The 72089-nt window shown below is 44.9% G+C and overlaps 1 protein-coding gene across 1 annotated transcript; it reads right to left on the minus strand.

Annotated features, from left to right (window-relative positions):
- Positions 1 to 16350: 16350 nt before the first annotated feature.
- Positions 16351 to 18886, minus strand: LOC106834508 (transmembrane epididymal protein 1A-like). The gene has a single exon (XM_014846156.3). It carries the CDS (start codon positions 17389 to 17391, stop codon positions 16501 to 16503), a length of 891 nt encoding a protein of 296 aa, XP_014701642.2. The 5' UTR covers positions 17392 to 18886; the 3' UTR covers positions 16351 to 16500.
- Positions 18887 to 72089: the final 53203 nt, after the last annotated feature.

Genomic DNA, 72089 nt, shown 5'->3' on the forward strand with positions numbered 1-72089 from the left:
GGAAATACTCTTGAGGAAGAGAGGAACCCATAATAATTGTTTTGGTACATTTTAATTGAGGTATAATTTAAATGCAATTGACTGCACTAATCTTTTTTTTTTTCTTTTGAGGATGATTAGCCCTGAGCTAACATCTGCCAGCAATCTTCCTCTTTTTTGCTGAACAAGACTGGCCCTGAGCTAACGTCCATGCCTATCTTCCTCTATTTTATATGTGGGACGCATACCACAGCATGGCTTGTCAAGCAGTGCGGTTTCTGCACCTGGGATCCGAACCAGTGAACCCTGGGCTGCTGAAGCTGAACGTGCGAACTTAACCACTGTGCCACCGGGCCGGCCCCAAGTGCACTAATCTTAAGGGTACTGCTTGACAAATTTTTGCATTTGTATAAACCTGTTTGACCACCCCCCCAGATCCAGAGAGAAGATTTCCAGCACCCCCAAATGCCCCTCCCAGTCAACACAGAAATTCACACTGTTCTGATTCCTGTCATCATGGATTGGTTCCCCTGTTTTTGTGGAGTTACACAGTATCTGCTCTTAGGTGTCTTGTGCCTTTTATCTTTGTCTCTGTGAGATTGGTCCATGTTGTGATGAGTAGTAAAACCAGAAGAATGTTTAAGCAGGAAAAGAAACAAAGAAATGTCAGCCACAATGCTTATGACTGTTTCCTATGAAGACATGTCTGCTACAAGCATGTCTACATACATACTCTCCATGATGTAGATTTGTGAATGTGTTTCCAACCACCAGGCGACCATCACTTTACCGGCTGTGAGATGCTTCGTTGTGTGGGCCCAGCAAGATCAGGTAACTAGTTGAGCCTCTGAACTGAGAGTTCCATCCAGTGAGTGGGGCAGGGCCGGTTTGAGCCATTTGTGTCACTGCTGAGTCTTTGGAGTCTGGAACTGGCAGAGGGAGCATGCAGGGAGGACCTCAGGGAGCAGATCCAGCCGCTCAATGGATAGGGCTTAGCTAGAGAAAAGTGGGTCGGGGTCCATGGTGGGGCTAGACTTGGGGCCCACGGTGGGGCTACGAGCAGAGCCCAGCACCCCCGGTAAGGCCCTGGGGCTAAGTGGTTGTGACTCAGGGCAGACAGATGACAGGGCCTTGGAAAACTCACTTTAATGCCTGCCAGACTGGGGGGTGGGGAGCTGGGCTAATGAGCTGGTGCTTTTTGTTCCCGTGCAGGGGTCCAGCACCTAGGGCTGCAGTGGGGCTGAGCAGGGGATGCAGGGAACTTTGGTTGCAAGAAAGGAATTTACTGGAAAGATACTGGCCGATTTCACAGAGTCTAAGGATAAGAAGGGGAAGGAGACCTTGCGAGGAGCTGGGGATTGGGAAGGCAAGGACCAAGTTTCTTTTTAAAGATTATTTTATTGAGGTCATAACGGTTTATAACATTGTGAAATTTCAGGTGTATATTATTATCTATCAGTTTCTGTATAGACTGCATGGTGCTCACCACCGATAGTCTAATTTTTATTGTCACCATTCATATGTGCCACAATACTCCTTTCGCCCGCCCCGAACTCCCTCCCGCTCTGGCAACCACTAATCTGTTCTCTTTGTCCATGTGTTTGTTTATCTTCCACATATGAGTGAAATCCTGCAGTGTCGGTCTGTCTGTGTCTTACTTTGCTTAACATAACACCCTCAAGGTCCATCCACGTGGTTGCAAATGGGATGATTTTGTCTTTTTTTATGGCTGAGTAGTATTCTGTAGTATATATTTACCACATCTTCTTTATTCATTCATCAGTTGATTGGCACTTGGGTTGCTTCCATGTCTTGGCGATTGTGAATGTTACTGCAGTGAACACAGGGGTGCATAAGTCTCTTTGAATTGATGATTTCAAATTCTTTGGATAAATACCCCGTAGTGAGATAGCTGAATCAGATGGTATTTCTATTTTTAATTTTTTGAGAAATCTCCATACTGTTTTCCATAGTGGCTGCACCAGTTTGCAGTCCCACCAGCATTGTAAGAGGATTCCCTCTTCTCCACATCCTCTTCAACATTTGTTATTTTTGTCTTGGTAATTATAGCCATTCTAACAGGTGTAAGGTGATTGTAGTTTTGATTTGTATTTCCCTAATGATTAGTGATGTTAAACATCTTTTCATGCGCCTGTTGGCCATCTGTATATTTTCTTTGGAAATGTGTTCATATCCTCTGCCCATTTTTGATCGAGTTGTTTGTTTTCTTTTTGTTGAGTTGTATGTGTTCTTTATATATTTTGGAGATTAACCCCTTGTGGGACATATGATCTGCAAACATTTTCTCCCAGTTGGTGGGTTGTCTTTTCGTTTTGTTCATGGTTTCCTTTGCCTTGCAGAAGCTCTTTAGTCTGATATAGTCCCATTTGTAAATTTTTTTCTTTTGTTTCCCATGCCTGAGTAGCCATGGTTGTCGAAAAGATGCTGCTAAGACGGATGTCAAAGAGTGTACTGCCTACGTTTTGTTCTAGGAGTTTTATGGTTTCAGATCTTACCTTCAAGTCTTTAATCCATTTTGAGTTAACTTTTGTGTATAGTGTAAGATAATGGTCTACTTTTATTCTTTTGCGTGTGGCTGTCCAGTTTCCCCAACACCATTTATTGAAGAGACTTTCCTTCCTCCATTGTATGTTCTTGGCTCCTTTGTCGAAGATTAGCTGTCCACAGATGTATGGTTTTACTTCTGGGCTTTCAATTCTGTTCCATTGATCTGTGTGTCTGTTTTTGTGCCAGTAGCATGCTGTTTTGATTACTATAGCTTTATAGTATATTTTGAAGTCAGGGATTTTGATGCCTCTAGCTTTGTTCATCATTCTCAAAATTGCTTTCACTATTCAGGGTCTTTTGTTGTTCCATATAAATGTTAGGATTCTTTGTTCTATTTCCATGAAGAATGTTGTTGGGATTCTGATTGGAATTGCATTGAATCTGTAGATTGCTTTAGGTAATTGGATATTTTAATTATGTTTATTCTTCCAATCTATGTGCATGGAATATCTCCCCATTTCTTTATGTCATCTTTGATTTCTTTCAATAATGTCTTATAGTTTTCAGCGTATAGGTCTTCCACCCCCTTGGTTAAATTTATTCTTAGATATTTTATTTTTGTTGCAGTTATAAAGGGGATTGTATCCTTCAATTCTATTTCTGCTAGTTTGTTGTTAGAGTATAGAGATGCAACTGATTTTCGTAAGTTGATTTTGTACCCTGCGACTTTGCTGTAGTTGTTGATTATTTCTAATAGTTTTCTGATGGATTCTTTAGGTTTTCTCTATGTAGAATCATATCATCTGCAAACAGCAAGAGTTTCACTTCTTCCTTTCTAATTTGGATACCTTTTATTTCTTTTCCCTGACTAATTGCTCTGGCCAAAACCTCCAGTACAATGTTGAATAAGAGAGGCAAAAATGGGCACTCTTGTCTTGCCCCTGTTCTCAGAAGGATGGCTTTCAGTTTTTCACCATTGAGCATGATGTTGGCTGTGAGTTTGCTATATATGACCTTGATATGTTGAGGTACTTTCCTTCTATACCCATTTTATTGAGAGTTTTTATCATAAATGGTTGTTGGATCTTGTCAAATGCCTTTCTCATCTATTGAGATGATCGTGTGGTGTTTATTCTTCATTTCTTTAACGTGGTGTATCACCTTGATTGATTTGGGATGTTGAGACTTCCCTGAGTCCCTCGTATGAATCCCACTTGATCATGGTGTATGATTGGTTTTCTTTCTACATTAGCTTCATTGAGGTATAATTTACATTCAACAAAATTCACTCATTTTAAGTGCAGTTTGATGAGTACTGACAAATCTAAACACCTGATTAATCATCACCACAATGAAAATATAAGACATTTGCATCATCCCAAAAAGCTCCCTGTGCCCCTTCTAGACCCTGGCCCAGGTCCCACTGCCCTGCTCCCTGTCGCTATAGATAGCTTTTTCTTTCCTAGAATTTCCTAAAGGTGAAATCACACTGTATACAGCCTTGTGTCTGGATTCTTTAGTTTAGCTGAGCATGCCTTTATGATTTGTCCACGTTGATGAATGTATTCCTAGTTCATTACTTTTCATCACTAAGCAGCAGTCCATTGTATGGATATACCATAATTTGTCCATTCACCTATTGGTGGACGTTTGGATTTTTCCCATTGTTTAGTTAATATAAATAAATCTGGTATGAATATTTGTATTCAAGACTTGGTGTGGATATATATTTTCATTCCTCTGGGAGGAGAATTGCTGGATCCTGTGGGAAGTGTCTGTTTATAACAGAGTGCTAAGCCATTTTTTAAAGTGGTTGTATCATTTTGGAGTATGATCCTTTTAATGTATGACTGTATTCGGTTTGCCAATATTTTGTTGAGGATTTTTGCCTGTGTTCATCAGCAATATTGACCTGTAATTTTGCTTGGCTGTGTTGTCCTTGTCTGGTTTTGGGATCAGGATGATGTTAGCCAAGGACCAAGTTTCTTCCTCTTGTTTCTGTGCCTATGTGTGCTCCCTCTCTCTGGGTTGCAAGGTCTCTCTTGTTTGCGTCTCTCTGTCGTGTCTCCACTCCAGAGGGAGTTCTCTCACCTTTCTCTAGTTTATCACATGCCCAATAAAATTTGATTGTTTTGGCCTCATTCTCTGATATCTCCAGCTGAAGGGCCCATGGAATCCATCTAGGTCTCCAGAGAGGGGAACCAGTTGGTAACGCCCACCCCCCATGCTTTCGATACTCTGGGGTTCAGACAACCAGGATACAAGGCCACTTGGTGCAGTCATGGCCCCATGACTGTGGAGAGAGGGGTCCCTAAGAAGAGAGTGTGGTCAGGAGAGGAGACAGGTAATTTTTAGTGCCCAGGAAAAGAAGAACAGGTAAGGTCTGGTGTTGATAAAACCATCCTCTGGAGTTCTCCCTCCAGAACGACCTCTGCCGTTGGCTGTGCTCTACTGAGTATACGAGGGCTTAATCCTGTTCTGGAATGGCATGACAGTGGCTGTAGGGAAAGAACCAGTAGCTGCGATCTCTGCTGATGGGAACTGGGTCGGAAGACACCTGGAAACCCAGTGAGGTTCTGTGACCGGAGAAAGAGTGTTCAGGAAAGAGACAGAAAAGTGGGGCAGGGGAGGGGCAGAGGCTTTGGAGCCAAAAATTCTCAGCCCTGTCATTCCTTAGGCTACGTGTAACATTGGGTGAGTCACTTAATCACTCTGACACCAGTTTCCTCATCTATAAATTGAGCTATAGTTTATCCCACAGGGTGGGTGCTAAAATTAGGGATAATGATTGCATGGATCACAGTGTTCTAGAAGCTAGCCATTGTCATTGTTTTGATACACAGGTGTGCATACACACACACACACACACAGAAGGAGAGAGAAGGTGAGTGCCTGCGTGGGTCTCCCCGATTGCATGGAAGATGCTGTTGTAGGCTTTAGACGATGGATGCTTGGTGCTGGGGGATCTGAGGGCCTTCCAATAATGTCGAGACCTCAAATTAAATGATGGGCTCAAAATACAAAACAAAACTGCACAGCTGAAATTGACCAAGGTTAAGTCATCTGCAACTCAACTAACTCATAAACATTACCTTTAATTCTTCTTACATATAAACTCTACGAGAGCTTTATAGGCCATAGTATGTTGGCATCAGAATGCCTACCTTTGTCTTTTGGCTCCACCACTCACTAGCTGTGTGGTTTTGGGCACATCACTGAACCTCTCTGTGCCTGTCCTTCATTTGTAAAATGAGAATAATAATGGTACCTACTTCAGAGGATTGTTGTAAAAGACTTACAATATGCCTGGCACATAACAGGTGTAGCTATTAATATTTACTGTAGGATGAGGGTGCATTTCAATATGCTTGATATGACTAAGATAGGGCCTCCAAAGTAAGGGCCTGAGCCTCATTAGGTCTTAAAAGAGCCCTGATCCTGTTTATGTGACTATATTTTTATGTAAATCAGGTGTAACTTAGATTGCAAACCACAGATGTGCGTGTCTTTGTAAAAATTAACGGTTCCCTGCAGGGCGATCCTACTCCCAGGGGTATGCTGGAAATTTGTAATTTTTTGTGTCATATTGAATAGGGGTTACTGCTGGCATTTAGTGGGGCCAGACTGGCATGATAAAGGAGTTCTCTTGTGTCCCTCAGGACTTTCAAATACAAGTCAAAAACCTGTTTACAACGATCCAATTCTAGAATCTACCTGAACCTGGAATTATGTAGGTGAAAAACCTGCTTGTAATTATTTGAGCTCAGAACTAACTCCATTTTACAAATGAACACAAAGTTTTTGGGTCTTTTTGGCAAGGCTTAGGAAGTACCAAATTTCCTAGGGAACAACAACTGCATACATTAAGAAAAGATTGTACTGTGTTTTATTTAAAACTCTGCTATGAGTTCACCACTTGAGAAGTCACCGATGGCGATCCTGCTTGATTGCTGGAGTCTGCACTGGTACTGTCATCTTCACGGAGAGTCCACACTCACACAGGAATACACTGATTTAGCCTGAATAACACAACGTCAAATAGAAAGGAAAAGGGTCAACAACCATCAGGTGCATATTGGAAATTTGGTTTTATATCTGCTCACATACGAACAGTTGCCAACATGCCAACTCTGCACTTCTTTTTTTAATGAGTGACTCCAACAAGATAAAGTGAAGATTTTGCAAAGAGACACGTTTATAAAGTTGACAGCATATCATACTTCTGAGATTTAAAGGAAGAATTGGAAAACGAGAATTTTCACTGAATGTTGAAAAACATCTTTGAGTTGAAGATAAAGTTGTTGCTGTTTTCTTTCAAAATAATATAAGTGCTTGCCAAATAGGGTAAGCAACACATTGTAGAAAAAACTCCAATTACCAGTGAACGATAGGTTATTAGAAGGATGATAGGAAAAAATACAACTGAAATGATTTTTTTATCCCACTGAATTTTGATGATACTGTTCTAAAAAAAAGTCGACAAGAAGGTGACAGCAGTTGAATATCAGCTGTGTAATAAAATCAGGCAAGCAAATTTTCATTACCAGTGGATGAGAGGCCCTGTGGGATGAGAAAGCTCTCTGATCACATGGGTAAGGTTAAGGAATGAAAAAAGCCAGGGTGGAAATTTATTTTCAAAATTACTGACAATGGTGTTGACAGTATGCGAAACCCTTAAAAACGAATTTCATAGGAAAAATAATTCCCTTTTCCCATGTGGTTGTATGTTCCATAGATTGAGCCTCAGCTATAATTTGTTGGCAACATAGTTTTATAGGCCATTTAAAAAAATTAGCACCAGATGTTTAGCACGATGCAAAGAAAACACTTTGTGAAAACTGTGTATTATTTTATGTATTTTGGATTCCTTACCGTTTTTCAGGATTTTCACTGTTACTCTGATATGGTCCCAAGAGGTCCAACTTTGAAGATCTAAATTCTCCAAAAACTTTTGTATTCTCTTCTAATCCAGCCTCTATTCTCCACCACTTGGTGAAACAAAATAACCCCAGGCCACAGTGAAATAAATGGGGTCCAGAGCCAGCCCTGATGGCCAAGTGGGTAAAGTTTGGTGCTCTCCGCTTCTGTTGCCCGGGTTTGGCTCCTGGACATGGCACCACGCCACACATCTGTCAGTAGCCATGCTGTGGCAGCAGCTCACACAGAGGAACTAGAACTTACAACTACACACAACTAAGTACTGGGGCTTTAGGGGCAGAAAGGAAGGAAAAAAAGCAAAGAGGAAGATTGGCAACAGATGTTAGCTTAGGGTGAATCTTCCCCTGCAAAAAATAAATGAATGAATAAATGATCCAAAACTCAATCTTGTAAAATGGAGGATTGCATTTTTGCATTGTTAATAAAAAACCATTTTCCAGGAGGTCTGTACTATCAAAAAAGGCTCAAAGGTAAATATATTAAAGCATGTTGTAGACAACTATCCATATATCCAACTGGGCAAGTCCCAATTCCGTTATGTCCAACCTGTCCTCTGCATCCCCCATCATCCCCCCATACCAGGCCCACACTGTCTACAGCCTGCAACAGCGCTGCCTGGGAGTCTGCTCCAAGCACCACCACACACGATCCATCAAGCACCTTCCACTCAGGCATGGAGACCCAAGCAAGCATACACCCTCTCTCTCCATCTGTGTTTTCAGTGTGTGTGTGCGTGTGTGTGTGTGCACGTGCAGACCAAAATGATGACAATGGCTAGCTTCGAGAGACCATGAACCATGCACGCCCCAAACCTCATCTCTAATCACAGCACCTGCCCTGTTGGGTAAGTGTTATTATCCTTTTAGTCTGCCTCAGTTTTAGACTCAGTTTTGGGAACCAGGGCTGGTCAGGGGTCCAGAGCAAATCCCATTATACTGAAATATGCATTATCTTAGGGTCTGTTGCATATGGTCTTCAAAGGTCTTTTTGAATAGTACATGCATGCCTTGGAGGAGGATTGAAATTTCCAGACAGGAGAGGCGGCCTCGGAGATACTTCATCACTACCTTGTTCCGTGACACGCACAAGGAATGTTTTGCAACTACTCCTATAAATAAGGCCAATGCTCTTACGAGAATATTGTTCTCTCCTATATTTTCTTCTTCGACAGCCTATAATTTGCTTAACCTGTTATTCCTGTTTCCATTAGGGCTATCCTGTCTTTCTCTCATTGTATATGAATCAGCCTGGTGAGTTATTACATATCTTAACAGTAATGTTAATTCCAACGTGAACTGGAACCTCTCTCGTTCTTCTGATTTATTGTAGGGAAACACTCCCAATCTTCTTATTTGAATCCAAACTGACTCCTATAAGGGGGTGCAACCATTTGATTCTATTATGTATTCTAGCAGAGTTATGCTGGAGCATTGACATAGGGCAATGTATATTATTTTATTATTGATCATTTTTATCTCTCCCTTTTTATTTTAGTTCGGACATGAGAACGAGAAATCAGTCCCTGACACCTGGGAGCCAGCCTGGCACTCACCACTCAGCATCACGTTCTCCTATTGCACATCAACAATTTCACACGACATCTGTATCAGACAAGGTCATTCTGTGACCTTGATGGATCTAGATAAAATCAAGAGCACGCTGCAATCTTGTCTGAACACACAAAATGTGAACATGGTCCAAACCGTAGAAATGACGAAACATCTCCCCATCTTGGCTGAGTCCAGTGACTGCGGCTGCTTTCTAGTGATAGCTTTAGCCTCATCCTGGTCTGCCCCGCTTCTGGATAACATTTCTTAAAATACCCTGTTCCACAATGATTCCCATTTCTTTCTTTCTTTTTTTTTTATTTTTTGAAGATTAGCCCTGAGCTAGCTACTGCCAATAGTCCTCTTTTTGCTGAGGAAGACTGGCCCTGAGCTAACATCCGTGCCCATCTTCCTCTACTTTATACGTGGGACGCCTACCACAGCATGCCTTGCCAAGTGATGCCATGTCCGCACCCGGGATCCCAACTGGCGAACCCCGGGCCTCGGAGAAGTGGAACCACTGTGCCACCGGGCTGGTTCCTGATTCCTGCTTCTTGACAGCATGCAATCCAAAGCAAAGCACCACTTCCATGAATCCCCCTGAAAGTCACCTAACACAAACCTAAATCCTGCGAGTCCTTTCTATCACGCTTCCTACGGTTTGTATTCTCCCTCTTTGCAATGAGCACTAAATTTAACTTGTTCAGCTACAAGTGTGTTCCCAAGGGTCTTTACTGGGAGGCATTGACAGATATTATATGATATCTATCTACATATCTGTATGGCTTTTGCAATTATGTATGTAGATATTATGTAGATTGTATTAAAGTAGGCCAGCCCCCACTATCCGCGGTTTTGCTTTCCATGGTTTCAGTCACTCTCAGTAAACCGTGGTCTGGTAATATTAAGTGGAAAATTCCAGAAATAAAAAAATTCCTAAGTTTTACATTGCTCTCCTTTCTGAGTGATGAAACCTTGGCCATCCTGCTCCCCCGCTCCCGGAAGTGAATCGTGTCTCTCTCCCTCTCTCCCTCCCTCTCTCTCTGTCTCTGTCTCTCGGAGCTTGGTTCTTGGGAACTGCGCGCCTGGAGAGAGGGGTTGCCTGGGAAAGTTAATGAACTGTTTTCACGAGGGCCGATGGGGTGGGTGCACAGGGCAGGGAGAGGGACGTTCTCTGGGTTGAGTGCCGGCTCCGCTCAGTTTCCTCAAAGAATTGCCAAGGAGGGAAGAAAGTGGCCTCCCCATCAAGGCAGTGAGGAAGGGGGAGCTGTAATCTCTGGACTCGTCTGGAATCCAGAAGGCAGTCCTGAGCAGTAGGGGGCGGGAGAGTGCGTGAGGGGAGAGAGAAGGAGGAGGAGGAGAAGGGGCGAGGGGGAGGGGGAAGAGAAAGGGAGAGATGGAGAGAAAGAAGAGAGAAGGAGGAGGAGGATGAGAAAGAAAGAGGGAGAGAGATTGAGAGAGGGGCACAGAGAGGGAGAGAGAGCCCTGTGAGGACTCAGTCCACCTGGGTGAGGCTTTAAGGGATAGAAGGACCTTGAAATATGGATCATTATCCTTCCTGTGGTCCCTTTTGTACTCACAAGCTAGTGAGGAGAGAGGAAATTTGATTTCAGTTTCTACTCGCTGTATGGTGGGCACTCAATAACCAGGGCTAATGAACTAAAAGAGTTAACTACATAAAGTACAGTCATCAAGCTAAAATAACGCTCACTGTGGTCCTGGAGTTAACTTCCGGTCTCACTTTACCAAGATATTGGTCAAACCCTTTGCTGGGCATGACTTAGGAGGAAGTCTTTGTCCTAAGCATCTTCATTTCTTTCTATTCTTTCATCATCCAGTTTTACTGTGTGATGGTACCAAGACCCGAATTTTGTTGATGCAGCTGAGGCAACACTATGGGACACTGCAGGACCGGTTCCACTAGTCTTGGGAGATTAAGTTCCCTCCCAATGTCCTGGGGGCCATCCTGCTCTGGGAGGAGAAGGAAAGCAAGGAGGAACTGGGAATAAGAAATAAGGTTTTGCTGGCTACTCGCAGTCTGGGAACAACAGCAGTATTTGTTTTCTGTGTTACAAGTTCCTCCTGCCTCCCACCTCCCTGGCTGCCCCTTCTTGGGCTGCCTTACAAGGGCCTCTCTTCGTTTTCCCGATGAGATGTGGTGCCTCTGAGAGTTGTGTTCCAAGCCTCCTTCCCTACCCCCTCTCCCTGGGTGAGCTCATCCATCCCTGGTGATCGGGAATGGCTTTAGTGACCAGTGATGGTCCCAGACCTCCCTCTCTACCCATCCCTTTCTCTTGAGCTCCAGACTCATACATCCACCTACTTCCAGAACAACACCTCAAACCTTGTGTCTCCAACCGGAATTCATCTCTTCTCCTCCAGCCCCTGTCCCAGTTTTCATTTTCTCAGTGAGGGCATTTATCTTCCTCCTCAGCTGTCCAAGCTTTGGTTTCTTCCCCTCTCTCTCACCCTACCGACTCCAGCCATGAGGTCCAATCAGGAACCATCTCCATCAGCTCTCCAGTCCATGCACTTTTCTTCTTGTCCAGCCCCATCATGTCTTAGCCTCTGAATTGGTCTCCCTGCTTCCAGGTTTTCCCTCCTCCAGGCCTCACTCCACATGGAGCCTGAGTGATGTTTCCAAAATGGAAATTGGATCATTACTATTGGTTTCAGGATGAACACCAAATTCCTTCCTGTGGCCTGGAAGGAATCTGACCCTTGTCTGCCTTTCTACCTTCATGCTTGCCACTCCAGGCTCAAGCACCAAGGTCTACCGTCCCACTTTGGTTCACTTCCTTCAATGTTTAGGCTATGACCTGGGGACTTCCCCTTGGTCCTTCCCCCGCTCCTGAATGTTCCCCCCATCCCTCCTCCCCTGGCCATACCCATCCTTCATGTCCCTGTGGGGACATCACTTTTCTAGAAGCTTTTCCTGCTCCCCAAGTCTGGCTTAGCTGTCCCTCCTTACAGCCCCTTTCAGATTGCATTTAGCTCGCTGTTTATTTACCTTTCTTCTCCCACTGGACCATAATCAGCTTGAAGGGAGGGACCCAGGCATCTGGGTCACTTCATTATTCTCAGGGCCTAGCAGGGGGTCTGGCATATAGTAGACGCTAAATAAATATCGAGTAACTGCTTGAACGAATAAATGAAAGAATTGAATATGTCGAAGTAAATGAAGACCAACCAAAGGAGAAAAAGCCTAACTACTCAGAGCTTGCTATAGCAAGGGAGTCAGCCACCATCATTTGCTTTTTGGCGGAGACTGAAAGGCAGGCAGAGGAGTAGGAAAGCTTCATAGTGGAAAAGAGGAAAGGCTTCAGTAGGTTTGACTGGAGACCGTCGGCAGGGAGAAGCTGTAGGTGGGCTCACTAGAAGTGGGGCATCCTATGTGGTTGGTTAGGGGCGCATATTTAGCTTTCTCTGGTTGGTCCTAAAATGGAAGTGGGGCAAAATTAGGACAGCGTTACTTCTTCATCAGGTCCTGCCCACTTTGGGTCTACTGTTACGGGGCTTATTGTTTTGCTTCCTGGACTGGTCACTAGAAATAGCTAGCTGACTTTCTACAAGTCCGACTTATAGACAACAGGCTGGCTTCCTGGGCCCGCAACCGTGGATGGTGCATTGGTTTCCTGGGCTAGCTGCTGCAGATTGTGGGCCAGAGTTTTACTATTTTTTTCCTAAAGATTGGCACCCGAACTAACAACTGTTGCCAGTCTTTTTTGTTTTTCTTAAAGATTGGCACCTGAGCTAACAACTGTTGCCAATCTGTCGTCTTTTCTTTCTGTTTTTTTTTCTTCTTTATCTCCCCAAATCACCCCTGGTACATAGTTGTATATCTTAGTTGCAGGTCCTTCGAGTTGTGGGATGTGGGACGCCGCCTCACCGTGGCCTGACGAGCAGTGCCATGTCTGCGCCCAGGATCCGAACCGGCGAAACCCTGGGCTGCCGCAGCGGAGTGCCCAAACTTAACCACTCAGCCACGGGGCCGGCCCCAGAGTTTTATTTTTATATGTGGTCTGGTTATTGCCCATTGTATATATGGTCTCTCAAACTAATATTTATTGAGCATCTACTGTATCCCATGCTCGCTGTTAAGTGTGGTATCTGTGGCACTTATTTCGCACAATACCTCTGTGGGGTAGGCGTTGCCATTTCTGCTTAACCCTGATCAGCTTCTCCTTCGAAGCTCCTGCTATCCACGTGTTCTGTCTTCTGCCCCTCCTTTAAGTCCCCCTGAAAATTCACTGAGGGCTGGGGCTCCAGCGTTCTCCTCCAGCCTGAGGTTGCCCTCTTCCCAGGCGTGTCAGTCTCCTCGCTCAGTTCCCTCTCACAGTGCTGGTCGCCGAGTTCTGGATTTCTTCATCTTCACTGACTTCCACCTCTGAGTCTTTTCAGTCATCTGTGCCTTAGTCATCAGGCACATCAGTCATCATTGCCAGGAAAGTCCCCATCTCTGAGAGACAAACCCTATTATCCACTCTGTGATTGAAATCCCTTCCTACCCTTTTAGCTCTCCAAGGCAGTAATTAATTCGGGGTAAGGGCATTACAGTAAATTTCAAAATACTTTAAATACTTTTTGGTATTTTCTAAGATGTCTAAAAGGTATAACATGAATAATCAAAAAAAAACCCTCTAAACATTATTTTTTAATCTTTAAAAATAAGTGTCACCTACCTGCACACCTGTTACTCTAGCTCTCTCCTTCAGGATGGAACAGGGAAGAGAAGGATTCCGTACAGCATTATATAGTCATAGTCGTGCTCCAATCAGAACCCATAATGATGAAGTTCCTTTAAAATGAAGTTACTGTTATTATTTGGGAAGGTCTCCAAAAATCACGAGACATGCAGTTGACATAAATCACGTTTGAGTGGCCATGTTCCAATATGCTGAGTATGATGGTTAATTTTATGTGTCAACTTGGCTGGGCCATGGTACCCAGTTGTTTGGTCAAACACCAGTGTAGATATTGCTGTGAAAGTGTATTTTAGATGTGATTAACATTTAAATCAGTAGACTTTGAGTAAGCAGATTACCCTCCATAATATGGGTGGGCCTCATCCAATCAGTTGAAGTCCTTAAAAGAAAAGACCGAGGTGCCCTGAAGGAGAAGGAATTCTGCCTCCAGAGTGCCTTCAGACTCAAGATGGCAACATCAACTATTCCCTGGGTCTCCATCCAGCCTGCTGGCCTGCCCCACAGATTTTGGATTTGCCAGCCCTCACAATCTCATGAGGCAATTCCTTAAAATTTCTACCTATCTGTTGGTTCTGTTTCTCTGGAGAACCCTGACTAATACACTGGCAAGGGCCAGACGTGTCAGACAAAAATTTCCCCACACAGCACAATTGAAGACAAATAGGACCTACCTCTGGAAATTACTTCCCACCTCTCCCCCTGGCCATGAGTCTTCTGTACCTCTAATTCCTCCTTATCAAATAGGCCTAGTATCTGATAACATGCATTTAAGTTTGTTGACTGAGGGATTATGCTTTCACAAGTGGTTTTCAGCCAGTGTGTGATGTCATTAGCGTTTTAAGCTCGTTTCCAAGTTGAAGAAGGAAGAGTCTTAACACTATCCCTGAATAAACAGTGTTCCCCTAACAGGCTGAGAGATGTGTTTATCATAAGGCATCCTGAAAGTCAATCTGTGTTAAGCCTTCAGGGCTGGGGCACAGCCAGGTTTGGCACAGTCTAGAGTTTATACCATTTGGAGGTCTCTCTTTAGAAAAAAGAACACAGAAATGCCTTACTTTTGCAATTTTTCAGTGATAAGTACTCATAGGAACACCTTGTTCTGGCCCCTCCCTGGGCTTTGGATGGGAGATGTGAAGCGAGGGAGCCTGGAGCTTAAGCTTTATTAGCTTTAGAGTAAATCTGCCTCTGCTTCTGGGCTTTTCCGGGTGGGGACAGAGAGAAGCGTGCTGGCCTCTCCTGAGGGTGGTTCCTGCTTCCTTGGGGAGGAAAGCTGGGGCTGGCATGCTTCCAGCTGCTGGAGGAACACACATTGCTTTTCCTGGAGATCCAGAGTATTCTTCCTCTCTAAGCCCTGCCAGTGTGGGGTGCCGGAGCCTTGCCTCACCCCCATCCCTCCCCTTGCTCCCCTCTGTGCCTTCACCCCTTGTCCCGGAGTTTGCCAGGGCCTGTTTCCCACGCTCTTGCACACTGTTTCCTTAGGGAGTGTCCAGGGATGTTTCAGATGACAGTGTGCCGCCTGTCATGTCCTCCATCCTGCAAATGCCAGTGCCTCTCTATACTTAAAGCTTTTCACTCACTGAGGACAGCGTGGGAGGTGGCGTAATTGCAGCTGCTCCATAAATGGGCACTTTTCTCTATGGTCCTTTCTCCCCATCTACGGCCAGCATCTCCTCCCTTCTTCCTGCCTCTTCAGACCTCCAAGTGCTGGATTTATGCATCTTACAGAAGCAGATTCATGCTGTTAGAAGCGGTGGCTTTCTGACGGTACCCGGGATAAGTATTTTTATACAGTTTGCTTTCACTATTTCACTGGACGTACTAGCACCTCCTCTCCGCATTCTGGGAGAAGTTCAAGGCCTGGCTGAAAGTATCTGCAAATTCCAGGGGGCTGACGTTCTCAGGTTTTCTCTCAGCTCTGAGTCCCTGCATCTTCAGAACCACTGAGCTCATTCAACCTGACGTTTCATGGCAGTTCTTTCCCCTCCCGCCAACTGAAATATGGCCTTTCCTCTGATCTCGTCCCAGAATCACTCGCGCGAGACTGATGGACGTGTATCGGAGACTTGACTGAAGGAGTTGGAACACTGAAGTTGTTTGACCTCACAGCCGAAAACAGACAGCTGATAATTATATTTGTCATCCTCGCTTCTTCCAAACACCTTTGGGAATTCCTCCCTTACCTCTTTTTTCCCCAGACTTGAGCCCTTGCTGAAGTGATCGCCACCCTTTTCCCCTCCTCCCTTACTCCCTCGGAAGGCAGAAGGAGCCTCACTCAGTTTGGATTGAAAAACAGCAACAACAAAAACAGAAGCTCTTCATCCCGCTGTACTTAGTGTGAATAAAAACAGAGAGAAGTCAAGACAACAGGAGCCCTCACTGTGATGCAAAAACAGACCCTCTCACGCTCACACACACTGAAACACTTCAGCTGCAGGTACACACATGCACACACAGAGCCGGCCCCGCCGCAGACAGATAGAACCCTCCCTGAGTCCCCAGTGACTCTCCGTCTCCCTCTGTTTCCTCCTCTTGGATCCCAAAAGCTTCAGAGAAAAGCACTACATCTCATTCTCACTCCCTGTAGGTCCATGGCCAGGAACCAGACAGACTGAATAGGGAGACCGGGAAGAGACAGACCTGGAGAGAGGCGAGCAATAAACAGAAGGAATCCTAGGAGCTGGAGGGTTTATTTAGGAGCAAGGAAGAGGACTCCTGTGATCGAAAGCCACATTGCAGATCCAGGACATTTCTCTGCTGTGTACATGGTGGGCGTCCTCAAAACTCTCATTACAAAGGGCATAGCACAAAGACAGATTCCAAACCTAAATGCTCCCGTCCTGCAGCTCGGTGCCTGATCTGAGCTTCTCCAGCTCTTCGCTGCTGGAGCCCATGGGGCATGGCTGGTATTTGGCACCTGGGGCCTCTCTCCAGGAGGACCAGTGATGGTGCCAGAGGCTGCAGAGGCCATAGACAGCGGCCACCGTGGCAGCTCCGAAGCCCAGATGCCAGCAGAAGAAGATGGTGAGGAAGGCGAGGTCTGTGGGGTTGTCTCCTTTCCAGGGCTGCCCGGAGGGAGGAACGTACATTACCACACAGAGCTGCAGCAGCCAGTTGCCGAGCACCTGCCACATCCAGGCCTTGAACACCCAGAATGGAGGCTGGTCAGGGGCCCAGACCTCGATGGTGAGCACCAGGCCGAGCAGGATGACAGGCACTATCAACAGGAGGTGCACGCGGATCTCTAGGGTGCCCTTGTTCTCAACGTGGGAGGCCATCAGCAGCGCCAGCACATAGAAGGCCAGGGCCTCGGCTGCTCGCTCCAGCTTGATATTCTGCCGCGCCCAACACCACTGGCTCAAGATGTCCACCACACCACTGACTAGGAAGAACCCGTACATGGTGGCATGTTGCCAGCTGTCCTTGAATAAGAATGGTCGCTGAGGGTCCTCCCAGTCTACCATCATCAGTCGGTTTTCTCCTGGTGGGTAGAAAAACTGGGCCATGAGGCCGATCACAGAGATGACTGCCTTCACGACCCCTTCCACAGGTACCGACGGCCACGACCTGTGTCCTCGCTTCTCCCTTGGGGGTAGAGGGGGTTTGAGGAACCTCTGTCCCCGTAGCAGGGCCAAGGACATCAGCACTGAGTAGTAGAGTGAGAAGATGAGGAAGAACATCCCTGGCAGCAGGTGTCCCTCAAGGGTACCCATCATCTTGGTGTGGGTGTCGAGGCCAACAGGGTGACAGCTGGCAGATAAGCAGCAACCTCACAGGGCTCTCCTCACAAGTGAGAGTGGCTGCTTCTGAGCCGTGGAGAGATGTTCTTGATCCAGCCCCACCCCTAACTCACACACGTGGAAACACGTACCACCTGCCCTGCTGGAAATGTGAGTCACTCCCTGGGTGGGATCTCCTTCAGGGATGCGCCTCTGCACCTCGCTCTATTCCTTACTTGGATCTGCTAGGCCCAGAATTTCAGCCTCTGCATCTCACCACAGGCATTCGTTTCCCCTTTCTCTCACCCACCCCTCCATCGCCACCCCTCTACAAAGAGAGGGGAGGGAAAGAGTGAGGGTGCTCCAGCAAAGAGGTGTGGTGACTACTCTTTTGTAGCGACTGTCTCTCGGTGGTAGGCACACTGCACAGGTTTTCTCATTTAAATCCACAAAATTTGTTAAACAAATTTTTCATCTGACATTGAGACTCAGAGGGGTGAGGGGACATGCACAAGGTGACACACCTACCAGCGAGCACAGCAGAGCCACGATGTGGATCCAGGTATACACATCTGTTCACAAAACCCAGAGTTGGTACACAGCAAAGTGACTGATCTCAGCTCCAACACTTTTTTTTAAAGCTAACTGGATCTCTTGGAGCTCCTTTTTTTAAATATGGGCCCTGAGCTAACATCTGTTGCCAATCTTTTTTTTTTTTTCCTTCTTCTCCCCAAAGCCCCCAGTACATAGCTGTATATTCTAGTTGTAGGTCCTTCTGGTTGTGGCATGTGGGACGCCGCCTCAGCATGGCTTGGTGAGCAGAGCCGTGTCCACGCCCAGGATTCGAACTGGTGAAACCCTGGGCCACTGAAGTGGAGCTCACGAACTCAACCACTTGACCACAGGCCAGCCCCAGCTCCAACACTTGCAAGTCACATGACTTTGGGCAAGTCACTTTGTCTTCTTCAGCCTCAGTTTCCTGATCTGTAGAATGGGAATAGTAATTACTTCATAGGTTTGTTGTGAGAATTAAATAGAATAATGTATGTAGAGTGTCTGATATGTGGTAAATAGTTGATACGTGGTGGTGATTATTAGTGATTTTACTATTGTTATTACCAACGTTCCTTGCTAAATACCTGTGATGCTGAAGTGGTTCAAGTATTTCTATGAATGATACCAAAAGAGGAATCATAAAGAAAAAAAAGTGAAAAACTTCCTTACATTTAAAATTTTTTAAAGCTTTTTATTAATAGAAATTAAACATTGCAATTAATAATTTATTTATATATTAAAATTACTGTTACAAAACAAATTTTGAAAGAAAAACAAACTGTAAAATTTTATGCAACAAAATGTTAGTCTCTTTACAATGTAAAAAAGTCTTACAAATCAAAACATTAAAAATGAAGATCTCAGTAGGAAAAATGGGCGAAGGACATAAAGTGGTTATTTCTCCAAGAAAAACTATAAATTCTTAATAAACCTATGAAATTCAAGATAATAAACTCAATGGTCAGTAAATGAGTAATACTGTAATCAACACGATACCAGCTATGGACTGAAAGTTTGTCTCCCGCCTCAGATTCACATGTTGACACTTTAAACCCCAGTGTGACAGCATTTGGAGGTTGGGTCTTTGGGAGAAGATTAGGTTTAGATGAGGTCATGAGTGTGGGACCCCCATGATGGGATTAGTGCCCTTCCACAAAGAGGAGGAACAAGAAAGACCGCTCAGAAGAATGTATTGTGTTGTTGTTGGGGAGAGTGTTCATACATGTTTGTTTGACCTGGATGGTTTATTGAGTTGCTCGAGTCCTCTATTTCCTTATTTCTCTTCTGTCTGGTGGTTCTTTCCATGTGCATTACCGAGGAAAGGCCATGTGTGCACAACGCGAGTAGGTGGCCATCTGCAAATGAGGAAGAGGGCTCTGCTCAGAACCCCACCACGTTGGCACCCTCATCTCAGACTTCCAGTCTATAAAATTGGGAGAAACGAACATCTCTTGTTTAGCCACCCAGGCCATGATATTTTGTTAGAGCAGACTGAGCTGACTAAGAGGGAATTTGGGGACTGTGAGGTGGCGTGCTGCTGCAACAAATATCTAAAAATGTGGAAGTGGCATTGGAGCTCGGTAATGAGTAAAGGCTGGGAGAGTTTTGAGGTGAATGCTGGAAAAAGACAAGATTGCCGTGAAGGGACAGTTAAAGGTGATTCAGGTGAGGGCTTAGAAAGAAAAGAGGAGCCTTATAGAGAAAGCTTCCATCTTCTTAGAGAATACGTAAATAATCATGAACAGAATGTTGGTAGAAATCTGGACTATAAAGGCCATTCTGGTGAGGCCTCAATGGGAATAAGGAACATATTCTTAGACAATGTAGGAAAGCTGATCCTTTTCATAAAGCGGCAAAGACCTTGGCTGAATTGTGTTCCTGTTTAGTGTTTTGTGGAAGGTAGAACTTGTGAGAGATGAAACTGCATGTTTAGCTGAGGAGATTTCTAAGCAATGTATTGAAGGGGAGGCTTGGTGAGTCCTGACTACTTATGGCGAAATACGAAAAGGGAGAAATGAATTGAAGAAACAATTGTTAAGCAAAAAAGAACCAGAACTTAAAGATTTGCAAAATTCTCCGGCTGTCCATATTGCAAAAAATGGGCAAGCTTGTTCTGAAGAGAACACTAAGGGTATGGCCTAACACCCATTTGCTAAGGAGATTAGTATGGGTGTGAACCAAAGATCTAATCAGCCACCCCATCAGAAACACCTGCACTTGGAACTGAAGGGGACAGGGCTGAGACCAAATGAAGGAAGGCCATTGAACTTAGATCCTATAGGACTGGATCATAGAGCTATTTGGCTGTGAACCTGTGCTATTTTTCAAGACAGGGGAATAATGATCCTAAAGGCAATTCAGGTATCATCAGGGCTGCCTCCTTTGTTTCAATAGGGGGCGGGGGCATTGCCTGGGTTTCAACAGGCCAGACAGTAACCACCTGGAGCCTTGGGGGTGGGGCCACCCACATGCATGAGGCAGCGACCTACCCAGAAGAATCACAGGGTTTGGATTGCCATCCCAGTGCGACCTGAAGGCAGGACTGCCACCCCAACAGGTCCAGAGGGGCAGAGCATTGACCCTTAGAGAATTATTCTCCAGCCCTAAGATCAAGTGATATTTGCCTTGCTAGGTTTTGGACTTGCTTGGGCTTGGGACTATCCCCCCTTACTTCCAATTTCTCCTTTTGGAATGGGGATGTCTATCCTATGCCTGTCCCATGACTGTATTTTGAAGCACATGCTTTTCTGGTTTCACAGGTTCACAGTTGGAGAGGAGTTTTGCCTCAGGATGAATCCTACCTGCAGTCTCACCCATACCTGATTTAGGTCCTATTTAGATGAGTCTTTAGACTTTAGGATTGATGCTGGAATGAATTGAGATTTTGGGGGCTCTTGGGATGGAGTGAATATATTTTGCATATAGTCATGATTTTTAGAGGGGGAACAGGGACAGTGTGTTATAGACTGAATGTTTGGGTCCTCCCACACCAAATTCATATGTTGACGTCCTAACCCCCAATGTGATAGTTGCTGGAGGTGGGACCTTTGGGAGGTAATTAGGTTTAGATGAGGTCATAGGATGGGGCCCCCGTGTTGGGACTTGTGTCCTTATAAGAAGACGAAGAGGGACCAGAACTCTTTCTCTCTGCCATGTGAGGACTCAGCAAGAGGGGGTCATTTGAAAGCCAGGAAGTGGTTCTTCACCAGGAACTGAATTGGCTGGCACTTTGATTTTGGACTTCCCAGCCTCGAGAACTGGAGAAATAAATATCTGCGATTTAAACTACTCAGTATGTGGTATTTTTTATGGCAGCCCAAGCTGACTGATACGTTGGCCCATTGGTTGTTTAAGAGTGTGCTGTTTAATTTCCACAAATTTGTGAATTTTCCAGTTTTCCTTCTATTATTGATTTCTAACTTCATCCCACTGAGGTTGGAGAAGACTCTTTATATGATATCTGTCTTTTAAAATTTATTGAGAACTGATTTGTGGCCTCACATGCGGTCTATCCTAGAGAATGTCCCACGTGCACTTGAGAAGGATGTGTATTCTGTTGTTGTTGGGTAGAGTGTCCATATATGCTTGTCAGATCTGGTTGGTTTACTGTGTTGTTCAAGTCCTCTATTTCCTTACTCATCTGTCTGGTCGTTCTATCCATTACTAAGAGTGGGGTATTGAAGTCTCCAACTATTCTTGTAGAACTATCTGTTTCTCCCTTCAGTTCTGTCCATTTTTGCTTCTTATATTTTGAGAGTTTGTTATTAGGTGGGTAGACGTTCATAATTATATATTCTTCTTCTATTGAACCGTTTACTGATATATAATATTCTTCTTTGTCTCTTGTAAACTTTTTCGATTTAAAGTCTATTTTGTTTGATATTGCTAGAGCCACTCTGCTTCTCTTTTAGTTAGTATTTGCACGGAATATCTTTTTCCATCTTTTCTCTTCAATCTATTTGTGTCTTTGGATCCAAAGTGAGTTGCTTGTAGATAGCATATGGTTGGTTGGATTATGTTTTTCATCCATCGGCCAATCTCTGGTTTTTTGATTGGGGAGTTTAATCTGTTAACATTTAAAGTAATTACTGATAAGAAGGAACTGTCTTTTTGCTGTTTGCTACATGCCTTATAGCTTTTTTGGTTCCCCATTCCCAGCATTACTGTCTTCTTTTGCATTTAGTTGATTTTTTGGTAGTGAAAGGTTTTAATTCCCTTCTCATTTCCTTTTGCATATATTCTATAGCTATTTTCTCTGTGGTTACTATGGGGATCACACTCAGCATCACCGAGTTATAATAATCTAATTTGAATTTACACCAGCTTAACTTCAATAACATACGAAACTCTGCTGCTATACAGTTCTGTCTCCATTCTCTTTCAATTATTGATGTCACAAAATTACATCTTTATGCATTGCGTGCCTAAAATCATAGACTACTAATTGTTTTCAATGCCTTAGTCTCTTAACTTGTATAGGAAACAAAATGTGGAGTTACAAACCAAAGTTACAGTAATACTTGCTTTTGGACTAATAATTGTTTTTAAAAAAATGTATTAGTCACTTAAATCAAGTAGAAAACAAAAAATGAAGTTATAAACCAAAGTTACAATATTACTAGCTTTTAGAATTGCCCATGTGTTTACCTTACTGAGATCTTTATTTCTTCATATGGCTGCAAGTTGCTGTCTAGTGACATTTCATTTCAACCTGCAACTCCCTTCAGCATTTCTTGCAGGGCAGGTCTAGTAGTAATTAACTCCCTCAACTTTTGTTTATCTGGGAGTGTCTTAGATTCTCCCTCACTGTTGAAGGACAGTTTTGCCATATGTAGGATTCTTGGTTGACAGTTGTTTTCTTTCAGCCCTTTAAATATATCAGCCCATTGTCTTCTAGCAAACACCTTTCTTATTTGGGTAAGGTTTTGGTTACTTTGATTCTGAGCTACTTCTGGTTGGAAGCTTCTGGTGGAAGCAGCTTTATCTTTGCCTAGTGGATCCAGTGGTGGTAAATTACATGGAGGGTGTGTCAAGACCAAACAGGAGAATCACAGTGAAGTCTCCAAAATTTTGGAGCAAAATCATGATCATGTTGGCAAATGACCATCCTCCTTTTAAGAAACTGCTCTTGGCTTGCTATTGGGCCCTTCTGGAAACTGAACACTTTCTACATTGGGCACCAAGTAACCTCATTATCTGGATGTTTTCTGGTTCTAAACTCAGGCATATATTACAGCACTCTATTGTCAAATAGATAAGTTACAATGAGGCTAGTTTAAATGTCCTGAAAGCACAAATAAGTGGCATAAATTTGTTGCTTAGGTTGCCAGCACGCTTCCTCCTCCCTCTTCTCCCTCAGCCAACACCTATGGCCATGTATAGAGATCTATATGAGCAGCTGAGGAAGGGGAAACATTCAAGTTGGTTTCAGATAGTTCTCTCAGGAATGCACTACGGTCCCACTCCAGGAAGGTCCTGAGGAATGGCACAGAAGGGAAACACTTCCAGGGGGCAGAACTTTGAACAGAGTGTTTGTAATTTTTTATGTTCTACTTTTTCTCGAAAGGCTCAAGGACCACTAAATCATGGGTAGTGATTAAAATCTGGCCACATGATCAGTGACCCAGAAGAATTAAGGTTAGAGAATTTATGACAAAAACGTTTGGGGAAGAGTTCATGTCTAGAACTCTCAGAACGGGCCCAGAATATTTGTGTCTCATGTGAATGCTCAGCAAAACGTTCCCATGGTGGAGGTTTTCATTAACCAGGGACCAAGACAGCCCACTGTGCGGTTGTCAGTCTGCTCTACGCCCCTCCACTCCAGTGCATGCTCAGTGGGCTCATGAACAGTGCGGCCATCGTAGCTGGGGTGGAGCCTATCTGTGGCCTTCACAACACCGACTTCCCCTCACAGAGGATGCTGTATTTCCTCCACTCCTCAATGCCACACAGGAAAAGTAGTGAAGAATGATAAACGATAAGCTAAAAATATATTAAGCCTACTGGAATAGTGAGTGGCTATCTAAAATACTTTTTCCCATCCTAACAACACTAGACCCTGAGGGTTCAGAAATTTTAGTAGCAAAGGGAAGAATATGCCCACCAAAGGACACGATGATGATGTCATTGAACTGGAAGCTGAGGCATTCACATTGATATTTCAGGATCCTCAAGGCACAAGGCAAACAGGCCAAAAAGGGGGATATGATACTGGTTGTGGCAAGTGGTTCTCATTAACACAGGGACATGGAATTGCTGCCACACAAGGAGATGGAGGAAGAAGTGGTGCAGATGAAACACAGGTGCTTCACCAGGTTGCTTTCTTAGGCTATGTGTCCAGTGGTTGTTGAAGGAAGACACTTCCACAATCCCATGTAGGCAGGACCACCAAAGGCTCTTGATTCATTTATTCATTCAACAATAAATACTACTAATGCCAGACACTGTTCTAGGGCCTGAGGGTACAACAGTGAAGAAGAGAGACAGGAAATAAATAAATATACGAGTAAACAGGAAAAATGGTAGAGAATGATAAATGGTAAGGCCTCCCTCCCCTCAAAAATTAAGGCACTAGTGAGTGATTCCTTCAAATTGAGCCATCAAAGAAGACTTCTAAGAAAGTAACATTTAAACCAAGATCACACTGGCATCTGGGTCCAGCCATGCAATAGCTGACTGAACGTTTGGGTCACTCTATCACCTAAAGACCAGAGGTGGAGAGGAACGAAGGCAAAGACCCTGGTCAACCATCTCCCCACTGATGATGTTTGCTACCTCCATTCTTTCCAGGAACATCCTTCTCTTCCTGACCAGGACCAGAGTTTGTTTTTCACCATCAAGAAACTTGATGGGGGTACTCCAGGTGGTAAGGCCATGAGTAATTTGTCTTTCCTTATCTATTTTTTTCTGCATTTTACAATAAGCATTATTTTTGTAATCACAAACTCTCTGAAAACTTGAAATCAATGATACAAAGTTTTAACGCGTGGAGGAAAAGCTTGGATATGAAAACATCGAAATGTGGCAATTTTTGGATGTTAGCTTTATGGAAAATATTAACTTGTGCCTCTATTTTCTTATATTTCTCAATTGTTCTATGAGGTTCTATTAATTTAATTTTATGATAAAATTATTAACATGAAAAACTTTGTAAGAGCTCTCAGTCATCAAAATATTTCTTTACATGTATATTTATGTGTACAATTATTTATAAAGACACAAAGGTAATATTGAAAATTTTTAAAGACACCACAAAGCACAGACAAGTAAAAAGAGTAATATGCCAATGCAGAATGAACACGTGTTAACATTTTGTCATGTTTGTTTCCAGGGTTCAAATAAATAAATAAAACAAACAAACAAACATTCAAGTCTTTCCAATCTCCTTGCCTCACCTCCCTCCCTGCATAATGGGAGCCAATATCACGAGTTTCTTGTGGATCTTTGCTGTCATCCTATCATTTTCTATACGTTTGCACCTCTCTCTCTCTGTCTTTTTCTGTCTCCCTCTGTCTCTGTGTCTCTAATCTTTCTGATCGGGTTCTATGTATTTCTAGTTCTGCAGAAACAAGCAACAGAAGGAGCTCTTCCTTAAACAAGGCATTGGTAATGCTTCAATTAGAACCCATGTAAGTGAAGTTCCTTTGTAATGAAGTCAGTGCAGTTAAAGAAAAAAAGAGGGACTCAAGAATCATGCAAAAATATCGTTGATAGGAACCATATGTCAGAGTGGCCCCATTCCAGTAAACTGGCGTGTACAAAGATGTGTTCGTCCTAAATTCCTCTACTCCCAACTCCTGTTTTGTCCACAGGGTAGCTAAAGGTAAACAGGACTAACCTTTATCACACTGCCCCCTAAAAGTGACCATGAGTCCCTGGTGTGTCTGTCTCTCCCCATTTCCCAAGCAGGCAGTTACTCATCATCTCCTACTCTCTGAGTCCTCCTTTAAAAGGAGGCAGTGTCTGATAATCACCACTTATTTTTGTTGACCGATAGATTAATCTTCAGCAGAAGGGTTTCGGTCACTGGGATATCTCAATCAGTCATTTTAAGCCCCTCATCTCCAGCTGGAGAAGGAAAATCCTTAGCTTTCCCATGACTAAATGGATTTTAGGCATCAGCTAGCAGGTGCCAAGAAGTGTTTGTTATAGAGTCTAGGGGTTTCTGAAAGTAAATCTGATTTAGACCCTCTAACCCAGTGGTTTTCAAGGCTGCCCATCAGAATCACCCAGGAGCTTTTAAAATGTTTGGGTCCCACCCCCAGACTTTCTGATTGAATTGGTCTGGGGTTGGACTTGGACTTCCATGTTTTTGAAATCTCCCCTGCAGACACAAAAGGACAAATACTGTATGATTCCACTTGTCTGGGGTATCTCGAGCAGCAAATTCATAGAGAGAGGAAACAGAACGGTGGTTGCCAGGAGCTTGGGGCAGAGGGGAGTGGGGAGTTATTGCTTTAATGGATACAGAGTCTCTGTTAGGGAAGATGAAAGAGTTCTGGAGAGGGACAGGGGCCATGGTTACACCACAGTGTGAATGTACTTAATGCCACTGAACTGTATACCTGTAAAGGGTGAAAAAGGTAGATTTTGTGTTATGTGTACTTTACCACTATAAAAACAAGTGAAAGTTAAGCTCTCCCCTGGTGATTGTAATTTGCAGGCAGGCTGAGAACCACGGTAGGCGATCTGGGGTTGCCGTGGAAGGTGGATCTTGCTCTCCTGCTTGAGTTGGGAGCCAAGCTCCCAGTGCCCTTGGAGGCTCAGCTCCCGGCTGTTCCACTTTCAACCGTTACTGCTACTGGGGGCAAAGAAGTTTCACTCTTCCTTTAAGATTTGGTCTGCTCCCTCCCAAGACTGGTCCTAGAAACCGTCTCTGTGCTTCCTAGAGCCCCTCTCTGTGCCTCCTGGAGCACTAATGCATCCAGTAGCAAATTTCTGTGTACGCAGCTGAATGGCAACCTCTCCCAGCAGGGGTTTTATTCTCTGTTCCCTTCTGATATCTGTGGCTGGAGCCTCCTCCCTCCCCTCTCTTTTTCCAGACATAAACATGCTTGGTTTGATCCAGCCCTGTAATCTGACCCATGCAGGTATGAATCACCCAGGAATAACCAGCCAGTTAATGTCAAATAGGGATGACCCTGCATCAGTGACAAGGTCTTTGTCTCTTCTCTAACCAAATGTCATGCTTATCTAGTTTGTAACCCTGATGATGGGGGTGGACACCCTATCTTTTGAAATGTTTATGAAGTTCAGTGGTGCCTGTCCCACACTCTGGAGGAAGGCCAACGCTGTGTCGAAGTTTCCTGAAGATTCCAGATCTGGGGTTTTCCTTTCGTCTGACTCTGAGTGTCTAGATCTGCTCTAAGCACGTTCGGCAGCAGCACCCTTTGCTCTGTTTTCCCACAGACCCAGAGGGCACCCTCAGGTCCTTTTCATTGATTCCCACCTCTACCCCTTGGAAAACAGAACAAAAACCCTTACGAAAGGCACTTATCTGTGCACCAGGCTTTATTACAGATGTGAGGACGATGACGGGTATTGTATCACCCCAAAGCAAAACTCCCAGTATTGGGTATTAGAGATTTCTGTTCTTCAGTGTCCTTCAGTAATGTCATATGATTCTATCCATACACAGTCCCAAACTGGCAAAACTAGCCTCAGGCGTTAGAAGTCAGGTTGGCATGAGAGGAGTGGCTGAGAGGAATCATGAGGGGCTTCTGGGATTCTGGTCCAATTCCGTATCTTGCTTACATGCTGGTTACACAGGGGATTTGGGGAAAAGCTATTGGGTGGTACACTTGTGATTTGTGCACTTGTCTGTAATTATGTTATGCTTCAATAAAAAATTTATGTGAACAACCAGAGGCACTCACAACTAGAATATACAACTAGGTACTGGGGGGCTTTGGGGAGAAGACGAAGAAGAAGAAAAAAGAAAAAGAAGATTGCCAACAGATGTGAGCTTAGGTGCCAAACTTTAACAAAAGAAATTTACATTAAAAAATAAAGAACACAGAAGAAGTTCGTCAGCAGCCTCATGTCCAGGCTTGTTGTTCAGTCTCTCTCTCTCACTATCCAGACTCTTTCCCCACATCAGTATCGAGAATTCTCCACCCACCCAGCATCTGCATCCTCAAAGTCAGTCTTGGGTTTTGACTCGTTAACAGAGTTTTCAGAAAGGACCGAGAGAAATGCAGACACACAGGCATGTTGTCAATGAGGATCCTGTGCAGAGACGGCCCCTCACACACCCTTCTTCCTGAACATCCTCGTCACGGTCGCACCAGTGAGAACCGGACAGACTCGTCCAGGCGCCCACTCCCCACTGGCCCACCCTGGTTCCCTCTACTCCTCTGTATCAGCCCATCCTCTGGAACCCCTAAACCTGTCAGAAGAAAGACCGACCCTGCAGAGAAGCCAGGAAACCACCTCTGCCCAGTGAGACAGACAGTCTCACAGACAGACCCTGACGCCATCCCAGGAACTAAACATCCCCTGGAAAACAGGAACATAGTCCACAGGACAGACGGGAACTCAAACCGTGGCTCTCAGTAAACTTCAGTCTGCCCACCTGTGGGCATCGTCAAAGGACACCTCTGAACCTCACGCCACCATCCTGCAGCTTGACCTCTGTCCTGAGCTTCTCGAGCTCCACCTCTGGGGCCCACCTAGCATGGTGCGACCTGGTTCCTGCCCTTCAATAGGAGAAGCAACGATGGTGCCAGAGGCTGCAGATGGTGCCAGCACAGTTACCCCTAAGGCCAGGCACCCACTGTAGGTGATGAGGAAGCTCAGGGCCTCTAGTGAGACAGTGAGGGGACATCAGTGTACAGCTGCAGCCGTCAGGTAGCTCATCACTGACTGCCCACGCCTTGAACAGCTGCATCAGTTTCGAAGTGCTCGCCATGTGGCTGTGCTAGCCATGCCTGGTTCTTTACGGCCACCACAGGCTCAGCAAGAATGCCAAACCCAGAGACCTCCTGCCCTGGCGTGTGGAGCAGGCCAGCTCCTAGGCTCTTCCCAGTCCGCCGTCACCATCTGCTTCATCCTCGGGGACAGAAGAACGTAGTAAGGGTGATATTAACGAGGCAACTGCTTCCCCTCCTCTTCCTCAGGTAACTGCTGCCACCACCTCTGCCCTCATGTCCCTGGGTAAGACAGGGTCTCAGCAGGGCAGGAACACCAGCCCTGAGAACAACCCAGGACTCTTCACAGAGAACAGCTGTCCCTTCTATATGATCGGGAGACAGTGGCCAACAGTCAGTGAACAGGTGAACAGGCGGGCTCACCTCTCAGGGAGCTGCTCCCAGCGGGCAGGAGGAGGCACCTCAATGATACTGCTTGCTGCCCGTTCTTTCACTGACGCCTCTGTTCTGCACAGGCGTTAAGCCAAGACGTGAGAATGGTAGACAACATGACAATTATGTTTGTTATTGTCACCATTGTGCCAGCGCACCAGCTTTCACCAGCCTGGGACTACAAGTCCAGTCTGATTAACATGAGCATCCACATTTTAATGGCTCTTAGCCCCCAACATCTGCCATGCCACAGAGGGTCTTAGGATCTTGCAGTTTCTCTTCTGCACTGAGCCTATGGACTTGCACCTGCCCAGCATCAGCTCTGGTTACTGCTCTGTCAGCGGGCTGCTGCTCAGGGGCAGACAGGGCCCATGCTGGCCACAGATTCTGCAGCAGCCGCACTTGGCAGTCTCCCAGGGAAGCTGCAGCCAGCTGGGCTGTAGTGTCCTGCCTGCCCTGTCCTGGCCTGCAGTGCTGCCATCACCGTGGGGAGTCCACTTTTGCTGCCTTCCGAGCTGTCTCTGGGGCTGGAGCTCCACAGGCAATTGCCTCGACAGCTAGGCGGGGCCCTGGTCTTGCTGGTTTAGATGTCTGGCTGTTCTCCCCAGGAAGTGAGGCTCTTGTCAAGTGAGACCAATACAGCTTTTTCCACTGGAGAGGGGGGCCCACAGGAAGCTTCTGTGAGCTCTGCAGGGCCCTACCATCCTATGAGACCACTCACCTATGTCCTCCTCCCAGACTATTGTCTTCTCAAAGTATATGCCTGTGGCCCTGGTAGGCTGGGTTGGCATCAGGTTGAGGACCAGCCTCCCAGTTTTTCCAAAATCACTATGTCACTTGGACCCTCAGGGTTTGAAGATGAGTGGCGTTTGTAGCACGAGATGCCTTCCTCCTTTGCAGCAAACATTCTCTTTGGTGCCATATTGTTCCTTCTCCCCATGGCTCTTGTCAGGGACCCCCAGGGTCTCAGCTCTCCCTGAACTCTGTCTATTAATAAAGTTCAAGCTCTTGTTTTTCCAGACCTCCCTCAGGCCCACACAGTTCTGGGGACACAGATGGGTACAGGAGAGGAGGAGCTTAGTGGACATGCTTATTCTGTCTGGCTGCTCAGCACTGGGCCCCCTTCCTCTGTTGAAGGAATTCCTACCTAACGGGCAGGTGGGAAGCAGAGCTCAGCTCTCCACAAGGAGCTGGAAATGCCAGGTGATCCTTAGTGGCTTCTCCTGACGTGGGCACAGGCCCTATACACCTTCCCTGTCTGTGTATTGGCTCTGAGCCCTGCCAAGGATTCCTTTAATAAACTCCCTTTCTGCTTAAGCCACCAGAGGTGGGTTTTGCGGTTTGCAGCTAAGAACCCTGCCTGACGTGAGGGGCTCATCTCTCCATCACTCCAGCTCCACCCTCTTAGGTAAAGATATGTTTAGTCGTCTCTCTTCCCTTCCCCTCCCTTCTGCTCCTTTTATTATGAATGGACTCTTTTCTTCCGCTGTTCTTTTCCCCTTGAACTCATCTCAGACTTGACCCAACGTGGCTGCCTCAGACCCCAGGGTCCCTCCCTGGACTCCTTTAGCTCAGTGGCCTTTCTGAACCTCATCAGGGCTGGACCAGCCCCTGCTGCGTTTCGACCATGCAGGCCGGGACAGCAGCCTTGGCACTGCTACCCAGGTCTTTCTTTGGGGATGCTACAGCTCCCCCAAAGTCCCCCAGCTTAGTCTTTGTGCACCTGGGGAAGTGAGAGACCTGGAGGGGCTTGGGCAGGGGCTTGCACGGGAAGCAGAGCTTGGGGTCTTTCCCCTTGGTTGACCTGCCTGCCTATGGGAACTTAACATGACAAAGGTGGCACTGCAAATCTAAGGGGAAAGGATGGATTATTTAGTGGATGATGTTGAGAAAACAGACTCACTCGATGGAGGAACATATAAATGGATCTCCACCTAACACTACATAAAAAAGTGGACTCTAGATGGAATTCTGAGCTAAATGTGAAAGATAAAACTCTACAGCTAGTAGAAGACAGTGGAGGAGAATATTTACATCCTAGGGACAGGAAAGAACTTCTTCAAGTTTCAAAAGCTCAAATCATATGGCAAAAGGATTCATTTATTTAATGAATTTGATTACACAAATGGAGGATTTCTGTTCTATGAAGGACATTCTGGAAAGCTTAATAAGAAATGGTGGAATTGGAGAGGACTGGCAAGGCATCAAAATCCTTCTAGACTACACAAAGAAATCCTACTGATCAACAAGGAAAAAACCCAGCAAATTCAATAGAAAAATGAGCAAAGGACATGGACAGGCAAATGACAGACGAGAAACCCAGGAAGCTAATAAGTGTATGACAGGGTGATCAAAATCACTGATAATCAGAGAAATGCAAATGCAAACCTCCGTGAGATATCGTTAGGCACTGATTACACTGTCCACCATTGGAAAGCCAGGTAACGCTAAGTTGGAGGGGATTGGGTGACATAGAAGTCAATCATGTATCGCTAATGGAAGTGTAGATGGTGTAGACGTTCTGGAAAGGACTCTGGTTCTACTTGGTCAAATTGAGTCCTCCATATGCATGCCCTATGACCTAGCAGTCCTGCTCCTGGATTATATCCTGGGAAAATCCTCATATGGACCCAAGGGAACACTTATATAAAGATGTTCATCGCGGCATGCTTCTATGGTGGCGGGGATTGGGAGGTCACCTGAGTGTCCACTGCTGGGAGAGTGGAGCAGGTGCACATGATGGCGTATCATGCAGAGGCTAGATGTCTTGAGTTAGACATCACAACAGCAACATGGCTGGGTGTTAAAAACATAGATAGGAGGAAACATAATAACATATATTGGATAAGACTTTTCACATAAACATTTAAAATATGTGCACATAAATCAGCAATGTACATTTGGTAAGAACACATTCAAATAAAGATGCCCATTAACATAAGAAAATAATGACCTGTAGAGGGAGGGAAATGAGAGTTGGGAACAGGGATAAAAGAGAGTACATTAACCAATAAAATCAGTAAAGGGCTCTGTGCAGACCAAGGATGATAATACAGCATGAACTGAGCAATAGGAGTAATCCAAGACTCCTAACCAAGGCCGTCAAAATGAAACAAACAAAAACAATCACTGGCACAAAAGGGAAGAGACAATGTGCCCATAAAATCTGGATTATACAGAGGGCCAGTGGCACAGCGGTTAAGTTTGCATCTTCCACTTCTGTGGCCCAGGGTTCACCAGTTCAGAGCCTGGGTGCGGACATGGCACCACTTGGCACACCATGCTGTGGCAGGCGTCCCACATATAAAGTAGAGGAAGATGGGCATGGATGTTAGCTCAGGGCCAGTCTTCCTCAGCAAAAAGAGGAGGATTGGCAGATGTTACCTCAGGGCTAATCTTCCTTGGGAAAAAAAAATCTGGATTATACACAGTAGAGTGTGATGTGTGCTCTACTGCAGGTGCTGAGAGAGGGCCACGGGAGATGAGGCGGGGAAAGACCATGTCCATGTTGGGGGAGAAGGCATCTTGTCTGAATTAGTGTTCCCTACTTAAGAACAGGCCTCTCTCCCAGGTCACTCACATCAGAGAGGCCACATCATAGAAGAACCTGTCCACCCCTTATACAGACCTGGGGATCAATCCCATATCAGATTCCACACTGAAGCCCAGCACTCACCCCAGCGATGCTGATGTATCCTGATGGATGGGCAGGGAGGCAGGAAGATGACCTCCTGGCTGGGCCCAGAGCCCTCTCTTGGCCACAGGGCATGGGCCAGGCCATCTCCAGTGGCCAGGTGTAACTTGCTCTCTGTATGGTAATGCCTCCTCATACCCCCATGTAAAGCTCAACTGTGAATGAAGAAAAGGACAGATCTAAGTTCAGCCACGAAAGAAGTGGTACCAGAGCATTAGTGATTCCCTGGCATCTGCTTCCGGTAATGGTAGACTAAGGGATGAACCACCCACCATCGGAAGAAATGACAGAAGTTAGAGGGGACATCAAACCACTTTCTTACTAACACGGAAGCCCTAACAAGAAAGACGAATTAAGATTCAGGAGATGTCAGCAACATGGTGGCATGAGCTCACCTGGGACTCTCTCCCCTCCAAATTACAACCAAAAAGAGCAACTGCTTTCCAACCATAAAAAAAAATCCTAATAATGGAAATTGTTGGAGACCCACAGCAGCCAAAGGATGGAGGGTGGAGAGGTTGGAGCTGCCCTTGGAGAAGCTGGAACAGGGTAAGACAGAACTTCGCTCCCTCTCCTAGAGACTGGGATCGCTCACCTTGGTGCAGGAAGGAATGGGGGAGGGGCTCGTGTCCGGGGATCATCCAGGACTCCCACCACCCGTGCAGCAGAAACCCTATACTGAGGGAATGCTTTCACCTGGGGGAACCCCATCAAGCCAGGGCCCCAGGAAACCAGAGAGCAAGAGTTGATCCGAATCCAGGGTGGGGAGCGAGAGAAAGTGCCCCACTTCCCCCAACCCGTGCTGCCTGCCGCCATCCGCGAGGCTCAGAACGAGCAGCTCTCGACCCCCATCTAGTGGCAACAGGCTGTAACTGCAAGTGAATAATAGCGTCATGTGCAAAAAAAACAATATGTAGAAAAACAAGTCGACTTCTGGAGTAACTTCACAAAAGAGATTGAAATTATAAAGAAGAATCAATTAGAAATACTAGGGATGAAAAATACAATGGATCAGATAAAACAAAATAGAGATCCCCTAAATGCCCGTGTAGATGCCATAGAGGAGCAAATTGGTATAACCGAAGATATACAGGCTGAATGGCTCCAGACAGAGGAAGAAAGAGAAATAAGAATTTAAAAAACTGAAGAAAATCTCCGAGAAATAGCTGACTCAATGAGAAAACTAAACTTAAGAATAATTGGAATTCCTGAGGGCGTGGAAAAGGAAAATGGAGCAGAAAGTGTGCTCAACGAAATAATAGAAGAGAACTTCCCAAATCTAGGGATTGAGGGAGAAATGTGTGAAGGAAGCTTTCAGATCTCCTAGACATGTCCATGCAAAAACACCTACTGCAAGGCACATAGTAGTAAAAATGGCAAAAATGAATGACAAAGAAAGAATACTCAGGGCAGTAAGGCAGAAGAAAATAACCTACAAAGGAACCGATATCAGACTTTCAGTGGATTGCTCTACAGAAACTTTACAAGGTAGGAGAGATTGGAGTGACATAGACAAAACTTTAAAGGATAAAAATCTTCAGCCAAGAATACTCTATTCAGCAAAAATATCCTTCAGATATGAGGGAGAAATTAAATCTTTTCCAGACAAACAAAAGCTAAGGGACTTTGTAGTCACAAGACCTCCACTACAAGAAATCCTCAAGAAGGCTCTCCTACCTGAAATAAGAAAAAAAGGGAGAAAGGGTCACAAAACACAGAGTAGGGAGACAAATAGACAGAATCAGAATCAGATAGCAAATATTCAACTATAGCTTTAGGATAAAGGGAAGGAAATCACCAAAGCAAAGGCAATCTTATCACTCTAACCACAAACTCACAACACAAGTGGGAATAAGAGATGAAAATAATTTAGGAGGGGAGGAGGAAAGGGACTGAAACAGTCTAGGCTAAGGAAGTAAGAGACCACCAGAAAATGGACTATGTTATACATGAGATTCTGAATACAAACTTCAGGGTAGCCACTAAACTAAAAAACAGAACAGAGACACAAAACATAAATAAGGAAAAATCTAAGAAACCCAGCATAAGAAATTGCAGAAGTCAATGGTAGGCTAAAACACACAGGACAAGAAACAAAGGAAACACAGGAAAACTGGAAAATGAGCAACAGAATGACAGCATTAAGCCCTCATGCATCAATACTCACCCTCAATGTAAACGGATTGAACTCTCCAATAAAAAGACACAGAGTGGCAAAATGGATTAAAGAACAAGATCCAACAATTTGTTGCCTCCAGGAAACACACCTCAGCTCCAAGGACAAACACAGGCTCAGAGTGAAGGGGTGGAAGACAATACTCCAAGCTAATAGCAAACAGAAGAAAGCAGATGTCACAATACTTATATCAGACAAAACAGACTTCAAGATAAGGAAGGTAAATAGAGGGCCAATACATAATGATCAAAGGGCCACTTCATCAAAAAGAAATAATGCTTATAAATATCTATGCACCCAACACAAGAATACCAAAGTTCATAAACCAACTATTAACAAACCTAAAAGAAGATATCAAAATTAACAAAATAATAGCAGGGGACCTCAACACCCCACTCCCATCAACACCCCACTCCCATCAACACCCCACTCCCATCAACACCCCACTCCCATCAATGGAAAGATCATCCAGACAGAAAATCAACAAAGAAACAGTGGAGCTAAACAAAAAGCTAAAACAGTTGGACTTAATAAACATATATGGAAGACTCCATCCAAAAACAGCAGAATACACGTTCTTCTCATGTGTGCATGGAACATTCTCAAGGATAGAACATATGTTGGGAAACAAGGCAAGCCTCTAAAAATTTTTAAAAATTGAAATAAAACAAGCATCTTCTCTGATCATAATGCTATAAAGCTAGAAATTAATTACAAGAAAAAAGCTGAGAAAGGCACAAGGATATGGAGACTAAACCATATGCTATTGAACAAACAATGGATCATTGAAGAAATTAAAGAAGAAATCAAGAAATATCTGGAGACAAATGAAAATGATAACATGGCATACCAACTCATATGGGATACAGCAAAAGCTGTATTAAGAGGAAAATTCATCACAATACAGGCACATCTTAACAAACGAGAAAAATCCCAAATCAGCAATCTTAAACTACACCTAACTGAATTAGAGAAAGAAGAACAAAAATAGCCCAAAGTCAGCAGAAGGAGAGAAATAAAAATCAGAGCAGAAATAAATGCTATTGAAACAAAAAACGCAGTAGAAAGGATCAATGAAACAAAGAGCTGGTTCTTTGAGAAGATAAATAAAATTGACAAACCTCTAGCCAGACTTATAAAGAAAAAAGGAGAGACACTTAAATAAACAAAATCAGAAATGAAAGAGGAGAAATAACAACAGACTCCACAGAAATACAAAGGATTATAAGAGAATACCATGAAAAACTCTATGCCAGCAAAATGGATAACCTAGAGGAAATGGATAAATCTTGGACTCCTACAATCTCCCAAAGCTCACTCAAGAAGAAGCAGACAATTTGAACAGACCAATCACAAGGAAAGAGATTGAAACAGCCATCAAAAACATCCCAAAGAATAAAACCCCAGGACCAGATGGCTTTCCTGTGGAATTCTACCAAACTCTCAGAGAGGATTTAATACCTATCCTTTTCAAGCTATCCCAAAAAATTAGGGAGGATGGAACACTTCCTAACACATTCTATGAGGCCAACATCACCCTGATACCAAAGCCTAACAAGGACAGCACAAGAAAGGAGAACTATAGGCCAATATCGCTGATGAACATAGATGGAAAAATTCTCAGCAAAATTTTGACAATCTGAATTCAGCAATTCATCAAAAGGATCATACATCATGATCAAGTGGGATTCATACCAGGGACACAGGGATGGTTCAACATCCGCAAATCAATCAACATGATACACCACATCAACAGACTGAGGAATAAAAACCACATGATCATCTCAATAGATGCAGAGAAAGCATTTGACAAGATCCAACAGCCATGTATGATAAAAACTCGGAACAAAATGAACTAACAGGAATAGAACTCAAGAACACAATACCATTCACAATCTCAACAAAAAGAATAAAATACCTCAGGGTGAATTTAACTAAGGAAGTGAAACACCTATACAATGAAAATTACAAGGCTTTTCTGAAAGAAATGGATGATGACATAAAGAGATGGAAAGACATTCCATGTATGTGGATTGGAAGAATAAACATAGTTAAAATGTCCATTCTACCTAACACAATCTACAGATTCAATGCCCTCCCAATCAGAATCCCAATGACATTCTTTACAGAAATAGAACAAAGAATCCTAAAATTCATATGGGGTAAGAAAAGACCCCAAATTGCTAAAGCAATCCTGAGAAAAAAGAACACAGCTGGAGGCATCACAATCCCTGACTTCAAAACATACTACAAAGCTACAGTAATGAAAACAGCATGGTACTGGTACAAAAACAGGTGCACAGATCAATGGAACAGAATTGAAAGCCCAGAAATAAAACCACACATCTATGGACAGCTAATCTTCGACAGAAGAGCTGAGGGCCTACAATGGAGAAAAGAAAGTCTTTTCAACAAATGGTGCTGGGAAAACCGGAAAGCCACAGGTAACAGAATGAAAATGGGCCATTCTTTTTCACCATTCACCAAAATAAACTCAAAATGGATCAAAGACCTAAAGCTGAGACTTGAAACCATAAGGCTTCTAGAAGAAAATGTAGGCAGTACACTCTTTGACATCAGTATTAAAAGGATCTTTTCGGACACCATTCTTCTCAGACAAAGGAAACAATACAAAGAATAAACAAATGGGACTTCATCAGGCTAAAGAGCTTCTTTAAGGCAAGGGAAAACAGGACTGAAACAAAAAAACAACCCACTAACTGGGAAAAAAATATTTGCAAGTAATACATCTGACAATGGCTTAATATCCATAATATATCAAGAACCCACACAATTCAACAACAAAAAATTAAACAACCTGATCAAAAAATGGGCAGGAGACATGAACAGACATTTCTCCAAAGAAGATATATGGATGGCCAATAGGCACATGAAAAGATGTTCATCATCGCTGTGCATCAGGGAAAGACAAATCAAAACTACACTAAGATATCACCTTACACCCAGCAGAATGACAAAAATAACTAAAACAAATAGTAACAAATGTTGGAGATGTAGTGGAGAAAAAGAAACCCTCATACACTGCTGGTGGGAATGCAAACTGGTGCAGCCACTATGGAAAACAGTATGGATATTCCTCAAAAACTTAAAAATAGATCTACCATACGATCCAGCTATCCCACTACTGGATATCTATCCAAAGAGCTTGAAGTGAGCAATTCCAAACGTACCATGCACCCCAATGTTCATTGCAGCATTATTTACAATAGCCAAGACGTGGAAGCAACCTAAGTGCCCATCAACAAATGATCGGATAAAGAAGATGTGGTACATATATACAATGGAATAGTACTCAGCCATAAAAAGAACAAAATCACCCCATTTGCAACAACATGGATGGACCTTGAGGGAATTATGTTAAGTGAAATAAGCCAGGTAGAGAAGAAAAATCTCTGTATGACTCCACTCATATGAGGAATTTAAACATGTGGGCAAAGAGAACACATTAGTGGCTACCAGAGGAAAGGTGGGGTGGGGGGTGGGCACAAAGGGTGAAGGGGTGCACCTACAACATGAATGACAAACAATAATGTACGACTGAAATTTCACAAGATTGTAACCTGTCATTAACTCAATAAAAAAAATTAAGAATAGAAATGGACGAAAAACAAGATGAGAAATGAGTTAACCAAAGTGAGTAAAGAGATAGAAGAAAACTTAAATAGCAATATATACAAATATTGAATCAATATGCTGTACATCTGAAATGAATATAATGTTCTATGTCAGTTATGCCTCAATAAAAATGCTTTAATTAAATCATTTCAGAAATAGAAATTAAATCACAAGATGCTTAAAGGAGAATAGGTTCAACTTCAACTGAAAATGCAATAAGGGATAGAGCCGAGAGAATAAAAACAAATAAAGAGGTAACAATGATCAGAGCAAAGGTGGTAGTTATAGAGAATAGGCAAAAAGGATCCATAAGTCAACACAGCCAAGTGTTGTTTAAATGAAAAGATCAGTAAACCTCTGGTAAGACTGATAAGGAAAAAAGAGAAAACACACACACACAAAATAACCAATGTCAAGAAGAAAAAGGGGCAAATCACTACAGATCCTACAAACATTAAGAGATCATAAGAGAATATTTTTAAAGACCTTGACATTCTCACACTTTACACCTATATATTTTTCAATTTGAATAAATTGGACAACATCCTCACAAAATTTACCAGAGCTGAAACAAGAAATAAAAAATTCAAAAAGTGTGGTATCTTTCTTGAAATTGTACTTGGCATTTAAATTTTTCCAACAGTTCTGGCCATGACAGAGTAACTAGTAGCCAACCATCCCTCCTGACACAAATAATTGTAAAACCAGACAAAACATATAAAGAAACTTTTTATGCTGGGACAACAGATAGTACAGAACTGTGATCCCTAAGAGAAGAAACACCCATGTGAGCTCCATGATTATCTGGCTTTCATCCTGGAGACACTTTCTACACCACAATACAGAGAGGCAGAGCCCAAGCAGAGAACAGGAGGCTCACTGAGACAGACATTCGATTTAGGCCTGTGCAGCCACTGCAGTTTGTGAGGCATAGTTCTGAAAAGGAGAGCTCTGTACAGGAAACGAGCTTCAGAAACCTGCTGTGGTTCCCTCAAGTCTTTGACTGAAGGCTCAGCTGGGCAAGCGCAGCTGAGAGTCTGCAAAGCCTGGCAGAGAACAGCCACTGAGGACTCGGGGCTGCACAGAGACTCCAGAGGTCTCACTACTGGGAGACACAGAAGTTCCAACCAGCTGGAGCCGCTGAACAGTGCGGAACTCAACTGAGGCCTCAGAAAGGCCACATCTCAGTGGTAGAGCTATTTAGCCCTAAAGTAAGAAACACTCTAGACCAGTCCTAACAAAGCCTAAAACAAGCCTTGAAGAAAGACATCAAAGTGATTCACCAGTAAATCAATCACCTGCGAAAACAAACCTCAACAACCTTTAAAGGAAAACCACACAATTCCAACAGCGTAGCACATGTGACATACAGTCTAAATCAAAAATCACTTGACGGATGAAGGAGCAGTAAGATGTGATTCAAAGTCAGGGGAAAAACGCTTCAGAGAAATAAATCCAGACACGATAGAGATGTAGAACTTGACAGACACAGACTTTAGAGCAGCCGTCATGAACGTGCTCGAGGATTTAAAGGGAAAAACTGAACGCAGTGAGAGAACAAATGGGGAAATTCAGTAGACAAATGGAAACTATGAAAAACAATCACATGGAAATTCTAGAATTGAAAAATACAAGACTAGAAGTAAAAAAACTTACTGAATGGATTTAATGGCAGATTAGACAATGCATAAAAAAAGATTAGTGAACTCAAAGACAGGACAAGAGAACTATCCAAAGTGAATCACAGAAACCAAAAAAAGATGGCAAAGAATGAACAGAGATTTAGTGACCTGTAGGACAATATTAAGCTGCCTAGCATACATATAATTGAAATCCCAGAAACAGATGTGAGATATTGCAGAAGGAAAAAATACATTTGAAGAAATGATGGCTAAAACATTTCAAATATTTCAGACACAATAAAAAAATATCACCCCACAGATCCAAGAAGCTCAAATACTAAAAACCAAAGATAAATAGAAAAATCTTAAAAGCCGAGAAAAATAAAACATTGAATGGAAAAAAAAAATGTTTAAACAGTGATAAAACATTGACTTCTCATCAGAAATAACACAAACCAGAAAACAATGGAACATGGGGCCAGCCATGGCATAGTGGTTAAGTTCAGTGCACTCCGCTTTGGTGGTCCAGGGTTCATGGGTTCAGATCCTGAGAGCAGAACTACATCACTCATCATGCCGTGCTATGGCAGGCAATCCACATACACAATAGAATAAGATTGGTACAGATGTTAGCTGAGGGTCAATCTTCCTCACCAAAAAAAAAAAAAAAAAACAAGGGAACAACATCTTTAAAATACTGGAGGGAAAAAACTGCTAACTTATAACTACAATTAATCCAGTGAAAATATCCTCCAACGGTAAAGGCAACCACTGAAAGGAACCAGAGCTCCTTGGAGAAACAGCTGATTCTAGGACTAGGATATGGCAAGTACTAGATGAACCTGGGACGTCTTGCAGAGCCAGAAAGTGCTGATAAATGCAGTGGGAGTGGTTAAGTTTGAAAATCACCATTTTGCAACCATTGTAGTAAAGATTGGTTCAGGAAAATGGGTGCTAATTCTATGGGAGAAAATTTGATAAGGAGCAGGATATTTACATGGTCTTGAAATTTCTTCCCAAAGATGGCTTATTAATTGCAAGGCAACCACAGTTGATAAAGCTGACAACACCTTCACTTGGTAATCCAGATCAATGTCACCAATGATGGCAGGTGAACCTTGTGTGCCTCTGAATGTGATGCCCTGAAAAAAATACAATGTCACCTGTATAACATGACTGCCCGGAATGTGTAAGCTGCATCTAGTCAAAAGGGAAACAAGTGCCTCTTAGTGAGGTGCAGTCTTAAGTTCACAGAGTTCCCTAGGGAGTGGACTGACCAAAAATGTCTGACCTGTCTGACATAATCAGATAAATCCAGAGTGTAGAACATTCCACAAGATAGCTAGCCCGAGCTCTTCAAATAGTCAGCACCATGAAAAACTACCAAAAACATTGGTAAGGGAACTGTTCTAGGTTAAAAGATAATTAAAAAAATAATAACTAAATGTAATATGTAACTCTTGATGTGATATTGGGTCAAAAAAGCGCTATTAAAGTAAACTTGGGCACAAATGGTGGAATTTAAAATATGAACTGAATATTAGAAGATATTATTGAATTAATGTTAAGTGTTTGGAGTGTGGTAATGATCTTGTGGTATGTAGGAGAATGTCCTTATTCCTTTTTTTTTTTTTCCTTTGGTGAGGAAGACTGGCCCTGAGCTAACATCCGTGCCAATCTTCCTCTTTTTTGTATGTGGGATGCTACTAAAGCACAGTCCAAGGAATAGCGTGTAGGTCCGTGCATGAACGGCAGCATCCAAACCCATGCATTCCAGGCTGCCGAAGCAGAGCATGCAAACTTAACCACTATGCCACCAGGCCGGCCCCCAGAACGTCCTTATTCTTAAAGGAGGTATATACTGAAGTATTTAGGAGTAAAATGTCATGATGTCTGGAATTACTTTCAAATGATTCAGAAAAGACAAAAAACTAGAAAGAGACAAAGCAAGCAAATGTGACAAAATGTTAATGATTGATGGTTAGGGAAAGGATATATGAGTATTTAGTGCACAGAGAACATTTCTTAAATAAAAAGTTGAGAGAAAAATAAAAGAGGAAAAACGACCTTAGAGTAAACATGGATAACTCAGGGAATAAAAAACTTTTAAAAATATATATACAGTATCTTCAGGGAAATTTGAGAAGCTATTACAAGCATAAAAAAGAATAGAATGCTCGAAAATCAGAAAATTCAGTAAACATGATAGCACTCTTATAAATTAAAAATAGGATCACTGAAAAAAAACTCCCAATAGAAAGATCAGTAGACCAGAAAATAGATTAAAAAGGCAACAAAATAGATAATGTGAGAGAAAAGGTAAAAGCTATACAGGGTCCATCCAGGACTCCAACATGTGACTAATAGTAGTTCCAAAAACTGGGCACAGAAACATATTGGGGGATGGAGGCGGGTATTTTCAAAAAACGAAACAAGAAAATTTCCTAGAGCTGAAGAACATTTGACTTCCATCCAAGAGGCTAGAACAATGAATGAAAAATAACTCCACCAAGGAAGGCATACTTCCATCATCATCGTGGAAGTTCAAGACGCTGGAGCTGCAGATTGTTAAAAGATCCAAGAGATATAAGCAAACACACTAACATATCGCCTGCAAAGGACCAAGAGTCAGGTAAGGTTCTGAACATCTTTACCAGCCAGCTTGGCGCTGGGAGCCCCTGAAGGAGCGGCCACGTCGCAGGGGGCCTTGGTGCCTAGAGGCCGGGCCGCCCCCAAAGGAAGGCCCCTATACTTGGCACAATACCATAGTTACTGGCGTATCTTTCTTTTTCACAAGAAAGTGAATTACCTGAGGGCAGGAATATCAGCTTATTTATCTTCATGTCCCCCTCTCCTCTATTTCTAAAGTCCTGCGAAGAATAGACAAAGTTCTTTTGAATGAGCGATAGTCAATCTCGGGCTCTCTTTCTCTATCTTTTCATTTCCCTTCCTCCCATTTTTCAACCCTTCTTTCTCTGTTGACTTGTTCATCTTGGAAATGCTGATTGAGGTCTCAATGTGCAGGTCAGGGGTTATCAAATGAATAAAGACCAGTCCTGGGTTCCAGGAGCTCACAGCCTTGAGGAGAGAGGCCCGGGGTGGGGACATGGCCCTCCTGGGAGCTCGGCAGTCTTCCTCTCCAAGCTACAGCACCAAATCCAGACGTGTCTACCAGACAAGTTAATGCTCCCTATTCTTAAACTCGAGTTAAACATTAATTAAATTTCCCATTTTTCTAGTTTAAACACTTGGCTAGTTTTTACTTATGGAATCTTCTGAAGGATCAGTGGCTCCTGAGGGAAGAAAAGCTTTCTCCTTAAAATAATCCACGTAGAATCCGTGTGTTCCCTCCAACTGCTGTACTCCCTCCCCCCAGCAAGTTGTTCCTTGAAAGGGCAGGTCACAGGGGGCAGAGAGGCCTCATCAGCAGAACTGGGCCTGAGGATAACAGCAGGGCGTGGCCCAGGGACCCTGGGTGCCTTGAAAGGGGTCCTGGGAGGGTGACGCTCTTTACAAGCAGTTCTCAGAGGAGCACCTCCCCCTCGTGGCCATAAGTGGAAGCTGCGGTGCTCTCAGCCATGGAAATGCCAACAAGGAGCTTTTCTACACACACCCTCCGCATCCACTGCCCACAGACCCTGGACCCCCTTTTCAGAGTCTGGCTTGTGGAAAAGGCACAGGCCACCTGGAGTCTCCGTTTCCACAATCTCCCTGGGCCTTAGTGGAACTTGCAGGTGTGCTGGACTCTCCTTGGCTGTGCCAGACCGGAGCCCCCTGCTCAGACCTGTTCTGTGAAGGCGGCTCCTTCCCGCCTGGCCCCTCTGGGCATCAGAACCTTGGTAATGAAGCTCCAGCTTCAGCATCACCCCCTCCCGCAAGTCCCTTCTACGGCCAGGGGAGAGGCCTTAGCAAAAGTTTCATGTGAACATATGTTTACGCAAAATCTGCAAAAGTAAGATTATTTTTGTATTATTTTTCCTAAAGAGGGCCCCACAAACAGCATAAACTTTAGAACACACTAAGTCTATATCTGACCCTGATGGTCACATAGGGGCCACTCGGTGCAGAGCTCTCTAAATCGTTCTTCAACTCAAATGTCCAGTCCCCAACCCCACACAGGGCAGTCTGCACCGGGGTCAAGAACATGCGTTTGTAGATCTACATGCCACCTCTGTCCCTAGGCACTCTGCTTGGCTGTGCCTCTCCTTCTTCATCTGAAAAATAGGGATAACAATTGTACATACTCTCTGTGTTGCGGTGAGAATAGAATCAGGTACCATGTGGTAAGACTTCCGTTTCATGCCTGGCCTGTAGGAGGCGCTCCAGGAAGAGCAGCCGTGGGAAGCTCCAGGAATAGACACCCCAGCCTGGGAGGACATACACTCCTCGCTTAAATTCAACTCTCTATATGAAGTGGAACCAAATAAAATTGCCAGTATTTCACTGTTTCTTGACCTTCAAAAATGGCAGTTCCCCATGATTCCTCCTAATAGAACAAATGGCAATCATTCCATAGGGGTGGCTGGGGTGTGGGTTCCTGGTGGGGACCCTCAGTCTCACCCATGGCATATCCGTGCTGCTCTGCCTGGCGAGGCTGAGGGAGGTAGTTTGATCCCTCGCTGTCTCTGGAGCCCTGCTCTGTGACCATAACTACTTCGAATATAAAATAAATAAGTCCTGGAGGAGTAATGTACTGCGTGGTGACCATAGTTAATAACACTGTGTTGAATATTTGAAAGCCACTAAGAGAGCAGATCCTAAAAGTTCTCATCACAAGAAAAAAATGTTTGTAACTATGTACAGTGAGGGACGTTAATCAGACTTATTGTGGTGATCATTTCAGAATGCATACAAATATTGAGTCATTATAATGTACACCTGAATCTAATGTAATGTTATATGTCAATTATACCTCAATAAAAACAAGTTTTTTTAAGACCCCTGAGAAAACGACCCCTCCCTGCCCCACTGGTTTTAGTCTCAGTGGCCACGTGGGTGTGCAGTAACAGCTTCAGCCACTGCAGCCACTCCTGATTCTCATCGGCCAGACCACAGAGGGTTCCTCTGCCCCCGACACTCCGTGAAATGCTGTCCCCTGTCAGGTTCTCCGTGGCACCACCGCTCTGTGGAATGCAGCTTCTGTTCTGGAGGTGCGGCAGCTCTCGTGGCCTCTTCCTGTCCCAGTCCTTGGCACCTAATCCAGAAGTCTCTCTTTCTTCATCTGACCCTCAGGGAAGCAGGGGAGGGTCTGGCAGGGAGGGAGCCAGGCCCAGATGGCGTCCACACTGCAGACGCCCCACCTGGTGGCCAACGTCCTCCAGCCCAAAGCTGTCCCTGAGAATCACAAACTCACAAACACGCTCTGGCTGCCCGTGCCTGGGCTTCTCCTGTTTAACTACTGTAGCTCCCCCCTTTAGTGGCCCGCAGGCCACATACTATGGGAGAACTCATACAGAATCCCAGAGTCCCTGCCAGAGGCACGAAGCACAGTCCTGACAGCAGAACTGGGCACTCAGCTAATCAGTCAGACAGACCTCAACCTCGTACGAAGCACCTGCTGTAAAGACAAGTGCCCTCAGAGATTAGAGGGGAGTATGCCTCGCAGACTGTGCCAGGAGAGTTCTCTGAGAAGCAGAGGCTGACACAGAATTGGGAGTGCACAAGGTTCATCAGCAAGTAGCACCCATGAAAGGAAAGGAGAAGAAACCTGATTGGGGATGGACTGCCCTCATGATGCAGACATGACAAAGTTTACGCCAGCCCTACGGGAGCTCTGGAACAAAGATGGCCAAGGTTTCCTGTTAGGAGAGTCCCCCATTAGGCAGAAACATCTAGGCCCTATACCATTTTCATACTAAGTCATTGGTTGGGTCACCCCAGAAAAGAACATGACCTCAGCTCAAAAACTAAACTGACCTTGAACATGGACCCAGATGCTGAGACTGTCAGCTCACGTCGCTCCTCGCAGCTTCTTCAGGGAGAAGCCAGCAGTGCATCTCTGTGCCACAGTGCACACCTCGTGCTGCGTGGACCCACTTCTTCACACACATGTGGGGAGTGGTTCCCCCGGGGTCCTGGGGGCCTCTCTTCCTTCAGAGAAACCTGCCAGAGGGAAGTTAAGGGATGAAAGACAGACCGCATTTGCTGAAGTTGGTCTTTGAGCCACAAGTGGTCCCCATCGTCTCCTCCCTCCACTATTCCTTCTAAATTCCCCTCACCCTCAGCTACCACCTCTGTTGTCCCAGAGGTTTACCTGTGGTGTGACCCAAGCCCTGGGTCTTGAGGAGTCGGAGGCCCTGGTAACAAGGAAATGCACTGTCCACATCCTCCTTCCAGAAACAACGTGCTGCCCAACTGCGAGGAGCATGATTAGCTAACACCCTCCAGCTGTTCGCTTCATCAGGCGAGCCCCAGTCAATAAATGAGCAAGATGGCAGTACAGGGCCTAGCTTTGTACCGATCTTTGCTCTGGAGCTGCCCCACTGGGTGGCAGAGTTTATCACATTTGCATCGCCATCTGCTCAATCCTGCTTTCTCCCTTTTCCTTTGATAGTTTTTACCCTCCAATAAACGTCTGTATACCCGACTCTTCTCAGCAACTGCTTCCTGGAGAGCCCAACCTGCCACACTTGGTAACAGGAGTGGTCCGAGAAAGCATCCACCACGGAAGAGGCACCAAGCAAACACGGTGACTCAGCCAGTTGATGCTAGCCAGCCGTTGTCAGTGGTCACCCCAGTGCCAGCACAACGGGCACATGAGCAAAGAGCCTACCATGGCAGAGACCGAGGCCATGTAAGGGCCCAACAGCATGGATGGACAGTTAATAGGGACTGTCTAGGTACTGCCGCCTCTGAATGTCCAGTCTGCCAACAAGAGGCCAATACTGAGCTCAGTATGGTACTGTCCCTTGAGAAGCAGCAGAAGTTGACTACATTGGGCCCATTCTATCCTAGAAGGTCAGCAGTTTGTTCTCACAGGAATAGACGTCTATTCTGGATATAGGTTTGCTTTTCTTGCCCATAGGATCTCAGCCAGTACCACTATCCTGAGGCTCATGGAATACCCGAGTCACAGATACGGAATCCCATAGCACACAGCATCTGTTCTAAAAACGTACCCAGGATTTGTTTCAATCAGGTATGGTAAGACATGCAGACGTGAAAATCGTTGTTATGAAGGAAGAAGTTTGTACACATAGATTCCTGGAAACACGAGGCACACCATGCCAAGGAGGACCTCATCGGTAAGGACCAGGATTGGTCAGGAGGCAGAAGAGGGGCAGAGCATGGCCCAAGCCTTCAATGGGGTTCTTATGGGAAGGAATGGGCAAGGCAGGGTAGGTACACTGAGTAAGCTTAGGATTAGATAGTTTGAATAGTGTCCTTGAGCTCTGGGCTCAGGGCGTGGCCCCCAGTTACTGGGCACCTGAACCTGGGTGATTTAAAGCAGGGTGTATGAAAGTTTGGTAAAGGAGATGGCTGGAGATGTGGGCTCTGGATTGGTTGGTTTACACATCAAAGACTCACTTGCAGGGAAGTTGTTTGCGATCTCTGGGAATTAGCAAGCCCTGCCAGGGGCAGTCTCTGCAGCATCAAGACCCCAAATGCCAGAGGATCAAGAATACAGAAAACAAGAAAGCATAGTCACTACAGCATCCAACCAGGAAATTCCTTTGCAGCAAAGGAAGCAAGGCCATGACCATGGAATTCACTGATGGTATCACCTGCCACACCACTCAGAAGGTTCCAGCATGACAGCACACTGGAACTGTGTGCTGAAGATACAGCTGAAGTGCTGGGTTGGAGGCAACATCCTGCAAGGATGGGCACTATCCTTGGACACGGAATACTTCCTGAAGCAGAAACCTCTGCAGTTGCTGTGTCTCCAGCAGGAACAACCAAGGGAAATAGCTGACCCTGGCGCTGGCATCCTACCCACAGAGCAGAGAGAAGTCACAATGGAGAGCAGAGGAGCCGTGAGGACAGGGATAAAACCAATTGCCAGAACATCACACTCTCTGGGGACTTTCAGTGTGGACTCACAGCCTTGCACACCTCAAGCACTCCCGAGAATAGCACTTTGCCAAGGGAACAAAGGGGTAAAAGCAGGAGCAGCCTGTTTGCCGTCACTCCCAATGAGTGAAGGGGGAACTTGTGCTTCCCATCACTGCACTCTGGTCCCACGGAGTTAGAGGTCATGGTACCCAGATGGGCTCACTATCACAAGGAGGACACAGCAAGGGTCCTATTGCGCTACAAGTAACGGCTGTCACTGGAGCCCTATGGGCCCCTTGTGACCAGAGGCCAGTAGGCAAGAAGTCACTGGCTTGTAAGGACAATTGACTCTGATCAGCAGGAGGTGGCGGGGCTGCTGCTACACAACAAGGGCAAGGAGGAATCTGTGTGGAACTCAGGTGACCATTTAGACATCCCTTGGCGTTCCTTTGCCCAATTGTTACCATGAGTGGACAGAAAATCGTTTTAGATGACCACTTCCAGATGCACAGTGTATTCATTTCCTAGGACAGACGTAACAAGTACCAGACACTGGTTGACTTAAAACAACAGGAACTTACTCTCTCACAGTTCTGGAGGCGAGAAGTCCAACAGCAACGTATCAGCAGAGCCGTGAATTCTCTGAACGCTCTAAACAAGGATCTTGCCTTGCCTCTTCCTAGCTTCTCGTGGTTGCCAGCAATCCTTGGCGTTCCTTGGCTTGTAGCTACGTAACTCCAATCTCTGCCTCTGTCTTCATATAATGTTCTTCTTTCTGTGTCTATGTCCAAGTTCATCTCTTCTTATAAAGACACCAGTCATACTGGATTTAGGGTCACCCTAATCTCTTACGACCTTATCTTAACTTGATTTCATCAGCAAACACCCTGTTTCCAAAGGAAGGCACATTCACAGGTTCTGAACAAGCATAAATTTTAGAGCGGCATGAATCAACTCAGTACACATGGTCAATTAACATGCCATAGTCAAGCTTTCCCTCTCTACAGGGGCTCAGTGGAAATGAGCATTGTTTTCTGCCACAGATGGCATGGCCTTGCTCCAGTATCCCAGGGCCCTGAGTTTTATTCTTCCACTGGGGTTTTCAAAAACGTCCTATGGCAGGGGCTGGCCCCGTGGCCCAGTGGTTAAGTTCGCGCGCTCCGCTGCAGGTGGCCCAGTGTTTTGCTGGTTCGAATCCTGGGCGCAGACATGGCACTGCTCATCAAACCACGCTGAGGCAGCGTCCCACATGCCACAACTAGGTGGACCCACAATGAAGAATATACAACTATGTACTGGGGGGCTTTGGGGAGAAAAAGGAAAAAAAAAAAAAAAAACGTCCTATGGCATCTTTTCCCATCACTAATACCTCCAACACCATTGCATCTTCCAGGTCATATGGCCCGTGTGGCAGGGCTGTGTACACTACAGCCTGCACCTGCCACAGAGCTGTTTCCTGCTCTGGGTCCCACTCAAGGTTGGCATCCTTTTTCATTTCCCAGTATATGGGTCAAAATAATATATTTTAGGTGTGGCGTGTGTTGCCTTCAGAACCCAAAGAAACCTACTAGGCATCGTACTTTTTTCTGTGTGGTATGGAGTGCAAAATGCGATCACTTGTCTCTTACTTTGGAGGAAATATCATGGCACACCCCTGACCACTGGACCTCTAAATTTTTACTGATGTGGCAGGCTCTTAAATCTCTATAGAGTTTATTACCCACCCAATGGATCACACGTATTTTACCAAGAGCTCCAGCATACTAGTCACCTCCTGCTCATCTGGCTTGATCAGCATAATTTTGCCAATGTTATGGATCAGTGTGATCTTTTGTTAAATATCTAGACAGTCCAGATCTCTTCAGACTATATTATGACAAAGGGTGAATGAATTACCAGACTTGGGGCAAACTGTAAATGGCTATTATTGTCCATTCCATGTGAATGCAAATTATTGCTGATCCTCTTTTCTGATTGATAGCTAAGAACCTATTTGCCAAATTGGTGGCTCCATACATTGTACCCAAGACCTCATGAATCTGCCCAGTAAATATACCACCTCTGGCATGAAAGCTGTGGTTGGGGTTACCACTTGCTTGAGTTTGCAGTGGCTATGTACATTCTCCAGAATTCACCTCACTTCTGTAGGGGCCAGACTGTTGATTTAAGTGGAGCTATCATGGGGACTACCTTCCCTGTATCCTTCAGATTCTTAAGCATGGCACTATTTTTTATGCCTTTCCCCTCAGGATGTGATAGATATGGTTTTTGATTTACTATTCTGGCTGGGGAATGGGTGGCAGTTTTAGAGGGTCACAATTGGCCTTCACCATTCTGATAGTTCTTACCCCACAGGCCAAGGATCCAATATGGGGGTTACTCCAACTAACAAGTATGTCAGTCTCAATTACATAGACCACCAGATGGGTCTATGAACACAAGAAACCCACCATAAGCTGGATCTTTGGCCAGGACTCATACACTCTTACTCTAACAGGACCATGATAACACTTCAAGTCTCTAGATCCCAAGTTAACTCAGACCCTGTATCCAACAGTTTTTGAAATGTCTGAGCATTATCCTTCGCCCAGAATATAATTACCACAGTAAGTGTTGGACCCTTTGGGTTAGGAGTAGGGGAATGACTAAAGTGGACTTGCCATGGTACTGCAGGGTCCTTTTCCTAGTGTTCCAGCCACCTCTGCAATCAACAGGATCTGGTCTGAAAACTGGTTCATGTCCATAAATTGGGCAAGACATCATGACTGGTTATTGAGGTGACCACCCTTAGCCTCCTACTCATTCATTTTTGGTCTTGGTCTCTTTTGATTTTTTATATATATATATACATATATACACATATAAAATTCTCCTCTGCATAGCTTTCAAATGGCTGAATCATCATACAGACCACTTCTTCCTTCTCCACCCACCCATTCTCTCAAGTCACCACCAATGAAATGTTTAACAATGGGACCACCAGCACATGTTGGAGGCTGCCCATACTCCACCCAACTCCTAGGATGTGGCTCTTATTGCCAGCTGGGTGAAGGAACAATCCATCCCCAAACTCCATCTTACTGATGAATCTCTCAGACCACTCCTGGAAACAGATACTGAGATGGAGCTAGAAGTACCAAAGTTTCCTCAGGGAGTAGGACTTGTGAAAAGAAAGAGGTAGAAGCTGGAGTGGGCAGGGACAATTCTCCAACTATGATGCAAACCTGCTAAGCTCTCCAACCACAAATGCAGAGACCTGCTAAAACCTCTGCCTGCTCAGTGGGGAGCTCCAGAGCACAGACTCCCCATTAGACAAGCGCAGCATTGGGCAGAAATGGCTGTTGCTTGTGACACCGCCTTGTTAGGTTGTTGGCTGGAGGCCACCCTGAAAAGGATGTGACCTCAGCTGGAAGGCTGAGACTGACTCTGAGGGAGGCTACAGCTGAAGCTGTCAGCTCACCACATGCTTAGCAGCTGGGTGGTGAGTCCTTCCTCGAAGAAGTATCTGAGAGGAGCATCTCCAAGTGTGCCACACAGACAACAACGAGACAATCCGAGAACTACTTTTACACAAGACTGTGCAGAGTGCAGTCGAACCATAGGGTCGTTTCTCTGGTTAACAAAGTGATGTTGGAGAGAAGTTTACCAAGAAGACTAGGTGGGTGGGGGTGGATTTTATAGAGGAAACCAAATATTTAAAGACCAAGGCAATGCAAAAGATGGGCATGTCTAGAAAAATACAGAGAATCTAGCAGAGCTGAAAAATAATGTTGGCAGGTAGAGGGGTGCAGGCATGAGTGATAAAAGGGGACACGTCATGCAGGACATAGTTTTCCCAGCCACAGACGTTCAGATTCCAGCGCACAGCCAACATAGGGCGCTTGGAGAATGTTCATCAGGGAAATTATATGATCAGATGTGAATATTAGCAAGACCTCACTGGCAGATGCATAGACAAGAGAAACTAGGAAGTGGAGAGGTCAGGAATGGTCAGGATGATGCTGCAATGATCCAGCAGAGAACCAAGGCAGGGTGGTCAGATGAAAAGGAAAGTCTACCTCTGCAGGAGACTGGCTGGACGTGGTCACTGACTGTGGGAAGGAAGGAAGGGAGGACCCCAGGCCTGGGCCCTGGTTTCTGACTTGGGTGTCCGGTTGGCTGTTCACTTTTCCCAAAAGACCTTGATCCATATGCTTTCCCTTTCTCCACCAATTTCCTCTTCCCCTTGGCCTGCCGTCTCTTCCCCCAGCCTAGGTCCCTCACATCATTAGACATCGCTCATCCCCAGTCCACCTGATGTATCTCTCAGCCCCGAGCTTTGGGGTTCTCAGTCCTATAGGAATGGGTAGTCCAGGAGCTAGGGCCCTCCCCAGAATGCCCAGACCAGCCCGTCTAGCCTCCCCATCTGCCCACTGTTCCCCTTGCTTCAGCCCTACTGAACTCACTCTCCTCTTATGATTTCCCACCCCAGGGCCCTCCACTTGCAACATCTAAGCCTTTAAGATCCAATTCAAGTGGCACCTCCTCCCTGATTTCTCAGCTGTGAGGGCATGTGTCCCCAGTCTCTACTGACCTTGCATGTTGTCCTCTGCACTCCCGGCTCTGTATGGTGGGGCTTCTACGCACTCGTAGGTCTCCTTCTCTCAATGTCAAGAACACAAAGACAGTGTCTGTTCCAGGCAGGGCCTTGCTCAGAGTGGGGGTAAGAAAGTGGCAGGGAAGGAGCAAGAAGGCAGAGCTAAGACTCAGGGACAGGGACAGAACGTGGGGGATGGTGCAGAAAGGCAGGTCCTGGCCTCTCAGGGCAGGAGGAGCCAGGCGTCAGTGGCTCCCCGACCACTACTGCCCTCCCCAAACCACACCCAGCCCCATGCCAACCTCATGGTTCTTAGTATCTACAGGGGCCAATGCTCTCCCTTCATTATTAATCACCGTGCTGAAGGAGCACAACAGGCCACATCCTTCCCTTGCAGGGTCACAGGATCCTCCAGCTGCCTTCCCACTAGCCCCCAACTGGGCCCAGCCTGGACTGTGCCTTTTTCTGGGGTGAGAGTCTCAAAGGATGTGCCTTGGTGTCACCCTAAAAAGCCCACCAAGGTTTGGTTCACAACCTCTGGGAGTGACCAGGCCCCAGGATGTCCTTGCACCCGAGGACACCAGGTGACAAGGTGTTATGGGATCATTTCTAAAATGGGCTCAGGAACTTCTCAGAAGGAAAAGTTGACAGAGAAAAACAGATTGTGACCAAAAAACAATCACCAGGGTGTGTAGCATATTTGTGGCTATGTTCTTTCCTTTTTCTGTTCTCCCTGCAGATGGGGAAAGATGCAGAAATACAGGGATAATGGGTGAGGGAAGCCTTAGAATTAGCAGGGAACACCCCAGACGAAGTCCAGACTAACCAATGACCTCGGGCAGGTTACTGCTCTGTGCTTCACTTCCTCATCCAGGAAACTGACATCAAATGGGTTGCTCTGAAGATTAAATAAGTTAATATGCCCGTAAAGTGCTTAGAACCGAGCCTTGGCACAGAGAGTAAGGGCTATTATTATTTGTATTCCTTTTTCTAGGATGATTAGAATTGCGGCAACATGCCAATGTTGACAAATCTAATTGAAGGCCCAGAAGGGTATTGAGCGCTTCCATTGTCAGAGGGAAAGGATGATTGAAGCCACTCCTGCTTGGTGCAATCCATGAGCAATTAAGTGGTAATTGAGAAGGTTAGCGCGAAAGATAATTGCGCACCCTGGATGCCTGTGTTCCTCACAATCTTGTGTGTAATGATAGGTTTTTATATCTAGAGCAGAAAATTACATGCTTTCTAACTGTAATGAAAAGTCATTTGTAATTTAGGTGAAAATTATATTTGATTAGGTCGTGAGTTGTGAGAAATAAATTAGATGCGTTCAGAAAGAAAAAAGTTTGAAAAAATTGGACGTACAGTATGAACCCAACCACATGATGTTAAAGCCCCTATACCTCCGTCTGTAAAGCACAGCACGGCTTCTGACTGGGGTCGAGCTAAAAGTCCAATTTTGCTTGAGTCATCTGACAGCTCTCCTACGGAAGGATCCATCGAACGGGAAGCCTGAGGAGACTTGTTGTGACGCTTGATTTTACGTGTCAACTTGACTGACCCCAGGGTGCCCAGATGTTTGCTTAAACGTTATGTCTAGTGTGTCTGCGAGGGTGTTTGTGGATGAGATTCGTGTTTGAATCCGTAGACGGAGCAAAGCAGATTGTCCTCCCCAGTGTGGGTGGGCCTCATCCAACCCGTGGAGGGCCTGAAGAGATCAAAAAGAGGAGGAAGTCCCTCTCAGCCTGGCTGTTGAGCTGGGACATCGGTCTTCTCCTGCCCTCAGACTGGGACTTACGCCATCGATGCTCCTGGTTCTCAGGCCTTCTGACTTGTTCTAGAATGGCACCACCCGCCTTCCGGGGTCTCTGCCTTGCAGACGGCAGACTGTGGGACTTCTCAGCCACCATAATCACATAAGCCAATTCCTCATAATAAATCTCTACATGCATATATAGAGTTTATATAGTATACTATACATAGTACAGTATATAGCATATAGTATACTATATATAGTGTATATTTATATATACACACATATACACTGTGTGTGTGCAAATATATATGTGTGTATATATACATATATATAAATACTATTGATTCTGTTCCTCTGGAGAACTCTGACTAATGCACTCCTGTGCGTGTATACATGTATACACATTCATGCATATATACATAAATATACACATACACATATATACATACATATATACAAACATATATGTGTATTTTGTACTATTATTATTTATTAGGTGGAGGTTCAGACATTTATAGACATTTTAGACATCCAGGACCGGGCAGGGCAGGTTGTGACAGACAAATCCTAAAATGTACAGAGAAAAAGGGGCCCCCTCTGAGAGCATTTGCCCTAATGGAGGAAGAGACCGCTAGAGCAAGCCAGGCCTGAAATGATCCCCAAAGGTTTGCAGTGGCTCTGGGTGCAACATCCTGACACCTGATACTCAAATACACCCCAGCTCAGCCGACCTGGCCCCAGGTAGATACAACAAGGAGAAAAAGTCTATGCAGATAACTGAAAGCATGGCCTCCAAAACTTCCCCTACACTTTGGAGCCCAAGCAACCACTCACCCAAATAAAGATGGCGCAGCTGGGAAAACCTCTTCCCATCGCTGGTCAAGGTAATGAACCCCGTCGCGCCAAGGCCAGGGCCGGGGAGTCCCACCGCAGAGAGTAGCCCTGGCAGTAGCTTTCTGGCATGGAGGGGACCAGGGCAGCTGTGGCTGCAAAGCCGGCCATCAGATGGCAGCAGAGGCGGTGTGCCTTGGCAAGGGCAGCCCAGCCAGAGCTGTCAGGGCCTGCCGGGGCAGAATCAAGGCTGAGAAGCAGCACACAGCAGACAGTGCCGCCGAAAGCAATGTCCAGAACCTAAATCATACCCTCCCCTTATAGACACTGAAAGACCTGGGAAGGGCAGCTCCACACGGGCTCGGGAACGGTTGAGAGCTTGCTGTCAGTGGTACTGAGCCTGGGTTTGCATTCACTGGCTGGTGAAACCGGTGTGTTCCAGTTGGAGTAGTAACAAATGATAGTAAGTACTGTCTACTGAGCACGGCTCACAGGCCAAGTTCTTCACGCGAATTCTTCTACTGTCGAAGCAAAGAACAGAACCAGAGCTCGGGGCTGAGGAAGGGAGTGAAGTCGTGTTGTGGAAGCCTCGCTTCCTCTGGAGCCCTGTGTGGTAAGGAGGAGCCGGGACAGTTCTCACCCCCGGAAAACAGACCTGGGGCCCACGTGGGGCTGTCGGCTCCCCCTGTGTGGGCAGCAGCAGTGGGGCCAGCAGGGCCTATTCTGACAGTTGAGAGGCGCACGCGCCTGTGGGGAGAGTCACACAATCCCCACTCCTCCTCCATTCCCAAGAGCCCTGTTGGCCGAGGCGTGGGCACTCTCACGGGACACCTGACTCAGCAGTATCCAAGATGCAGGACTCGGAGCTGAGAGGCAACCTGAGAAGATCAGGCCCCTGGAGTTCACAGAAGTTTTCAGAAAGACTTTGGACTTCTCCCAGAATGAGGAGAGGAGGTGCAAAGAAACTATGACGTCAGCTGACACATTATGTAGATGAAATGAAGTACAGCTGGAAATATGCATGCTTGGGTACAACTGGGAGTCCACCACTTCTACTGGCACGAACCCGCTGGGTGAAATGAATAAACACAACATTCGGAAGTCTGGAGAGGCAGATAGAAGGGAGGAGATGCCTGTCATAGGCATGCAGAACGGATCCCAAATGAAAATCCCCACTAGTGAAGCTGCTGCGATTCCACAGTAAACTATGTGGTCAGAAATGCTGTTATCAGAGATTAGAAAGCTTCAAGAAGTGTGCAGAGATTTTCCAAGATGGCAGACAAGGTGAGCTGTAGTTTGAAGACACCACTGAACATCACCTGAAGGAGCGGTGTCCCTGAGCATGGAAAATAGGCCCTGGGAGCTGTAAGGCACGTGGGTAAGTTAGAGAAGGGGAACAACAGATAGAATGGGGATAGAATGGGGAGCAGACCCATCCTGGAGGGGAGGCTCCAGATGTTAGAGGACAAAAGATGCTTCATTCTTCTCTGGGAGCTTCAACAGCTGGAACCAGAGTGGTCCCAGGAGCCCGCTGGGGAGAGGTCCAGCCCCTCTTCTTCTGACAGGCCCCACCCTGGAGATCTAATTCAGACAGACTCTCAGGAAGCCTGTTGGCAAGCACATCCCTGCTCCTACTCACCAAAGACCCAAAGGCGAGCAGGTGGGGACAGAGGGAGAGACACACAGAGCACAGGCTTCCAGCTAGCCTTCCGGAAGGCAGATTTACACAGGTCGGCCCTGTTGACCTTTGGTGGCCCTGTTGACAATTAGCAGCTTTCTCTACACATCTGTGCTCTCGCCCAGCTCAGCAGGAATCTGGCCACACAGACGTATGACTCACACCAGCGGATTCCTCGTGGATCTTTGGGACTTAAAGGAATGCCAACTTCGTTATAAAAGAACTTCATTCTGCAATATTATAATTGAGATGTTGCTCCATTGTGCTATTTCCATGGAGGAAAAAGTAATGTTTGTTCATTTTTTTCTGATCACAAAAGTCATAAAAGTTCATTGGAAAACAGCTGGAAACTCGGAAAGGTAGGAAGAAGAAAATAAAGTCACTCACAATCTGACCATTCGTCCATTCCCCAGACAGACATTGAGTTCAGACCTTTTCAAGCCGGATCTGCTCTGGGCTGCAGAGATGAACAGAACTGGCAGAGCCCTCGCTCTTGTGCCGCTTACACACCAGTGGGGAAGCAGACAAGAGGCAACTCAATAAGCATAAAATATGGCAGGTTGTAATAAACACCATGCAGAAGAATAAACAGGGCATGGGGGACAGGAAGACTAATGGGGAGGGGAGATGTCCTATTTGGAGGGTCAGGTGACATTCTGCCAAGAAAGAAGCAGAGTGAACTTTGGGGAATTTTCCTTCCAATTTTTTAACTATACATAAATATTTATTATTTATGTATCATATTATTACATTATTATTATTTATTTGTTGCATTATTGGCTGCAAGTTTTAAGATTAAAATTTTTTAAATAAGCCTATTTTCTTAAAAAAGTAATATTTGTTCGTTGTAGAAAACCTGGAATATCTGGAAAAGTAGAGAGAGGACGAATCTCCCGCAATAGAATTACCACAGGGTAATCCTTCCACATGTGTTGGTACATTTCCCTCCTCTGTGTCGATTGTTAAACTCATGGTATTTACACTATCGAATCCTGCTTTTTTTCTCTTAACTCTCTCTCATAAACATTACCCCTCAGAGTCAGGGTTTTGAGAGAGAAAGTGCCAGAGGCCACCGTTTCCCTTCTATGCTGGAAAAGGCTTCCTAACAACCCAGGAGCCCTGCTCCCCTGACTGGCTGCCTGGGTGCCGCCCTATGTGGGATGACCCTGGGTCCTCCAATCAATGTGTTATTGAGAGAGCTTGACCCAAATAACAAGTCCCAGATGCCCACAAGTCAGGTCTCAGGCAGATGAGCCACCTTGTGTCAGACTCAAAGGGAGCTGAAGTCACCAGCAGGGCCGAGGCAGGTGGAGGTGAGGGAGAGTACACACCCCCAGGGAAGTCAGGCAGGAACCGGAGAAAGGAGACATCAGCAGCAGGAATGTCTGTCCCTGGAGCCAGAGTGGATAGCTCTGCTATTCCGGAGACTGGGACAGCCCCAGACTTCCCCCTAAAGCTCCTACAAGAGAGATGCCATTGTCTTAGGAAGCCCCAAAGGGAGGAAGAACTGCAGACAAGTTATAGGCTGCTGCTGTTCCCCCCTCCTCCTGCAGCATCTCCATCCCAACCACTTCCCTCTGGGTCTGGCCTTCCTCCTTCTTGCTTCATTGTCTTAGCAGAGCATCATTCTGGACCTATGACCAATCACATCCACCCCCAACCCTACCCAATTAGGTCAGTAGAGAGTTTTATAAGCAAGAGGTTGCTCTTCAGCAGCCTTTGAGCATGTCCACTAAACCCTAAGAAGGGTTTGGTTATCTGTGAAGGGAGAATGTGGCTGGTCCAAGGGTTGGGGATCCTCTCGGGCTCTGTGCTCATGTCCTGCCTATTTCACCATGCTCCAAATGGTCCAGGACTTTGAGCAGTCTTTGCTCATGCTCCTACAAAGTCCTGCTACTTTCTAGCTGTGTGTCAGTAAGCAAATTACTTACCCTTTCTGAGCCCCCGTTTCCAGGGACTGGTAGAAGTTGATCCTAGCATTCCTCAGTCCCGAAGTTCCATACAGTCAGAACGCAGGGTCAAGAAAAAAGAGCTGTGGGAGCCCCAAGGAGGCAGCAAGGAAATCCTGCTTTGGGAGAAGGCTGGCTGAAGGCATCAGGGGTGATTCCATTTAGAAGGTGTCAAGGAACTGGGCCTTGTAGCCGTTGTAAGATAGTTTTTAAGAGCATGACGTTGGGCCTCGGTGAGAAATGAGTTGGAATCCTGGCTCTGCCACTTACTGTCTGGGTGACCACGGGCACTCTAACCACCTCTAGGCTTCAGTTTCCTCATCTTACAACTAGAATAACAATAATGAATAATAAATAATAATAATCAATAATTAATAATAATAATAATGCCTATATCTGATAGGTTTGTTGTGAGCCTTAAATATATGTTCAGAGAGGTCAGCATCATAACTGGTGAGTGCTCAAAAGTTGTTCTAATTATCTTTATGTTATGATCCATGATTATTATTTACCAGGCAGAGGAGGGTCGGTGGAGGGCATGTCAGGCAGAAAGAGCACCATTAGCAGAGGCTTGACAAGACAAGGTGTGTTTAGAGAAGGGAGATCAGTCTGTGGGGCTGGAAAGTACATTGGATGGACTGTGGGGCCTGGGAGTAGGACGGAAGATGAGGCTCCAGCAGCGCCCCACGCTGTTCCCTCTCTCACATTTTCTGGGAGCCCCACCACCAAACCAGGTATTCTCTATAGAAATGCCAGCCTCACCCTCGCCCTCACCGGCCTTCAGCTTCTGCAGAGTGGGAACCGTCTCTCTAGCTCCCCTACTTCTGACAGAGAATAGCCCTTGTCACCCTCTGCCTGGACAGCACAAGTGTCTTAAATGGCCCTCCTGGGCCCAGCGTTCCCTGCAGCACAAGTCCCACAGGCCCCAGAGCCATCTCTGCAGAATGTCAGTGTGGTCGGCTTACAACCATTCCACCCTGCCCATCGCCTTAGCACAGAGTGCACTTACAAAGCCCTTCATGGGCCTCTTCTTCCCTCCATGTCACCCCCTCCTGTCCTAAAGTCTAGAGACAAACCCGCCTGCCTTTACCCAAACGTACCACAAACTTATTTCTGGGCCTTTGCACGTGCCCATCCCCCTGTCCAGGATACCCTTGCCCATTTCTTCCCCTGCAAATATGTTTTGATCATTTTAGACCCAATCCACTCCCTTCCCAGTGTCATGGGGCTCCAGGACAAACCTTGATGCTGGAACCATTGTACCATGGGCTCCAAGGGTGCATTAGCACCCCACCGCCGGCTGTGACCTCTCAGTTCATCTTTGCATCTTCAACGCCCATCACAGTGCCTGGCTTTTAAAAAAGGCTCAATAGAAACATGTGGAGTGATTGAGATTGGAAAAATAGGGCCAGAGCTTGGAAAGCCTTAAAAGCTACAATAAGGAGTTAAGTTAAGGGGAAACCACCAAAGATTTGGAGACCAAGAAATGGCATCCTGAGGTGTCTTAGGGAATTGATCATGGACAAGGAGAGGGCAGCCTGGATGTGCCCGGGATGGTGGGACTTCTCCACCTCCAGAGAGAAGCAGGGGGCAGGAGAGCAGTGACATCCGCTGGAAGAGTCAGATTGCTGTGACGAGAGAGAAGAGGTGGTCTTCCACCACCCCTTTAGCAATGACCCACTTAGAGGGTCTGCTCATGCACTGCAAAATCAGAGCCACGCCCTGCATGGGGTAGAGGTGGGATAGGGGAGAAGGAAAAGCTGGAGTGTCTCTAGTGCACTAGGACTTGGCTGTCTGGGGAGGAGAGTCTAAGCAGTCTCTAGCTCCTGTGGCGCCACGGAAGGTCCTGTGGCTGACCTGTTCCCACAGAGAGCCCTGCATCCTCAGGATGGGAAATGTGATGATGGAGGGGCTTCACTGCTGGGTGTGGGGTGGGACAGGGCTCTTGCACTGCCGAGGGGAGGCGGGGAGGAGTGGTCCAACCTTCCACCCTCCTCAAGTCCCCACACCCACCCTTTACTCTTGGGGCCACTGCTGGGACCTGAGGCCCTTCCCCATCACCTCCTGCCTTCCCTTCCCCTGGCTCTCTCAGAGGAAGGAAGCCCACTCTGCTTTATGACCCACCCCTTGTACTCTTTCAGGCAATTTCAGCTGCTGGTTACAGAGCTTGAGCCACAATGCCTCAAACAGGAGACAGGATGGAGTGGCTCCTATAAGCAAAAAGCCTAAGGCAGGGAGGACTTCTGCAGGACTTTGATCTGCAGCCCCTACTCTGTTTTCCAGAGTTTCTCTTGACAACATGTGGCAGCCCCTGCCACTCACATTTTGAATAGGACAATTGAAAGGAGAAAAAACCCCTCCCTAATTCCAGCATGGCACACATCTGTCCAATAGCATTAGCTAGAACAGCATCCGTGCATCCCTCTTTTGCATGGACATCTATCCTTTTCCCTCTTTTGGCTTTTTGTCTGATTCTCACCAGAATCCCTGACCCAAAAGAGGTTACAAACCTCTGCCTGGCAGAAAAGAAAGTTCATTCACGATAACTGTCCCTAATTCTAAATATTGAGCAAATGCTCAAATTGTTGGTAATTTTAAGAACTGGATGTGAAGTAGGGTTCATTCTGACATCCAGGGAGGCTGGAGAAATTCTCAGAACATAGAAAAGCCAAGACAGAGTGTGCTGAGCAGAGAAAGACAGAAAAGCTAGATCTGACACATGACTGGGTAGATTTATTTTTCTTTGGCCTCATCTAGCTTTAAATGTGACCAAATGTTTAAAGAGGAAAGATCGAAAGTAGTTATCAGAGCTCATTTATTATTTGTGATACTTAATATGCATGAGTATTTTTAACTGTTTATTCTTAGGGCAATTGTATGGGCAGAATAATTCTCAACTCCTCTTTCTTGTTATGTTCATGAAGCCCTAAATGAAAAGAACTCCACGTAAAATGCAAATTAAAATCACAGTGAGATGCCCCTATACACCTGTTAGAATATCTAAAATTAAAAAGACCGACTATACCAAGCATTGATGAGGATGTGGAACAACTGGGACTCTCTGCATTGCTAGTGGGAATGTAAAATGAAACAGCCACTCTGGAAAACAGCTTGGCAGTTTCTTCAAAAGTTAAGTATATGCCTACTCTATGACCCAGCCATTCCACTCCCAGTATCTACCCAAGAGAAATGAAAGCACATGGGCATACAAAGTCTTGTACACAAATATGCATAGCGGCTTTATTTGCGTTAGCTAAAAACTGGAAACAATCCAAATGTCTATCAGCAGATGAAAGAATACTGTTCTGCAATGAAAAGGATTGAACTGTTGGTACACACACAACAGCGTGAATGAGTCTCAAAATAATAATGCTGAGTGAAATAAGCCAGATAGAAAAAGAGTCTAGACTGTATGGTTTCACTTGTATAAAATTTTAGAAAATTCAAGCTTCTCTACAGTGACAGAAGGCAGATCTAGGATTGTCTAGGCACAGGGTGTAGGAGAGGGAGGAATTACAAAGGGACACAAGAAACTTTTGGGGGTAATGACACAGTCATTATCTGGATAGTGCTGATGGTTTCACAGGTGTACCCATATGTCAGAACTTATCAGATTGTACACTTTAAAAGTATCGTATGTTTTATACATTATAAATGTTTTAATATGAAGTTTATTGAATATCAGTTACACCTTAATAAAGCCATTTAAGAAAAAGAACCCTAAGGCTGGGCAAAATGGGTCAAGGGCATTAAGAAGAACAAACTTCCAGCTATAAAATAAAGAAGTCCTGAGCATGTAATGTACAGCATGGTGCCTATAGTTAATAATACTGTATCATATACTTGAAAGTTGCTAAGACAGTAGGTCTAAAAGTTCTCATCACAAGAAAACCTTTTTTTGTAACAATGTACAGTGATGGGTGTTAAGTTGACTTATCGTGGTGATCATTTCACAATATATACAAATATTGAATCATTATGTTGTACCCTTGAAACTAATATAATGTTATAGTCAATTATATCTAAATTTTAAGAAAAAGAAAGAAAAAAGAACCCTAAATGTCCACTACACCTCTCCCCCTTTTCCTCTTGGGACCTTGTGTTTAAGGCCTTGTCTTAAATTTCTCCCCTTTCTTCCCTGTCTCTCCTTCGATTTCACGATCTTCCTAAACTAGACAAGACTCTCCCCTCTGGGCTAGGCAGTAACGTCATTCTTTCGTAGCAGTGAGATAGAAGCGTCAGGACTCCACCAATCAGAGTCCAGTCACAGGGTTAATACACATAGCATAGGGTGCCAAGCAGTACCCAGATAGTAACACCACTGATTTGGTCCTATGCCCCAGGTCCAATTTCTTTGCTCATCTAGGCAGCTGTGCATCTCAGGGCTGAGATGGCTCTCCTGGCGATAGAGTCAACCAAGAGGAGTCTTTTCTGGAGAGCACGCCAAGCTCCGAACACAGCTATACACCGGTTCCAAGGGCAGAAACTGTCACTATACCTTTTCCTACTTTCCCCAGGGCAAAAACTGTGACGCCTAATTGTACATTTCTTGCATCATTCAATGACAAAGTGGAAAAATGTCCCTTATTCACGCAAAGAAAACTAAAAGCAAACAAAGATGGCTTCTATGTAAAGATGGATTTATAATGGGGAATTACAAGTATTTCCAATATATCTCTTGCTGTATATGTTAGAAATAGAAACAATAATCAAGTCTGCTAATTCCATCTGCTTCCTATAAAAAGGGAAAATTCCTTACATGTGGGTGTCAGGAGGCCTCAAGTCAATGGTGGCGATTGTCCCCAGAGTCTACCAGAACCCCCTCCTGGCTGGTTCTTTGCCTCCTCCAAGACCACCTCCACTCCACCTCCCCTCTTCCACTGCTGTGATGGAATGGCACTCACTGCCTGCCTCACTTTCTTCTCATCACCCAGGGCCTAACTCATCTCCATTTTGCTGTGGCCCCACTCCTCCAGTGAGGAGCCTCAGTGTTGCTCCATAACCTTTTCTCAGAGCTGCAATTAGCATCCTTCTGTAACCGTTACCCTTCCTCCCTCCTCTGCCTTCTCCAAGTTGCCTGCTTGCTGCCTCTCTGACCACTCCTTCCCATTGGTTCCTCATTTTATCCCAACTGCTTAAGTAAGGATAATTTCCTAAATTCTATCCTTGGCTGACTTTTCTTCTCTCTGCACAAGCCTTCTCTGAATATCTTTTACCCTCCCATGCTTCAAGTTTTATTTTATTCAAATGACTCCCAAATCTACATGGCTAGCTCTAAGCTCTCTCTCCAAGCTTGAGATTCACAGATGGTGGACTATAAATAAGATACATTCCTAACAAATGAAGAAAAAGATATTTTTAAAATCTGCAACTCAAAATTATGAAGGGGTCCCTTGGTAGATCAGAAACTGTGGAGAATTCCTAAAGAGGAAATGCTGATGAAACGATGATGGGACTGGAGTGAAGAAAGAAAACGCAGTCCGAAATGTGGATGGGAGAGCACCATGCCCAGAGGAAGGAGTGCCTGGGAGCTGGACGGGACCAGGGCAACCCAAAGGGAGAACCACCAAGAGGAACAGTGTTTGGTCCACTGCCCACAGAAACACAAACACTCAGCAAGAGACGACTGGAGCATCTCCCTCCAGGCAACGCAGTGGGTATGGGCCTGGGTCAAAGAGACAAGGCAGTGTCCAGCGCATACCAGAAACTGGAGCGCCCACACCCACAAGACCAGCCTCTGCCATACCCTGTTCCCAGGTGCCCATCCTCCCTCTTTCCCACTCTCACTCCCAGCCCACTCCTTCCGCAAGCAAGAAGCACAAACAGGCACTAGAGAGTCTAACTCAGCGGGCCTCTCCACTACAATGATGAGCACATCAACAAGCAGCAAACTTTTGAGCAAGGCCAACACTGTGAAAAAAAGTAGAGCAGATAATAAAAAAGAACCTACAGGGGCAATGTATAATCATAGGAAGATTTAAACATAACCAAATCCTCAGAGGAATAAGTGAGGATCTGGCAACCAAGAGACAAGAATAGGCAGGCTGTGATGAAAAAAAGTTCAACGAGAACTCTTGAAAATAAAAAAAAATAATCACGGAAATAAAAAATTAAGCAGATGAGCTGATAAAATAATTACAGCTTATAGGAATTACTGAGCTGGAAAATTGAGCTGAAGGATTCTTCTGGAATGCAGTACAAGAGAAGGAAAATATGAATTAGTATATTTAAGAGATTTGGAAAATAAATTCTGAAGTTCCAATATCCCTCTAATAGGTGTTCCAGAAGAAGAAGAAAACAGAATAGAGAGGGAATTTTTAAAGAAATGTTAAAACTGAGCCAGCTGTGGTGGTCTGGTGCTAGGATTCGGCGGTCTCACCTCGGCAGCCTGGGTTCGTTTCTTGGTCGTGGAACCACACCCCCCTCTGTCAGTTGTCATACTGTGGAGAACATACAGTAGAGAACTAAACTAACAACCAGGATACACAACCATGCACTGAAGCTTAAAATAAAAAAAAAAAAACGTTAAAACTACAAAATAGAACAGAAAATAACATAATACTGTGTTCCCACCAATCATTACTGACAATTTATAATGCTTTAACAGATGTGCTTCAAGTAATATGTTTAAAGAAATAAAACTACAGATAAAGTTGATGGTCTTTCTGATCCCCAGTTCCTCTCCTTTTTCCTTAGGGCAGCATCTACCATCATGAATTTGTGTATATCTTTCCAGTCCATTATTTATATAAATATACATACACTCATATATGTATATAAATATATAAAAATAAACATATAAATATCATATATATGATGTGTAATACATAATACATATGATGCTTTTGCATGTGCCTGTCAGTTTTACTAAAGTAATAACATACAGCACATAGAGTTCTGCAACTCGCTATTTTCACTCAACAGTGTAAGTTTTAGCTCTCTCCATGGTTATGGAGAGAGGGCCAGTTAATTTCTCTGAACTGCTGTAGACTATTTCATTGTATTACTGACTACACCACATTTTTTATATAGTCCATTATTTATAGATAGACTTACAGGGTGTTTCCAGATTTTGACCATCATGAAACAATGTAATAATATATGCCTTATGCACATGGTGAACATTTCTCCAAATGTCTATCTAGAAGTAGGATTGCGGGGTAATAGGGTATGCATGCTTCCAATTTTCTAGATTCTGTCAAATTGCCCCTCCACTTATATTCCCACAATCAGTTTCTGGCTGCTCTCATTTTCCCTCAACTTCACCAATACTTAGTATTTTCAGACTTTAATTTTACTGATCTGATGGGTGAGAAATTATACCTCATCATAACTTTTATTTGCATGGTCTTGATTTCTTGTAAGTCTGACCATCCTTTCATAGTCTATTGGCTGTTTGGGATTTCTTTTCTGTGAATTGTCTCTTTAAATCATTTTTTTTTAAATTGAGAGGTAATTGACATATAACTTTATATTAGTGTTGGAGTATACCATATTGATTCAATATACAATTGCAAAATGATCCTGACACTAAGTCTTGTTAACATCCACTACCACACATAGTTACAAATTTTTTTTCTTGTGTTGGGAACTTTTAAGATCTCTCTTAGCAACTTTCAAATATACAGTATTATTATATTATACACACATGTTATATATACCATATTGTATTACTAAAATACAGAATTCTTAACTATAGTCACCATACTGTACATTACATCCCCAGGACTTATTTTATAACTGGAAGTTTGTTTCTTTTGACTTCTTTCACCCATTTCACCCTCCCCTCATCTCCCTGAATCCTTTTTCAATTGCATTTATAGTGTCTTTTTTTATACAAATTTTTATATAATCAAACTTACCAATCTGATGTGAGATATATTTTTTAAAGAATAGATGAGTATTTCTCAAACCTAAAAAACTCAACACCCAACCTCCCATCCCTTGAATTCTTTTTCAATTGCACTTACAGTGTCTTTTTTCATATAAAAGCTTAAAATTTTTACATAATCAAATTTATCAACCTGATGTGAGATATATTTTTTAAAGAATGGATGAATATTTCTCAAATCTAAAAATCTTGATTCATGGCCCAGCCCTGGTGGCTTAGTGGTTAAGTTCAACACACTCCTCTTCTGTGGCCCAAGTCCAGTTCCTGGGCACAGACCTACACCACTCATCCATCAGAGGCCATGCTGTGGTGGAGGTTCACATACAAAATAAAGGAAGACTGACACAGATATTAGCTCAGAGAAAATCTTCCTCAGCAAAAAATCCCAAAAACTTCAGTCCTCAGACTTGACAGGATGCACCAAGTGTTAAATAGGATGGATATAACAAATGCCCATTTAGACACATTGTAGTGAAACTTCAGACTATGATTGTTGGAGGGTTTTAGGTGTTTGGGAGGTGGGAGGAGTTGCTGTTTGCGCCAGTGTTTGCAATGAGACCAGAAGAGAAGGAGGGAGCTCTCTGGGGACTCGAAAAAACTGGCAAGGAACTGAGAACGTCTTGCGCCTTCACTGGTCTCAAGCTGTCAGTCGTGGCTGCTTCATAAATCACCAGGGACCTGAGACATTGCTGCACAGAACTCTGGAGACTCATTAGGGAGCATGGACGGAAGGATTTTGTTGTTACTGTTATTTAGTTTTGTTTAACACAATAACAATTTAGAGTTCACGAAGCATTGTTTACGTATTATGGTGAACAATCTGAATCTGTCATTTTTATAGAGAAAAACGATTGAATGTTGGCAACTTCCTAGGGTTCAACCTAACACATGATTTCATTTCATACTCTTAACTCTGTGAGATACACATTATTATTACTAACTTTTTGACAGATAAGCGACCAGTGGGCCAGAGAGCTTAAGTGGTCTTATGGGAGACTTATGCCAGCTAAATGACAGAGGTCAGCCTGCCTGGCTCCATCCTGCAGCCTGACCCTGAGAATGCTCCATCTGAGAAGTGGTAAAAACACTTCGTGTTCTTTCTCTCCCCCAGGAGGATTGTCCTGTCATGGGGGTCAGCTGTCTTCTAGGGAGATTAGGCTCAAGATAACCACGGGTTCTTGGCTTTTGCCAAGAGAACTCGGCCTTGATATTTGAGCAGACAACATGCTTCAGGCATAACACACGGGCTGGAGGAAAGTGTGTCAAGGGCAAGAGTAGATCATAAACCAGAGACGATCAGGTGCGTGGAAGAAGAAGAGGAAGAGCGATTGCTGCGCCTTTCCCAGCTGCCAAATGCTGTGCTCAGAGCCCTAAGTAACTGACGTGCTGTTTCCTTGCACAAACAGCCTTCTGGGAGGAAACCTTCCATGGCCTGGATGACAACTCCAGCAAGTCCAAGATTTTTCTGCTCATTCTTAGAATAGGGTCTGTGGTCATTGGGGGTTGCAACATAACCTCAATTCAGAAATTAGAATGCTAATGCAAGACCGTCATCAAAACTCGGAACTTATTTTTACCTTAAGTCCTTCTCTCTTCCCCCAGCCTGGGCCTGCCCGGCTGGACGCCCACAGTGAGGACAGTCTAGAGGGGTTGGCTTCTTCCCTCTTTTTCCACTTGGCCTCCCCAGGCAGTTACCATGGCTACAACTACAGCTGCTCTGTGGGAGCAGTCGGGGAAGGGGCAGCAACAGCTGGAAGTTGACTTCAGGCTTTCTCACAAGGCAGATGTTAAATTCTGCCTCTTTCTCGGGGACCACTTTAACGCCCTGTCCACAGGTTTCCCACTCAGCCTCTTTCTCCAGGACTTCTGGATGTATCTCAAGTCCAATCTCATTGCAAGTGGTCACCTGAGACCCCTTCCTCAGCCCCTGGGCATTCAGCTCCAGCCTTTAGCTAGTGGAGTCCCCCCATACAGGACCCAAGACATGGAGTCCTCGCAGGCTCTCTCTCCTGTGAGGCCCACAACTGTCCAGTGGAAACACACATGCATCTTGTGCCCTAAAAAAACACAGGGCGTGCAGGCTGGTTCCAGCTGGTGGCAGCAGCCCGACGAAAGCATCTAGTGAACTCTCCTCTCACCTTCCAGATTTCCCAGGTGGGACCACACCCCAAGCCACCACACCTCAGCTATAGGGGTCACACTTTAGGGTCTTGGAGTAGCCCCCCTAAAGACACCCTCACTAGGTTTGAAGCGAGGGAGCAGGAACTCACCCTGTCCTCAAGATGGGACTCATGGACAGCTTTCTTCAAGGAAATCCTCCTCCCGAAATCCTCCTGTCTCCTCTATTTCTTCTTTTTCAGAGTCCCAAAGTGGGCCACGGGTTTCAAAAGTCTTGGAATAGATTTTGGCATTTCTTAGAAAGTCTCCGTAAGGTGACTTAGCCTCTTACTTTGGATTTTCATACCTGTGATACATATTGGTGCTTGGCGGAAAATTTAGTTTTAAGGCCCTCTTACGTTTATATGCATTGACACTTTTTGTTTGTAAGTGCAGATGACATTTTCTATTTTATAACGAGGAAGACTCATCTCCGAGGGCTCAAAGAGGTAAGGCCAAGGTCACCCAACCAGGCAGTGATGGAGCTGAGATTCCAACTAGGTCTGTCTGGCGTCATCTGGAAGGTACGTGCTCGCTGGCTCCAAGCCCAAGGAAAGAATTTGGAGACACAGAGGAAGTGCTTCCTTCATTTAAGGCCCAGGCCCCAGATCACCAAAGGAGGCTCCAAGCTACTGTAGAGCTGATGTACGTCAGCTCCTGTGGTGTGGCCCTGCCCACACCTGCACAGGACACATTCTGGGACCCAGAGAGAGGGCTGGGAGGACTTGGGTTGTGGGAGAGATGGATAATTCCATTGATTTGGAAACGACCCAATCTCAATGTGACTTTCGACTGGAAGGAGGGTGCCAGGAGGGCTGACTCACCTAGTCTAACATCCAAGCCAAACACTGTAAGGAAAAGGCTCGGTTCAGCCAAGGCTGTAGCAGCAGGAGGACGGGGAGTCTGTGCTGGGATCCCAGCCATGCCTTTGCCTCAGTGTTTTCTCACTTTTTTTGGGCCTCCCTTTCTCCATGACTTCTGGGAGTTTGGAAACAAGGCATGCTGGGGCTTCAACAGGTGGTCCAGAGCCACCATAGGAAGGTATTGAGAGGTGAGAGATGGAAGAACAGACTTAGCTGGTCCTCATAGGAGACAGAGGATATGGCACTGGCCAGCTCCCAAAATGGGCTTAGTTTGGTCTCCAATAAGGTTCAACCTGGTAGGCATTTCCATCACTGGGGGTTGTTAATAAGCCACGGTCCATCCACAATGGAGTGACCACTGAACACCATGACATACTTAACTACATGGAAAGATATTTACAATATATTATTAAGTGAAGACTACACAGAGCAAGATCCTCTCTTTATAAAAGCAGTGTTCTTGCTTAAACAAGTGCTTCTGGAGGATGGGCCTAAAAGGTGCAGTCTGGGTGCCTGGCTCCATCGATCACTGTGGGTCCTGGGATCATGCCCCTTCAAAGAATTTCTCTATTTATCCTCAGGCTGACCCAAAGGTGTGGGGTCAGGAGAGGGTCCAGTCCCTTCTGCTTCCTAGGAGGCCACTCGCCTCCACCTCTCCTACATTCTCTCTCAGAGATCTGTTGGCTGGTCTTCTACACCCTCCAGATACAATGGGAGACATCATACCCCACACGGGGACTTCCCCAGACAACTGGGCTTCTCACTGGCCGCCCACCTGTTGTTTGTTCAAATGTTCCCTTTGGTGTTTCCAGGAAGCCCCGCCCCATCCCACCTCCAATTTTTGATGGGGGCTACCTCTCTGAGGCCAGAATGTGTCTTTGGCAATTCCTCAATGAAGAAGAGAAACACACGTACACACACACACATGCTTGTTTAACCTAGGATGATCTACCTTGAAACAAAAACACAAACACACATATAAATACTGGTTTGTTTTTGTTTTTACATGCAGTGGTTTCATAAGAGGTATGTTACTCTGCCCCTAGGATTGAGCTAAATTCGTACTCAGGTATGAAACATTTCTCCAAGGAAACAATCTGCAGAGATGCACCTCTGCTGCCCCGCCACAAAGATGATCTTTCAATACACTGTGCAAGACAGCCTGGCTTCTTGGTTACTGAGGATCTGATCAATAACTGACCTGGTCTGTCAAATGTTTTCCAGACAGGAAGAAACTATGTATTCTATTTTGCAGAAATTGATGTCCTCATTTTGCAGATGTTGCTATCTTGCAGAGAAACTCACATGTTTGCAGCAAGACTCCTGCAAAATGTTCCAGCTCCAAGCATCCTAAAGTTACCTTAAACTCATTAGCATCTTAAACTCTCCTCCTCTGGGAGGGTCCCAGCAGCCGTTTTCAGATCCTGTGATGCATGTGATAGCATGTTTATCTGCTATGCATGTGCCCTGGATGAGCACAGTTGTTACACACTTGTTACCAATAAACCTGTTATCCTCTGCTCTCTTGTGAATAAAGTCTCCACCAGCACTGCATTTTGGAGAGATACTGCTTTGGGGAGATATCCCCCATGTTCTTCCTTGCTTGTGCAAGCAATAAACCTTTTGAGATTTATCCATATTTATATAGGTAGCATTTTCACTGCTCTGTAATATTCTATTTATTTGTCCAATCTCTTGTTGATGGATATGTAGATGATTTCCAGGTTTTCCCTAATATATCCAGTGTTGCAATGAACCTTTGTACATGTCTCCTACGTGTCTCCTTGTGCACATGTGAAAATTTCTCTAGAAGCCAATTGCAGAGTTGAAGGGCACACATATCTGAAGTTTATTAGACATTGCCTATTGCTCTTCAAAGTGATTGTACCAATTTATTCTCCTACCAGCAGCCCATAAGAGTTTCTGTTTATCTACTCTAGAACCTTGTAAGTATTTGGTAGTATCTCTTTTTAATTATTGCCAATCTGATGAAAGAGTATTTCATGTCATCTAAAT

This window comes from Equus asinus, chromosome 5, assembly GCF_041296235.1.
Source record: "Equus asinus isolate D_3611 breed Donkey chromosome 5, EquAss-T2T_v2, whole genome shotgun sequence".
In the NCBI taxonomy this organism is placed as follows: domain Eukaryota; kingdom Metazoa; phylum Chordata; class Mammalia; order Perissodactyla; family Equidae; genus Equus; species Equus asinus.

Excerpts from the sequence above, each read along its gene's own strand:
- LOC106834508 (XM_014846156.3), bottom strand. The coding sequence starts at position 17,391 with ATGATGGGTACCCTTGAGGGACACCTGCTGCCAGGGATGTTCTTCCTC.